The sequence below is a fragment of the Hemicordylus capensis genome, chromosome 3 (genome assembly GCF_027244095.1).
Source record: "Hemicordylus capensis ecotype Gifberg chromosome 3, rHemCap1.1.pri, whole genome shotgun sequence".
Classification (NCBI taxonomy): domain Eukaryota; kingdom Metazoa; phylum Chordata; class Lepidosauria; order Squamata; family Cordylidae; genus Hemicordylus; species Hemicordylus capensis.
Genome location: NC_069659.1, coordinates 126,663,003 through 126,734,396, shown reverse-complemented (window position 1 = coordinate 126,734,396; position 71,394 = coordinate 126,663,003). Strand labels below are relative to the sequence as shown.

Here is a 71,394-nt window from a genome sequence, read left to right as displayed (position 1 = left end):
CATGCTTCCTCCATTGCTGGGTCCAAGCAAGCTCTCCTGTGCTGGCCACACCTCTTCCCCCTGCATCAGCACACTGATATGAAGGGAGTGGCCAGCTCTGGGCAGGAATATGCAACCCCCTCAACCTCTGCAGCTGGGGAAGGTCAGGGGGCTGTGCCTTTGTGTCCAGCACTGGTCACACCCCTGCATTGGTGTGCTGGTGCAAGGGAGGGGGCATGGTCAGCATGGGGGAGCATGCCCAGTGGACTGCCTTGGGCCACACCCAACTTGCTGTGCCTCTGACACTGCCATTCCTTTGTCAGTTGTTCTGTGCCTTTAATATTCCATAAGGTCCTGAAAGCTCAGAGTTGGGGGTTTTGTTTTTGCTTTAAATTATTTTAAATTACAAAGTTATACCCCATTTACCTAAAAATTCCCTTAAGTATGTAGAAAGCACTATCTTGTTTTTGGCTAGTCCAGTTTTAATTCGACTGATAGGGACTCAAACTACCCGAGTGTACTATAGATCATGATTAAAAGGTAGCTTCCAGCAATCTCTATTCTCTCAATATTCCACTTTATTTTCATTCACAACTTGTGACCCACTGAGCCAAACACAGCCTATCAAGTAACCAGGCTTTCAAGAATCCCATTTTTGCTGCCTGCCTAGGACTGAAAAAATAAGGAGGTTGCTGCAGTATATGGCTAATGGGCTACATTTGACTTGATAGTTTACAAGTTATGGTGGCTTGTAATAAATACATTTGGTTTAAAAAAAAAACTTTAGATCTTTGTCAAATAGTATATAAATAAATGTTGCTGTAAGGAAGCTGTGTTTCTCCCAACCAGTACCAAAAAAGCAGAAGTTATGCAATTCCATAACTGTTGTATAAGGTGAAAATACAGTTCCCAAAACAAACAGGGCATGTGGTATGACAGCCTAGTTGGCTTAATATATCTGCATCTGGAGTGTTCTAAACTACTGGCTTGTGGTGTGCTACCCCCCGCCCCCAATTTCCTGATGTGAAGAGGAAAGTCACAGCCCATCCAACAGCCTCATGTACAAGGCAAAAAGAAAATATTCTTACAAGACTGGAGATGTGCATGCTGGCCGGCCAACTCTTTTATAGAGCAGATCATGGCCGAAAGTCCAAGAGGCCAGGAAGTGTCCTTGAGCAGGGGGTTAATGGTTGAGGGTTTTGCAGAGATCTTTCTGAATGTGGAGAAGCCATACAGGTGTATGATCTGCTGAGAGGGACTCAGTGTGTGTTTGTAGAAGAAGAAGGAGAAGGAGGAGAAGGAGAAGGAGAAGAGGAGGAGGAGAAGAGGAGGAGGAGGAGGAGAAGTAGTACCCAGAATGTTGGGGGCAATATGCTAAATCATTGTAAACCGCTTAGAGAGCTCCGGCTATAAAGCGGTATATAAATGTAAGTGCTATTGCTATTGCTATTGCTAAGAAGAGGCTGGCAGCTTCAGAGGCTTTATGGGACAGGCATAAATGTAACAGCAAAAATGTAACAGCACAGACAGAAGACATCACACTACAGCAAGCATCCACACACACAGACAGTGCTAGGCATCCATTCACACAGACAGACAGACACAACAGAAAGAAAGAAACAGCCTGCACCACAGTCCACACACACACACCCCCCTTTATTTACAGACAAGCAGCACACAGCACAAGTGCACAGACACACACAGACCCAATTCCCTCCCCTCCCCCCAAATAACCCAGACAGACAATCAAAGCAATAATCATCAATCAATATGTTGTGTTGACAGCCAGTTCATTGCTATTATGATGGTTTGTGGTTTTTTGCCATCAGAGTCAACATCAACACCGTGGTATAGTGGTTAGAGTGCTGGACTAGGACCAAGGAGACCCGAGTTCAAATCCCCATTCAGCCATGAAACTAGCTGGGTGACTCTGGGCCAGTCACTTCTCTCTCAGCCTAACCGACTTCACAGGGTTGTTGTGAAAGAGAAACTCAAGTATGTAGTACACCCCTCTGGGCTCCTTAGAGGAAGAGTGGGATATAAATGTAATAATAATAATAATAATAATAATAATAAACATAAGATGAGAGAATTCATTTGTGAAGCAAGGAATTGGGGGAGCATTAAAAAGACATTAAACTCATTGTATGTAAACCAACCCCCCACACATGATTTCTTTGGTAACATTTTTCAGAAAATCAATTCATTCAGCAGTCATTTATTATTCCTTTGTTACCAGTATGATTTTCAAAAAAATTTGAGGGTTGATTTTAACATGACATTTTATTAAAAAATTATTTACATATTTATTTACATATTTATGTACATATTTACAGAACGTATACCCGCTGCTGCCGCTGAAAGTCTAGTACTATTAGGACTGTGCTACTTTAGGTGTGTGTGCCGTGCCCACGCCAGGTCCCCAAATGCTGACAGGTGGAGATAAGGGCCTGTGGTGGTCAGCATTGGGTTTCTTTTTAGGTGGGCGTGGGTGTTGTAAACGTTTGGCCAGTCTCAGCACTACTACTACTTGAACTTGTGTTGTGTGGGCACTGCACACTGCGACTTGGCTGGCACGGCTCAGCATCCATCATGTCAGCTCAGCTAGAGGTGGAAGGGGGGAGGGTAGGGATGAGCGCAGAGGATGAGCCAGGCAAGTGACCAATCATGGGGCAACCATGGTAATCGCTCACCCAGCTCAACTTCCAGCTCGGGATAGCTAAGCAGGGGGAGGTTGATCTTGAGGAAGACCAGGTGCTCCACCAGACCAGCGTCCAAGCGGGAGCGAGAGGGTGTCACCACGTCCCCGGCACGTGAGAACACCCGCTCGCTCTGGACACTGGTTGGGGGGCAGGAGAGGAGGCGCACAGCAACCGCCTCCAGGTCCGGCCAGACTTGGCGGTGGGTCGCCCAGAACTGTGCGCAGTCCAAGCTGTCTTCCTCCACAGGCTCCTCCAAGTACTGCGCAACGCATTGCTCAGCACTGGAGGGGGGCCTGACAGGTCGATCCTCCCGCACACCAGGCAAGGCGCCAAGGCACACCCGCTGAAACCACTGGGCGGATTTCATGGCGGGAGCAAGTGGCTGCTTGACTGGGAAGAGGAAGGGGAAGCTGATGCCGGCTGGCTGCCCACGCTACTGCTGGGTGCGGGTTGGGCGGCGGGGGCTGCCCCCACACCACTACCAACCTCCTGGTCTCTGGAGGCCCTAGTGGCCTCCTCCTGCCTCACCTTCTGTACCAGGAGGTTCCTCCACCCGGGCAAGTCGCTGGCACTAACAACATTGCCCTTGATGGCTGGGTTGCAGAGACAAGCGAGGAGATACTCCTGCCTGCTTCCCAACTCACCAACGAGCCGCTTGGCCACCCCAGACTTCAGCCTCCCAGCCAGAGCACAACCCTCTGGCATGGTCAGAGAAGTCTGGAGTTTGCCCATCAGCTTCTCCAGACCCAGAGCTGTGGGCAGCGCCTGTCTCAAGGGAGTGGTGTCGGCACACAAGCACTTCATGGCAAGCTTGAAGGGCTTGAGTGCCGACACCGCCTCGGACATCTGCTTCCACTCTGCGTTCGAGAGGTCACAGACGGCCAAGGACTCATCCCTCGCCAGGGCAACAAGGGCTCTCTCCTGCTCCAACCGCGTCAGGTTCCACCGCGTCTCCACATCCGTAGGGATGAGATGGCGAGGAAGCCCAAGGTCATCCTGCTTCTTGCGAAGTAGTCTCCTGGACCTCTCGCTGCGGTGGAAGTGGGCGGCCAGCTTGCGAACCTTCTCGACAAGCATGGCCGTAGCAGCAACAGCACCTTGGGGGGGGGCGGCCCTGTCCCTGGAATGCCTTCAGCTCCTTAAGGCTGAGGGCATCCCTGACGGTCAGATGGAGCATGTGTGCCATACACCATATGTTCACACAGCCCATGACAGTCTCGACAACGGCGGTAACGTTGGATCCATTGTCAGTGACAATGAATCCCCTGGAGACGTGTGAACACCCACCAATCCACTCCTCTATCTGGCGGTTGAGAATGGCCACCACCTCCTCCATGGTGTGCCTCGTGTCCATCGTCTCCACGTGCAGAACGGCCCACCTGTGCCATAGTGCATCGGGAGCCGCACCGGACCCGGAAGCATCACACAAGGAGGTCCCCTCACTCTCCGGGCACCACCAGTGGGCAGTGAGGGCCAGGAAAGCAGCGTGCATCCCACTGACACTGATCCAGAGGTCAGTTGTGAAATGCACGCTGGTGCCAGCCAGAGCCGCACGCAGCCCGGCCGACACGAGCTCCCTGCACCGGCCGTACAGGGAGGGGACCACGTTCCGGCTGAACGTGGTCCTTGAGGGGATGATGTATTCGGGCACAAGGTACTGGAGTATCTGGTGGAAGCCAGAGTTCTCGACCACCTGAAACGGCTGGTCAGCGGTGGAAATCATCTCCCCTATGAGGCGGGTGAGGTGATGATGATCCACATGAACAGTACACTTGCTGCCCGACACCTGTGTCCACCGCTGGACTGGCAGTGTAGCCTGCTTTTTGGCTGGCGCAGGCACACTGCCCTTGTCCGCCTTAGTGGCAGGTGCACAAGGCACACTAGCGCTGCCAGCCTGGCCAAGGAGACCTGGGTGGTGACGCTCCATGTGCCTCCACATGGGTGTTGTACTCAGGTGCCGTGCATCCTTGCCACGGCTGACCTGCACCCTGCAGTGGACACAGCGGGCATTGTTTGGGCCATTTTCAGGGACCTCAAAATGCTCCCAGACACCGCTGCCGTTGGCCTCCTTCGCCCTGGGCGCTCTCTTAGGCCTCTTTTGGCTGAGTGGCTGAAGTCCTGGCCCCCCCCCGGTGGCCGGGTTGGGTGGCAGCAGTGGGCAGGCAGCGGCGGCCACCCCCCCGGTGGCCGCCGCTGCCTGCCCACTGCTGCCACCCAACCCGCCCCTTCCACCCTCCACGTGAGAGGAAGGGCCCGGCTCCACTGGCAGAGGAGAGGCAGGCCTTTCTTCCACCACCTCGGCAGACCGTTCCTCAGAGTGGTGGGCTTCATGAGGTGGGGACCCACTGAGCGGCGAAAGGATAGGGAGAAGGGCCCCAAGAGGGAGGAAGAACCTGGCTGCATTGCTGCCAGCCGTAAGATCCTCACCGCCCTCTACCTGCTCTCCCACACCAATAGTCTCCTCCACCACCACTGGCGGTGCCCCAGCAGCAATTGGTGCCGCCGAGGAGGAACCCGCCACAGCCCTAGTGTCTCTGCCTCTGCTGCAATTGCCGGCAGCAGGCTGGGGAAAATCGAGCCTGCGGACAAAACCCTCAGCTGGGGCAAAGAATTGTGCAATGGGGAGGACCGGGGTATCCTCAGGCTCCCTGCGTCCTCTCCCTCCTCTCTGCGCCACAGTCGCCGCAGGCACAGCCCGCACCTGGCCTCTCCCACCTCTGCCTGCCAACCTTCTGCGAGCCCTGCCCGCAACACGGCGCTCGCGTTGGTCAGACATGTTAGACTTTCTCTAAAGGTGGGAGACTTTACGAGGAAGGCCAGAAAGGGGCAAAACATAATTTGGAAGGGGGGAGGGGCAAAAAAGCCAATTAATAGGGAGGCGGCGGGAGGGAAATTTGATGGGGAAAAGCCAATTGGGGGGAAGGGAAGACTTTTTGATGGGGGGGAAGCCAATTAAGGTGAGGGGGAGGGTAACCTTTTGCAATTGGGGTGGGTCAGGTGTGAAACCAATTGGGGATGGGGATGGGTGTTTTTTTTAATTTGGGAAAAGGGTGGACCCCTGGGTGGGTGGTGGATGGCACGGGCAGTTAGGTGGAGTAGTTGTGGGGGGGGGGGAGTTTGTTGATTATTGGGGAAATGGATGGGGGGAGGGCACAGCACCTACGGGGGGGGAGGGATGCAGTCAAAGCTTGGAACCTGAAAATCAAAGGAAACCCTTCTTTAGTGAACTGAACAGTGTGTGGATGGATTGGGTTGGGGGGTGGTGGATTTCAAGTGATGCTGGGGAGGTACCAAGCAACCTTGCCTATTTAGAACATTGCACTTTCGCAAAACCCACCCACTCCACCCAAAGCAAGCAAGCAAGCAAGCAAGCAAGCAAAACACATGATAGAACATCATATATCTTCAAAACATAACAACAATGACCCGGGGTGGGGTGGGGAACCTGTTAAAACAAGAAACAACCAGCAAGAAAAGCATGCAACACAACCACAATTTATTCAGCAAGACACAACAACAGTACATTTCCAAGTGTCCCTCCCCACACCCAAATGCATTGCAAAATACAGGTGTCCCTATTTAAAACCGCCAACTAGGGAAAGGGGACTACAAAAGGTGCACACAATTGCGCACGGACACTAACCCCTCTGCTTCCGGTCCTTCTCCTGCTGCACACTGCTGGTCACAGACGCGCCAGCCAGCCACCCCTGGGCTGGGACACAGACAGGCCGGCCGCACGGGGCACAGGCAGCTGGGGTGGGTCAACGATGGAGGGGCAGAAATGAGGAGACAACACTATTTGTGTTACTCAACTCACCCCCAAGCAGAGACAAAGGAAATGAAATACTTTACGAAAAAACCAAAAACCAATGGCAGGGACCAAGTGAGGTCGGTGGTGGTACTGTGTGGCTGCAGCTGTGGGAAGAAGGGATGGATGAAAGAAGGAGAGAGACTAGAGAGAGAGAAGCAGAGAGAGAGAGAGAGAGAGAGCATGCGCGCATGCAGCACGGAGGGGGGTGGGTGGAAGTGTGATGTAGCAGGGAGGGGGATTCAGGGGGGACAGCAGCAGCAGGCCCAAGAAGAGACCAGAGGGGGGTGGGGTGGGGTATCAGTGTAGCAAGGGGGTGGGGTGTTTGGAGGCAGGGGGCAGCAGTCCCAAGAAGAGACCAGAGGGGGTGTGTGGGGGTATCAATGTAGCAAGGGGTGGGGTGTTTGGAGGCATGGGGCAGCAGTCCCAAGAAGGGACCAGAGGGGGGTGGGGTGGGGTATCAATGTAGCAAGGGGGTGGGATGTTTGGAGGCAAGGGGCAGCAGTCCCAAGAAGAGACCAGAGGGGGGACGGAGTGGGGGGTATTGATGCAGCAGGGGGGTGTTGGGAGGAAGGGGAGGGGGCAGCAACAAACAGCAAACAACAAACAGGCAAAAATCTCAGGAACAAAAGACCCAAATAAATAGCTGGTATTATTTTTAGATAATCAGCAACACAAAATCCTTAGAAAAGCCCAACTTGGGCAGGCAGCAGCAACAGAGAGGGTGGGGGGGTGGGGAATCTGGAAGGAGGGGAGGGCAGGAGCAAAGGGGGCAGCAGGAGTGGGGGGGGCAGGACCCAAGGGGCACAAGGAAGGGAGCAATCAACAACAGAAACCCAAGAAAATTAATGTGCAGCAGCAAACCAAACGGGCAAAAATCACAGGAACAAAAGCAGAAGACCAAAATAACTGGTATTTTATATAAGCAGCAACACAAAATCCTTAGAAAAGCCCAACCCGGGCAGGCAGCAACAGCAGGGAGGGTGGGTGGGTGAGTGGGGGTGGGGAATCTGGATGGGGGGAGGGCAGGAGCAAAGGGGGCAGCAGGAGCAGGCCCACTCAAGGGACACACAAATTAATTAATAATTCAATCAAAGCAGAAAATATATAAATTAACAGCAGCAGCAGAAGCAATAATCCAAATGAATGAATGAATCCAAGGTGGAACAAAAACAAGGCACAAATAATAAAACAGCACTAAATGAAACCAATGCAGATGGGTGGGGGTGGGGGAGGGGAAGCCAAATGATAAAGGAGGAATGAAAGAAAAAAATGAAGGGTGAGGAAAGGAGGACAACAGAAGAAAAACAACAGGAATATAGGAAAAGTTAAGAACAAAGTAAGTAAAGTAACAGAGAAGAGACAGACACAGGGCAGATGGACAAAAGAAAGAGCACAAGGTGGTACACAGACACTAAGGACACACAGTCAAGGGACTCACAATTACAGACACCAGCAAACAAAGCAAGGGTCCAGAGATGATGATCCCACAACTGCAGCCAAAGAGAATTTTCCAGGCAAGAGGCTTGGTTTAAATAGGTTTGAAACTCCCTCCTTTGGGAGCCCCCACCTTTGCACTCCCCCCCCCCCCCCAGCCAACAGGGTGCCAGCTCTCAACAGTGCAACAGCCAACAGCCTACCAGAGCGCAAGACTCATTCTGGCCAATCAAAGGATCAATAGCGCAGCCAATGCAATGCCTGAAAAATAGCCTCACAAAATGGATGCCAGGAGCAAAAGTTGAAAGGAGCCACAAAATGGAGGACACACTATTCAATTAATACAGACCCAATAGAGCCCTATGGCACATCCGAACCGGTTCGAACTGGTTTGAATTCGAACCGTCGAACCGGGCCGGTTCAAATTCGAACCGGTTCGCACATCCCTACTTACTTTGCAGAAAGACTGCATCACCAACAGTCAAGGACTGGAACTTTAATAAATGCCATATATCTTGATTTGAAACTATGAACTGGCTCCAAGTTACTTTACTCTCAGAATACATGCATGCCTACCTAAATTCCGCTGTGTTGTGCCTCTGTGCACTCTGCTATAATGAAAAAGGGTTTCTCTAGCAGAGAGAATTTCCAACACATACCACTCCAAACAGCTTGTCCACATCCTCAGGAGTCACAAACTGAAACTGATCCAATCTGAGCCAATCTATCTTGCAAGAGCGATTCCTGGACACCTCCCTAACTGGCTCTGCAAAAATATTGGAGTCTAGATCAGCCTGAATGAGAGATATTTTATCTGCAAGGAACTCATTGAATGTGTCACAGTGAGACATGGTTTACAGAAACAGATTTAAGACATAAGGGGCTTGAGTTAAACCCCTGTCAATCTGGAACAACTCCTCTGGACGAGAACTTGATGAGTCCTCCATTTGCACTCCACTCATCTATCTTGACACTTCAGCTCCCGTAGCTCTTCCATATCTTGAAAGAGCTGACCTTGAAGTGGGTCAGAGAGGACACTTAGGAGTGACTGTGTCTACTGCCTTGGTAAGTTCCCTGTTCCAGGTATCCACCAGGGCACTGACAGAATCACTGGCAGAACCAAATCCCTCCAAGGCCCTTTGGATCCAACAGCCTTCTCGGGCAGACCATTCTAATCGATCCACCACCCCTGCAAGGGTTAGATGTGACTGCGAGACCAACATTAACCAGGAAGTGGCCTGTCCTTGACAATGGGGACACCTCCCTAACTGATAACTTGGCAAAGAGGCACCTTTTAACATGGCAATTCTCTTTATTTAGCAGGGGGAGAGTAACTGGCCCTATCCACCCCCAGCACAGTACCTCCAGTGACTGTTGCTGGTGTCTGTCTGATGTTTCTTTTTAGATTGTGAGCCCTTTGGGGACAGGAATCCATCTTATTTATTTGCTATTTCTCTGTGTAAACTGCCCTGAGCCATTTTTGGAAGGACGGTATAGAAATCAAATAAATAAGTAAATGGGGAAACTATAGGAGATCCCACCCACTGAACATCCCCCTGATCCAAGCAAAAGAGCAAATCCAGCATGTGACCAGCAACATGTCCTAGGACTAATTGGAATAGCCCCATAGTTGTCAGGGCCGCTATGAGCTCCTGAGAAGCACCAGACAAGCCAGTCCCAAAGTGGATGTTGAAATCACCCAGTACCAAAAGCCTGGGCGACTCCAACACCAATTCAGCTATCAGCTCCATCAGCTCAGGTTAGGGAGTCTGTTAGACAGCAGGACAGATGGTACACCAACAGAATCTCCAATCTATCCCAAGTCCCCAACCTAAGGTAAACACACTCAATATAAGTCAATTCTATCACAGGGATCCTAGTAAGGGAGATGTCATTCTTATGGACCACAGCCCCTCCACCCCACACACTTCCCCATACCTGCTCAGCAACAGAGTACCCTGGGGGGAAAGGTTGGGCCCTCACAGGACCACTAATCTCCCCCAACCAGGTCTTAGTTATACAAGCCAAGTCAGCTCCTTCATCCACAATCAAATAATGGATTATTTTGAACCACCCTGGCATTACAAAGGAGCATGGATAGGTTCAGTGGGGAGTAGGGACTACTATCCAAGGCCTGAGAGCTGACAGGGCAGCCAGAAGGGAAAATAGTAATTAAATTGCTAGATTCTCTTCCCCTGGAATGGCCTGCAAACTCCAGATCTTCTGTTCCCCACCACTATTGAAATAGCTGCCCCAATCTCATCGAACAATCCCCTTGCTTCATCCATAACAAGAGAGCCCAGACACATCCCTGTGAACAGCCTGGCACAAAGCACTAAAACAAAACACCAAAACTAGAACTGGGGAACCTTGAGCATAACTTCCCCTCAGACCTCAGTCCCACACCAAAGGCCAGCATGCCTTTGAATCCAGTCTGGATTCAAACTGAACTGGCCAAACAGCCAGCTCACACACCTCTAGCATTAACCCTGATCCCGACTTTGGACATGGATACTGTTGACTCTCTGCCCTATTAGTATGCTTTGTAATAGCTTATTCTGCACTTACGTAAAAGGCAAGCAAGCGCTTCTTCTTTTGGTTAAAGATATACGAGCCAAGGCAACTGACTAGATCCCCCTTGCTTGTTTGCATATCAGTGCATAGTGGAAGTAGGATTAAGGTGAGAAAACCAAACTGAGGCATAGCCACACTCACACCCCTACCCTTCCTGTGCCTTTTTCATACTCCTGTTTCTGCAAAAAACCTAGTTTTGGTTTGAGTACAAAGCAGGTTTAAGAAACAAGCTTAGAAAACTAAGCAGCCCAGCTTTTAAAGAGCATTATTTATTACCAGCTGAATCGGCACACAGCAACTGCGCCGCTAGTCTCTCCTCACCGCTCCCCCCTCCCTTCTGCTCCAATCTATTCCCAGTCATTTCCACCCACTGGCCACCTCCTTTGCCAGGGCCCGCCGCCTCCTCCACCACTCTCCCCCCTCCCAGCCCCCATGCCCACCACAGCAGACCCAGTTGCTGCGCCAGCTTCTGCCCAGCCATTTTCAGGAGCCCGCTGCCACCGCCGTCCACCCAGCGGGGCTCCTCTCGGCGGCATGGCTCAGCTGCCCACCACCTCTTCTCCTCTTGCCACCCCTCGCTAGCCACCCCCAGCCGCCAGAGCAGCACCCCCTCGACCTCCTCCTCCGGGCTCCTCCAACCCCCAACCAACATTTCCCTCAGTCCCGAACTCTCACAGCGTGTCGCGAGTGCTATGCCACCAAATCCTGGGCACGCATGGTCCCAAGAGAATTAAATATATAGATCAGTGCAGAACAACAGTTACCAGTAAGTGCTATCTATCTATCTATCTATCTATCTATCTATCTATCTATCTATCCATGCATGCACATGTGTGTGTGTATATATATGTGTGTATATAAAAAACTCATCTCTCCCTAACAAGTTTTAATGGTTGACTGAGGCTTGGGAGGTTGTTAAAACTTTCAAGCACCTATCAAGGTCCCCTTGACAGCAGGAGATAAACTCTGATGTGTCCATTCCCTTCATCCTTCCCAGGCTTCCTTAAGCTTACTCACCTCATTGTGCTTTGAGAGCAAACCCAACAGAGTTTGAACCATATACAATGTATTCTTTCATCCACCACGGATATCACTCTTTTCAGTAGAAAGGTATGGTCAGCATTTTGCCCCCGGGCAAGATGTGGCCTATTTCTGCCCTTGAGACCATCAAACAGTATGTCTCTTCTATGGATTCACCTGTTGCGTGTTTGTGCATTAGCTAAAGCAGCTTGCTCTGCCTGGACTCTCGTGCCCATCCCGCTTTTTGTCTCCAGATCTGCTCTTTTTCCAAGCCCGATCTGTGCAGCACGCTTGGCTGCAGCGAGAGATGGTCTCCTAAGATCAGACCTCCTTTGGATTTTCCTTGGCTCCCTGACCAACAAGGGTTACTCAGATCCTCACTCCTGCCTCCTGCCTCCTTGCCTGTCCTGGAGGAAAGATGACCCTTGACATTGGTCAAGCAACAAGTGTCTAGAAACACCACTGGAAAGGACGTGAGGTATACTAATTCCTACTCTTAAGCCTCTTGTTCTCCTCTTTCCTGCTAACTTTAAAGTCTAAAGCTGTTTTCTAAGACCGTTTATCTGGTCAGCCTTGAGTGTATTTAATTTGGATTCCAAGCCAAAATGCCACTTTGTGAGTTTCAACTTAGTCCTATTGATTTATCAGGCTTGTCAGTTTTACTAGTAAATATTGTGTTTATTAATCAATATTTTCTCTTTTGTATCCCTAAACACGAAAATAAACCTGATTCTATTTTGAACTTCAACTCCCTGTCAGTCATTTCCAAGATTGAAGCTTTGAACAAATTTATTCTGAAATGAGCTGCTCACTTTAAAATTCACTGGTTCCCCACAAACACACCCATATCAGTCAGGGGTAGTCTGCCAAGACCCCAGAGCAGTATCATTAACAGAGCTGCTTGGGTCTGTTAATGATAGACCCAGAGCTGCTTGGGCCTCACTCATGTGAAATTCCCAGAAAAAAGGGGAAAAAAGATAGAAACATACCATTTAGCAGACAGGGTGAAGACGAATTCCAGTTCCAGTTTTGCACTAGATATCTTCATTTGTCTATCTCATTCAGTCTCCTAGAATTTGTCTTTTTAGGGGTTCTTGGCAGCAAAACTATGACATACTCAAAACAAAGCAGCGTTTCTGGTCATCAACCAGCAAGGTGTTGTATAGATTCATTTTTGTACTGTCTGGACAACCCACTGGACACCCCTACAACAGATGTCTGGCATGGAGTAACCTGAGTTCATGTGCAGTATGGTCCTGGAAGGAACAGTGTTTTACACTCAAGCCAAAGAGTAGTGGAGGGAGTCAGTCACAGAAGGAAGTGTAGTGTTGGCTCCTTATCTCTTTGGGGGTCTGCAGAAGAAACAAGCACCCCGCACAGCTGCTCTCGTCTATTCTTGAAACTGACAGGCACAGCTCTCCATTGCCTGTCAAATTTTCAACATGTTTCTTAATTCCATCACATTTATTTATTTATTTAAAATATTTCTATACTGCCCAAAACTTGAGTCTCTCGGTGGTTTACAATTAAAATCATTTAAAATATTAAATCAATTAACAATTGCAATCATTTAAAAGATTAAAAACATTTAAAACCCAGTATTAACATTATTTAAAACTATAAATCTAATTAAAAGCCTGGGTGAATAAATGTGTCTTCAGTGCCTTTTAAAAAGTTGCCAGAGATGGGGAGGCTCTTATTTCAACGGGGAGCACATACCAAAGTCCAGGGGCTACAACGGAGAAGGCCTATTCCCAAGAAGCCGCCAGACCAGTTAGCGGCAGCTGCAGGTGAACCTCTCCAGATGATCTTAGCAGGCGGTGGGGTTCATGGCAAAGAAGACAGTTCTCTTAAATACCCAGGGCCTAAGCTGTTTAGGGCTTTATAGGTAACTAGCTTAACCTGTGCAGAGCATCTGCATGCTAGTACTTGATTGCTCCCCTCACCCCCTGCCACAGCCCCCCTCACCTCAGAGATCTCTCCACCTTCACCTGAGCTGCACTCTTGCTCCTCCTCTTCCTCCATCCCATTGCTTCCATTCCCCTCACCCCTCTTGGTCACTCCTCCATCCCTTTACTCCACCCCCTCACCCCTCTTAGTTGCAGCTGCAGCGTTGCTGGTGTCTATTGGCCATATCCCCAGAGACCTCCCCACCTTCACCCAAGCCCCGCTCCTGCTCCTCCCCACAGGAGCAGGAGCAGCAGCAGCAGTTGACCAGGCCCTTCCTTGCTGCTGCCACCGCCATGACCGCTCGTTCCCCTCAGGCTGCTGACAGGCCCAGGCCCATCCCTTGCCTGCCTGCCTGCCTCCCTCCACCAATGGTCTCGGTAGCACAAATCAGCAGCAGTGATTGACTGGGTCTTTCCTTGCTCCTGCCACAGCCATGACCACTCATTCCCCTCAGGCCACTAACAGGCTCCCTTTCCCCCCTTTCTCTCTCCCTTCCTGAGTTCTTGTTCATCTTGTTTCCTCATCTAATTCACATAACGACAGCCTCCTTCTCCTGAAAGGGCTCTTTCCTCCCTCACAATCCCTCTCTTCACAGACCCCTGCCCTCCCTCTTTCTTTCTTTCTTTCTTTCTTTCTTTCTTTCTTTCTCTCTCTCTCTCTCTCTCTCTCTCTCTCTCTCTCTCTCTCTCCTCTACAATCAAGAACATCTTCCGACCAGTAACAGTTGCATTCCAACTGCCTTTAACCATCACAGGCTCCTCCTATCCGCATATGGAATCTCCACTGCCAAATCACCACAGTGCTTCTGCTTGCGAACTCTCTCGAGAGCTGCCACACACAGGATTAGGCATGGGTACACCTTAGAGAATTATATATATAGATGACCAGCACTTTGTATTTTGCCCGAAATGTATCGGCAGCCAGTGCAATTCCTTCAACACAGGAGTAATATAGTTTCTCCTGGATGACCCAGAGACCAACCTGGCAGCCGCATTCTGGACTAACTGCAGTTTTCAGACTACATACAAAGGCAGCCCCACATAGAGCACATTGCAGTGATCCAGCCTAGAGGTTACCAGTAGATGGACCACTGTTTTGAGGTCATTCATGTCAAGAAACGGACGCAGCTGGCGTATCAGCCAAAGCTGATAAAAAGCACCTCTGGCCACTGCCTCAACCTGGGACACCAGGGAGAGGTTCAGATCCAGAAGCACCCCCAGACTGCGTAACTGTTCCTTCTGGGGAGTGTGATCCCATCCAGAATCAGCAGATCAGAACATCTCTCCCCCTGCTAAATACAAGAGAATCACCACTTTTAAAGGTGTCTCTTTGCTTACTCTCTTTCATCAGGAGTAGCTTTTCATGCAGATGTGGAGCAGCAGGATTCAACTGCCAAAATTCTCTCTATTACATAACTCTTAAAGAAATAAGACCCCTTTCTTCCTTTTCATATGGTCATTTTAACAGACAAATTTAGAAATTCAGTCCACTGATCTTTCTTATGCAATGTTTATCTGGCCTTGGTACAACCCCCTGGTTTACACCTGCTCTCTTCCTATGAAGAAGGCACTATTTGCATCTATTTTAGTTTGATTGACACAAGAAGTGTTAGACGTTATGGAACTGTAACATCTGATTTCCTTTTGAGACCAACATCCTCCTGTTTTACCTGACAAAACCTTCTCAGGTCCTAGTTAAAGCTGCTTTGCTTTAAAGTCTTCAAACAATTTATTCGGCTATGCTTGCACTTGCAATTTATCTTTGCCAAAGACAAGACATGGTGAATGTTCAAAGTACAACCAAGTCTCTCTTAAAACCTTTGGAAATATGTTTTATTTGCTATTCATGTCAGATCTGTGTCACAACATTGCAGATTCTGAGGAGCTGATTGCAAAACCTCTGTGCCCCAAATAGGGTGGTATAATTTGCAACAGCCAGAACTCCTCCAAAGGCCCAAATAAAATTCCAAAAAAGAATGCAATGAAGCCTTTGTCTAGCACTTTTAAGCCCAATTTATTTAACTAACAGAGTTATGCACTTAATGAAGTATCTTCCCTTGTATTTCCCTGGAGATGCCAGGGAGGGCACCTGGACCTGGAACCTTCTGCATGCTAATCCTCTTCCCAGAGAACAGCCCCATCCCCTGAGGGGAATATTTTACAATGCTCACATCATGTCTCCCATTGAAATGCAAACCAGAGTGGACTCTGCTTAGCAAAGGGGGCAATTCATGCTTGCTACAAGATCAGCAAAAAATATGAATCTAAGAGAAAAAATTTTAATTTTATTTTATTTTTACATTTATATCCCGCTCTTCCTCCAAGGAGCCCAGAGCAGTGTACTACATACTTAGGTTTCTCCTCACAACAACCCTGTGAAGTAGATTAGGCTGAGAGAGAAGTGACTGGCCCAGAGTCACCCAGCTAGTCTCATGGCTGCATGGGGATTTGAACTCCAGTCTCCCCAGTCCTAGTCCAGCACTCTAACCACTATACCATGCTGGCTCCACAAAGCTAAAACCAACTTTTCTATGCCTGGATACAAACATGTTGCAGAGAGGTGGCAACTGACCTAGCTGAAGCACCTGTGTGTGGCCAGTGAGCTCATTCACTCTTTAGAAGTCCCTCCAGGGCTTGTGGCCCAAACATCAGAATTATGACTGTGAGGTGGCAACTTCATAGTAGATCTCAGGCCTACATTACTGTATCATAGCAGATCAACATTCAGGTCCACTCAAGCCATGAGGTTAGCTGCATCATTGCCCCTCAGTTTTTGACATTAAAATGGGCAAAAATCCAAATTATTCACACATAGTGTAAGAGATCCTGTCCTATGTGTTGAATGCAGTATGATTCCTGGTTTTAATGAGGTCTCTCTCATTACAAATGATCTCACATCAGTTAATAGTTTAATTAGCAGGCGCTCAGAAATTGAATTCATTTGTGAAGCTTTCCAAGTCAGTTCATTGAATTTAATATTCCCAATTCCTCCTCAATTACAAAATGCACAGTGTGAACTGTGAAGTGAAAAGGCATGCAATACAATGTCGAGTAACAGGGGACCATTAAATGAATTGAAAAGTGTAATCTGTGGTTGAGGGACTCTTAATAAATGTAATCACTGGATATCATTTTTTGGGATCAGTGGAAAATGCACTGATGAATCCCCTGCTAACTTGGTAAAGAGGCACCTTTTAACGTGGTGATTCTCTTTATTTAGCAGGGGGAGAGTAACTGGCCCCGTCCACCCCCAGCACAGTACCTCCAGTGACTGTTGCTGGTGTCTATCTTATGTTTCTTTTTAGATTGTGAGCCATTTGGGGACAGGGAGTCATCTTATTTGTTTGTTATTTCTCTGTGTAAACCGCCCTGAGCCATTTTTGGAAGGGCAGTATAGAAATCTAATAATAATAACAATATTTGATCATCCAGAGAAATGCTTAAATGAACTTCAAGTAAACTTCATGGGGAATTGTAAACAGCAGCAGCGCTCAGGGCAGGCTGTGTGTGGGAAGGAAGGACTTCTCCTCGGCGGTCGTTGGTTTGCATGATTTGTTGTCTTGTTTCCCCTCCTCCAAACAAGTGATGAGAGAGAGCCCCTGCATTAGGAGGCAGCCGTCCGCCTGCTGCTGCCTGCGCAGTTGGGAAGCGATGCCCGGGCCTGACGGCAGGCCTCGGCATCGCTCTGCTCTGCTCTAGTTATCCACCGCCCGCTGGGGATGGGGTGCAGTGGGGAAGGATAGGGCGGGCGGGCTACTGCCTTGCTGCTCTCATACACACACACACCCCACAGACATCCCTGAGTTGCCTCGGCCGCGCTGGAGCAGCAGCAGGCGGGCGGCTGCCTCCTGCTGCAGGGGCTCTCTCTCATCACTTGGTTGGAGGAGGGGAGATAACAAATCATGCAAACCGTGACCCGCGGGCCACCATTGCAGCAACCAGCCAGCCAGCCAGCCAGGGGCACAGGCACATGATGGTGGTGAGGATGGTTTGAAAGGGCGCGCAGCACCACCACGGCCCAGGGGAAAGGGCAGCCGGAGGAGGGGGAGGCCGGCTGCTCTCTGCCTGCTGCTGCGAAGGCAACAAGGAGGGTTGCGAGGACACGCCGCGGCCCGACGACCAAGTGGTGAGGGGCGGTGGGGAAGGAAAGGGCAGGACCGCTCTCTGTCTGCCGCTGGCCCCAGGCGAGGCGTGGGCCACGCTGCCGCCGCTTCCGTCTTGGGGTGGGAGGCTGCCCCCACCCCCACCGGCCAGTGTTGTTTGCTGGTTTGGGCCCAAAAGCAGATCCTCCATCTCCTTCTTCCTTGTCCTGCGCAGGAGCCCCAGCCAGCAGCAGCAAGCACAAACACAGACGCTCGCTCTCTAGTCATTACCTCAGACAAATGCATATGCGTTCGAGGCAACGAGAGCAGCTGGACTCGCGCATGCGCAAGTGGGGAGTGCCAGCCCAGGAGGAGGTCCGTGTGCCCAATGCCGAAGGCAGCGAGGGCGCCTAGCCAGCCAGCCGGAGCTGAGCGATCGCTGGGGGGGTGGGCGCCGGTGCCGCGCTGCCAAGCGCTTGCGGAGGAGGGGGGCGCCGCGCTGGCACAGCTGCTGCTGCCCTGAAAAAAAATATTTTTGTGGGGTAGGAAGGGGTAGGGTGGGGGGGTCATGGCACTTTTTGGCACCCCCCACCAAGTGCACCCTCCCCCGCCCTTAAAGGACTACCCCCACCGGTGCCGAAGAAACTTCGTGCACATCCCTAATTAAAAGTGAAAAATTAAGCAAGAAAGCCCAGACACATGTTTCATCTTGCATGTTCTGTGTCACGTTGGAAATCTCCACACGTTCATACTATAAAAGCCTCGCTCTGTAATCAATGCAATATATTTTAGATGGATTTTAAGATGTGGTTGTCAATTCTTTGTGGGAGGACTGACTGTTTTACTATCATGCCTTAGGGTTCCAAGAGAGAGGCACAACAGTATCTTCTCGCAACAAAGGGAGAGTGCATGGTCATTTTGTGGTACAGGAGTAATGCTTGCAAACTGCAAGCACATTTTACTAGTTTAGTAAGATAAGCAAAAGTGTGTTTTAACATGAACAGAACCAACTATGAAAGCAAACAAACAAACCCACCACTGACTGCACATCAGTGCACACATCAAAGAACACACCTCTTCCCAGAGGTGAATGAAGTTTTATTGCAGCACCAGAAGCAAGGTGCAAAATGCTGCCTTGCCTCATCGCCCTGGTGGGGGCCAGCACCCCTTTCAGAACCTACCCTTGCAAGCTTTGAAAGTGCATGGGGAGGAGGGGAGGATGCCAACAGCTTCCTTCTCTCCTCATGCTTCTTGCAAGCTTTGCAAGGGGTGTGAGCAGATTCACTACTTGCAAAGTTCACAAGGGCTAGATCAGTCCCTGATAGTTGCTCTGATGGCGACAGTGGGGGAGGCATCTTGCTGCCCTGCTGGAGCCACAATAGTCTGCCACCTGAGGTGAGTGCCTCATCTTGCCTCATGAAAAGGCTGGCCACTCCTGCCTTTTCAAAAAGAAAAGTAAGGCAATCTACACCTGCAGAAATTGTGCTGCGTTGACGTTTGTTCCCCACAATATCACAAAAAATGAGTTCCCTGGAGGAACTGAAAAGGCATGGGGGGTGGGAACACAGGAGAGCGAGCATTCATTGATGTTAGGTGGCTCCTCCATAAAAAATAGGTGAACAAAGATTAGCAATTCCAAAATAGTTAGCCCGGAAGCAACTTACTGCCATTGAATTTGGAGTAGCAATCATAGTTAATATTTCATTCATTCATTCATTCCACATATATATATATTCCACCACAAATCTGTGTCTCTGGTTTATTGGTATAATAACCACTGATAAACCTATCCTCCTTTTTGAATTTGTCTTTCATCTTGGACTGGATTCATGCTAATTTATTGGAAGGTCACAATAAGATACAATGTGGGCCCAGAATTATAAAACAGCTTCAAGACACTAAGATTCCTGCAAATATAGTTCAAACTCTACCTCAAGGCAGGAGCTTCCCCTAGTGGAGTTCTACAGTATTATTCATTTTAATGCATGAGTTATTTAATAGTTGATGATTGGACTCAGTTTAAGCACTGTTGCCACTAAAATATATTCTTGCTTGATAGAATCTTAACACATATTTTCCACTACTCAGGGACAGATGTAGGTTTCATTTTCAGAAAGTTGACAATATAGAACAGAGCAAGGATTTATTTTTCCAGGTTAATGTGCAAGAAACAGAATGATGCTTTGGTTATTTAAGTTAGTACCTAACCCATCTGAAGTAGGTACTGGTGTAGTTATCAGGAGTTGAAACATCTCTAGTTTAATGGCTTAATTAAAGCTATTAGGCAGATATTTCTGCCATGCTAAATTAGGAGGCCACCACAGCCACCAAACAGACTTTAACATAGTAGTTCTTGTGCTAGTTTATTCCACTGTTTTCTGTCTGCACCAAGGCAGATATTGCAGGTTGTGGCCCTACTCTGTCCCTCCCAATTTCATTGCCCTTTAAGGTGCTTAATTCTGTGCATGCACAGTTAAAAAAATAATAATCCCTTTTTAGCCTACTTTCTTTAAGGAAAGAAAGCTTATGAGATTACCCAGCTCTGTGTGTGCCCCTATCAACTTTGCAATGCCTAGACTGATTTGAACCAAATTTGGTACAGTTGTAGGGACACCACAACAGCATAGTTTGTGATGTCATCAACAACCCAAATTCAAAATGGCAGACGTGAACATTTGAGATGCAAGTGGGCTAACATGTGCACCACTTAATCAATCTGGGCACACGGTGTGTGCACACGCATGAGCATGACGTGCACACGAGCAATGTGCGCAGTCGCACTTCCTACTTCCGGCTACATCTGGGAAATGGCAGCACGGGGCAGCAGGGAGGTACGCTGCCGCCCCGACGGGCTCTCACGCCATAAGGGGAAATGTGGCGGGTGGATGGTAAGTGCACCCACCCCTGCCCTTAAAGCCATCCCCCTACCACCATCGAACCTTCAAGCAGGTCTGTGCACATCCCTAAATCCCTCTGCCCCAAAAGTGTTCAAATTGCAGTCCATGCATATCCCTATCAGTCAAAGCCAGGATCAGAAACCAGGAGATCAGGTCTGCACAAGACCCGGACAGACTACAGGTTTAGGCAATGATGTTGATGTAGCAAGGACTTGCTGCAGACAGAGCCCTTTTCAAGGGAAGTGAATCTTGGCCTGGTCTGAAATGTGGCAGTCTTAAAGTTCAACTGAAGTTATTGAGCCTTCCTTCTGAGTAAACATTAATCAATTGTGCTGCTGGCATCATTATTCCTCAGTTGCTGGGTGTGGCATAGCTGAGGTATGGTTGCAGCTTCTTCCTCTGAGCTGGAGGAAGAAGAGGGCAAGTGTGCATCCTCTGGGCAAAGGGCAGTTCCAGGGGAACAAGGTCCCCCAAGTTCTGGAGCAGGGGGCTCTCATGTCCTGATTCTTTAGCTAAGTCTTTGGGGTCTATGTCACGCTTGGGGTCTGTCTTGACTGAAGCAAGGTCAGGCTTGGGGTCTGTGTCAGATGAGGGGTAGTGGGTTCAGGGTCAATCTCAGATGTGGAGGAGTCGGGCTCGGGGATCATGACACATAGAGACACCTCAATGGCATAGTTTGTAATAACTGAGGCGCAAGTGGGCTAACTTGTGAACTGCCTAACTGATTTTGAACCAAGTTTGGTTCAGTTGTAAGGACACATAGGGACACCCCAATGGTACAGTTTGTGATGATGTAATCTTTCCAAACTGGGTGACTGGGCAACAAAATGGCAAATGCGGTTCAATGTTGGCAAGTGTAAAGTGATGCACATTGGAACGAAAACCCCAGACTTCAAGTATATGCTGATGGGATCTGAGCTGTCGGTGACTGACCAGGAGAGGGATCTTGGGGTCGTGATGGACAGCTTGTTAAAAGTGCCGACTCAATGTGTGGCTGCTGTGAAAAAGGCCAATTCCATGCTAGGGATCATTAGGAAGGGGATTTAAAATAAAACTGCTAATATTATAATCCCCTTATACAAAAATATGGTGCGGCCACACCTGGAGTACTGCATACAATTCTGGTCACCACATCTAAAGAAGGACATTGTAGAACAGGATAAGGTGCAGAAGAGGGCAACCAAGATGATCAGGGGCCTAGACCACCTTTCGTATGAGGCAAGGTTACAACACCTGGGGCATTTTAGTTAAGAAAAAAGACAACTGCGGTGAGACATGATAGAGGTCTATAAAATCATGCATGGTGTGGAGAAAGAGAAATTCTTCTCCCTCTCACATAACACTAGAACCAGGGGTCATCCCATTAAATTGATTGCCAGGAAATCTAGGACCAACCAAGAGAAATACTTTTTCACACAATGCATAATCAACTTGTGGAATTCTCTGCCACAAGATGTGCTGACAGCTAACAACCTGGATGGCTTTAAGAGGGGTTTGGATAACTTCATGGAGGAGAGGTCTATCATCGGCTACTAGTTGGAGGGCTAAAGGATGCCTCTGAGTACCAGTTGCAGGGGAGTAACAGCAGGAGAGAGGGCATGCCCTCAACTCCTGCCTGTTGCTTCCAGTGGCATCTGGTGGGCCACTGTGCTAAACAAGATGCTGGACTAGATGGGCCTTGGGCCTGATCCAGCAGGGCTGTTCTTATGTTCACCCTAATTCAAGATGACAGATTTGTCATATTTGATGTGTAAGTGGGCAAACTTGTGAAGATGGTATTTATCAAGAGTGTAGTGAAAGGAAAGAAAGCAGATTAGTTCTTACCATAACCTCTTGTTTGTTATTGGGCAGTAGGACACTTTCAGTTCACTTGGAACTCGAAATCCCCTTGGAGCATGGATTGAAAGAAATGGTGTCTCCTTTATATCTGGACTTTGTTGTTAATTTCTTAATTAATTCCTGAAAATCCCACTGAATTGTTTCCCTTTCCTGTTGCCCTTCTAGTGAATTGGCTGCAATCCTATACACAGTATTCTGGGAGTAAGTTCAACTGAAGTTAGTGAGACTTCCTTCTGAGTAAACATTAATCAATTGTGCTGCTGGCATCATTTCATTCCCTTTTTAAATCTTAAATGATGGTGAGGGGGTGGGGAGAATAAGCACTATTGTGTAAAAACTATTTGAATGTTTTGTTCTGTTTTTAACTCATTTTTTATTTGGGGGAACCCAATAGAGGAGGAAGATCACTACGTGTTGCAACATAAGGAAGACAGACAGAAGCTATTACACTTGGTTGCTCTTACTTCTTTCCCCAATGCACAGCCATAAACTAGCACAGGAAGTCACTAAAATGCTTCTATTTTGTCAGAGTGGACTGAAACAAAACAGGATTTATGCGAGACCCTTGTGAGGCCATTTTACCATAGGATTTTCAGCCAGATAGCTCAAATGGTTCTGATCTAAGTACACCTCTTTCAAAGAAGTTAGAAACAGCCTCCCTTTAATGAACCATTTATCCTGTTCAGCAAACACGCAGCCCTACAGCACTTCAAAATGCAAAACTAAACAGCAGCTGGTTCAGTTTCTAGTCCTTGAGTAATCAGCACCTAGGGAGACAATACTGAATGTTCATATGTGTGGATTAGTTCTTCCTTCACAGCAGTAGTGAAATCAATGGAGCTGGTAGCAACTCAGCAGTTCCGAAGGAGACTTGAGTGCACCTATAGAGCATCCATGAACAGGGTCCGCCTTCACGCATACTACCGTATATCTGGCAGTGGCACGATAAATGTGGGTTGATTTGCATTTTAAAGTCATCACACACACACCCCCGCTTCCACATAAATATTTGCTTCTTTGATAAACCACCAACTGCACTGTCGGTATTAAAGGTAAAGTGTGCCATCAAGTCGATTTCGACTCCGGGCGCCCAGAGAGCCCTGTGGTGGTCTTTTAGTAGAATACAGGAGGGGTTGACCATTGCCTCCTCCCGCGCAGTGTGAGATGATGCCTTTCAGCATCTTCCTATATCGCTGCTGCCTGATATAGTAGCCGCGGGGATTCGAACCGACGGTAGTACCAGTATCAATATCTTAGCACCCCAAACCCCTCAACCGCTTTCCCCATAACACGTCGCCCTCGCATTCAAACACTAGGTGGCGCCCACATTTACGACGGGACGCCAGGAGAATGACTCTATGGTTTTGAATCACAGAGTTATTTTTTTAAAATTCAAAACCATAGAGGTGCGCACGCCCAGCTCTAGGGCCATCCGGCGCGCTCCCTAATTACTTCCCCTAGAGACTCTGACTGCTCTGGGCCTGGGAAGGAAGCGGAAGTGTTTTTGTTTTGGTGGCGCGGGGCAGTGTGGGAAGGCCGGTGTCGCGCGCCAGTGAGCCGCGAGCTTAGCGCTGCGGGAAAAGAGCTGCGGAGCGAAGCGGTGGCTCCTCCTCCCCCTCGGGCTGCCTTGTTTCTTTGCGGTCGGCGCCGGGAGACTAAAGATCCAGAGGCGAGGCGCCAAGCGAAGGGGCAAGGCTCGGTCAAGGACGCCTGGCGGTACGTCGCCTCTTCCCGTTCCCCCCATCTCCTGTCCCCCCGCCCCACCGGCCAGGTGTCTTGTGCTCTGGAAAGGGCTGAGGGGGCGAGGAGGGGGGTCCGCCTGGAAGGGCGGCGGCGGCGGCACCCGCCGTCCTCCCCCCACCCCCGGCTCGGCTTGTTTGCTTGGCGAGAGTGGATTGAGCTTCTCTCCACGCGCCTTCCCTCGCCCCCCGCCCCAAGTTCGCCACTCTGTGGCCTGGTCCTTTTCTTGGCCGAGGGTGGTGTCTTCTCTGCCCCCGCCCGCCCGCTCGTTCCTCTGCCTTCTGCAAGGCTGGGTTCCCCGCTCGTCTCCTCAGCCCGACAACCTGGGGGCCGCCTGGCGCGTCGTTCCACCCGCCGCGCGGTCATCTTCGCCACCTTCAGACTCGGAAGTTGGGCTTGATAGCCCTCTAGGACCGTCGCCCGGGCTGATCTCCCGGTGATTGCGCAGACCAGTCCTGGAGAGCCTAATGAGCGGATACCAAATTGTGAACAATGCTGGAAGTGGGGGGTGGGGGAGGACTCTAGGAATCGTTGCAGTCCGAGTTGGTAACGCATCTCGGAACCCCTCTACAACCTGCAAATAAGAACCATTTTCAAGCTTTGGGGCCAAGTCTTCTCTGTGCCTCTTTCTTTGCCCCCTTATGTGGTGATCTCTGTATCCAGAAGCAGCGTATCTATTAATCCCAGATGCTGGAAATCAAACGGGATGTCTGTCTCCTTTATGCCTTGTGTACATGCTTCCAAAATGCTGGAAGTAAAACAGGGTGTAAAACTTCCCAGATCCTTCATGCCCTGTGGCTATCTTCTTTATACCCTGTGTGCATTCTTCCCAAAGGCACCTAGATGGCTACTGTTGAAAACGAAATCCGGACAGTTCTTGCATTTTTTCATTCTCTCCTGTCCTTCTACTCTTAAAAACTAGTCCTTAAAATGGACTCTGTAAATCCAGCCTAGCTTAGGTCAGGATCTGACTGTCCTCTAGTTGAACACCAACAACCTAGCAAAAATGCTTAAGTTTGCTGCCGTATAACCTAGTAAATTGTGAACAGCCCACACAGTCACCATGTCTGTGAAGAAAATACTCAGAACATCAAAAAGTATGTCACCATGGTGTAGCTGAATATATTTAGTAGCCATTGTTAAATAGGAAGTTGGAAAACTGGTTATATTGCCATACTGGTTATATATAAATAGACCCATATTACAATACACCAATTTCAGTTTTCATATTGGAACAGCAAACAAAATAACAGCATCACTGTGCATTATTCTTTTAGATGCTAGTTTTTCTTTTTTTAGTATACTTAGTATTTCTTTTAGCTGTCTCCAGAAACACTTCTCCATCAAGCAAGTTTTAATACACACAATTTTGCTTCTACAAAACAAAACTTTAAAAAGCATATTGTTCATAATAGGACTACTTCTGCACAGAGATTCCAAACTATAAACAATCTATACAATTTATGGACAAGTGACAAACTTATTTCTACCATATGGTATCTACAGTTTGCTTTGGAACAAGGACTTCTTGCTCCAGAGTAAAGGAAAATTGATATCACCTAACTTATGTAGCTGTGCTTTGTATCCCATAACGCATGAGTTGGATGCAGACATATATTCTGTTGGGGGTGGGGAGTACACATCTATCTTGCATATCATGAGGGTACACCCAGTGTTTTCATTCATTGTGCAACATATCAAAGTCTTATGAGATAATCTCCAAGCTATGCTTGGAGATACATGCAACTCTAGAAAAATGGTTGGTTTTGGTGTACTGACTATATTTTCTTAATTTTGCAAAGGTTAGAGTATTTGTTTTTACCACATCTTTGTAAAGTAGGATATTTATTCACATTTCGCAAATATCTTAGGTGGTATATTTTATTTTACTTATTTATTTTACATTTTTATATCCCACTCTTCCTCCAAGGAGCCCAGAGCGGTGTACTACATACTTAAGTTCCTTCTCACAACAACCCTGTGAAGTAGGTTAGGCTGAGAGAGAAGTGACTGGCTCAGAGTCACCCAGCAAGTATCATGGCTGAATGGGGATTTGAACTCAGGTCTCCCTGGTCCTAGTCCAGCACCACACTGGCTCTTTTGTCATTGTCATATTGGTGAAATTGGTTTATGGTTTAATTTCGTTGAGGCTGTAACTCTCAAGCAGTTATGCTCATAAATAAGTTAAGAAGATATGTACTTATTTTGCAACCAGAAATTGTAAACTTTGTCTTACATTGCAAATGAGTAGCAAATGCATTACCAAGATGTTGCGCCAATAAGCTTTGTTTAAATTCCAAGGTCATAATCTGTGAACACTTCAAAACAATCTCCATTGAGTTCAGGTGAGCATTTCTGAGTAAAATGCATAGGGTTGTGTTGGAAAGGTGCAAACCATTTTTACTACTTGCTAGTTTAAATACTTCAGGTCTTTGAAATCTTTGATTTGATCTTATGAGATTATGGAAGATTCTAATTCCCCTATTTCAATTCCAGACAGAAAAATGAAAAGAAGAACTGGCTATAACAGTTGGAATTCATCTTTCACGGTTGTGATGTATCATAATCTGCAAGCACTCTGAAGCAGAACACTCAGAAGCCTGTTGCTATTTCTGCATCATAAATATAGTTAACATTTTAATATTATTCTGTGTTTCCCTTACATAGCGTTTCTATTTCTCGAAGACTTGACTTGTACTGTTTGCAGTTGGAGTACAGTGTGAAAGAGAATAGCCTTATTCAAAGACTTGATATAAGTTGACAAATTTTAACAGACCTTCAGGCAGAGAGGGCTTATCCTCAGCTCTCCCATTGAATGCTACATTTTGAAGTGCTTAATTGTTAAAATGGTCTCTTATTCAAAGAAAGGGATTGCTTTCTTGCAGTGTCTACAGAGTAAATAAGCCTACTCTTCTTTGTTGCTAGCTTTATCACTTTTTTGCAGCGATGGCAGCTGCTACAATAATACATGATACATCTGAAGCAGTGGAGCTCTGCGCTCCTTATGGGCTATACCTTAAGCCCATCACAAAAATGACTATCAGTGTGGCACTTCCTCAGTTAAAACAGCCTGGGAAGTCTATATCCAACTGGGAAGTGATGGAAAGACTGAAAGGAATGGTGCAGACACATCAGTTCTCAACATTGCGGATCTCCAAAAGCACTATGGATTTCATCCGCTTTGAGGGAGAGGTAGAAAATAAGAGTTTGGTTAAATCCTTTCTTGCATGCCTGGATGGCAAAACCATAAAACTTAGTGGTTTTTCAGATATTTTAAAAGTTCGTGCTGCAGAATACAAAATAGATTTTCCTACTCGACATGACTGGGACTCCTTTTTTCGTGATGCAAAAGATATGAATGAAACTCTGCCAGGGGAACGACCAGACACTATTCATTTGGAGGGTTTGCCTTGTAAATGGTTTGCACTCAAAGATTCTGGCACAGAAAAACCAAATGAAGAAGTTCTTATCAAGGTGTTCAGTAAATTTGGTGAAATACGTAATGTGGATATACCCATGTTGGACCCATATAGGGAAGAAATGACGGGCAGAAACTTCCATACATTCAGTTTTGGAGGCCATTTGAATTTTGAAGCCTACGTTCAGTATGAGGAATATGCAGGTTTCATCAAGGCTATGAATGCTTTGCGAGGGATGAAGCTGATGTACAAAGGTGAAGATGGTAAAGCAGTGGCTTGTAACATAAAGGTAAAGTAAAGTTGTTCTTAATAGATCTTTCTAGAAAAAAGTCTCAAGATCTTTTCCTATATTTATTTCAGGAGGTGATCTTCAGTTATCAGTTTCAGACACATATTCTGTTCATCTTCACTTCAGATGCCTTATGAATTGAGAAAACAATAGAAGTTGTGATAACATCTCAGTGAAATTTTGAAGTGTTTTAAACATTTTTATACCACCTTTCCACAAATTGGTCCCAAGGAGGTACACATTAAAATTGGGAAGTAATTTTGCTTTTTCAGCATAGTTTTACAGAGATTTTACTCTGCATGGCAGATTGAGGGGGGAAGAGTGAAACCCCTGAGAGTGTGGCTGAATGAAAACTGTTGACCTTTGAACTCGAATGCAAATTTGTACCAACATACACCTCTCTGAAAACCAGGGATGAAATCCTACCTTAAGGGCTTCTTCTAGGGGCTTTTCCCATTTTGCTGGCCAATCTGAAGCTTTAGGGGTAGGCAGGGGGACACGTGTGTTCCTCATCTTCTACAATTAAGTATTTATTTATTTATTTGTTAAATTTTTATATCACCTTTCATTAAAGCAAGGTGGTTTACAAAACATTTAAAACAATATAAGACTATAAAACAGTTACACAATAAAAATATTAAATTGGAATATAAAAATGCAGAAGTTTAAAAAACATTCACAGATTGGCAGCCAATGTAATTCTTTCAAAACCATTTACCAGACATTATATACTCAATTTCACAAGAAAGAATTTCAGGTATCTGCAGATTAGGTAAGTATCACCCATTTTAAATGCTAACCTGCTTTCTTATGTAGAATCCATCTTATTCTTGGACAGAATGTATTAAGCAGCATTACACAGTTTTCCAGCTGGAAAACAATGGCAGACAGAAAGATAGTTACCATCCCTAACTAAGCAAAGAGGTGCCTTTTTAAAGTGGTGGCTCTCATATTTAGCAGGAAGATAGCTATTGTTACTATTCATCCCAGCAAAACTTCCCTTTTCTTTTTAAAATTTCTGTGGACCCCTTCGGGATTTTTCATTTCTCTTGTTATGTAAACTGCTTTGAGAACTTTGGTGGAAAACTGTATAGGTATTATTATTGATATTAAATATGAACTAGAATGTAAAATTCAAACAATTTAACAAATTTTTGGCCCTGCATGCTCATTTCTTTTGTGTGTTAAGTGGTAGATAACACCCATCATGCCCTACCACCCAACCCACTTTGTTGTCCCTGGGGGCTACCTGTGGAGAAAGGTGGGGTGTTTCAAGTTTCCCATTGTTCTCTATGGCCAAAACACTCTGGGGACTTGGGCTGAGTTGTCAGCAATATGCAGATGACACACAGCGCTCGCTCTTGCTCTCGCTCCTTACCACCCGATCATAAGGAGTCAGTGGATGTCCTGAATTGGGGGCTTGAGGTAGTGATGGTTTGGATGCTGGCTAATAAACTGAAAGCTTTAAATCTTATGCAAAAAAGGTGGGGCCAGGAAGCATGCAAGCCCATGACTCTCAGACTTGTTCTTTTAGTGAGAAATCAAGATTTCCAATTATGTCTTAACTCAGGTCAGAATATTTCTCCTCCTCCCAGTTACGTATATGTGCATGTTTGGAACAGCTCAGTTTTTGCTGTTCGTGGTGATAGTCCTCAAACACCAGTGTAACAACTGGAAATGTTGATTTTTCTGGAATTTTTAAAAATGGGATAATTTCCAGAAAAGTTTCCCATGCAAATTTCTTCCTCATGTGCATAAAATAGATATAATTTTTTTCTCACCCCCCTGCCAAAAAAAACCCCAACAAAAAAACAAAACTATACTCATTTTCCTGATGATCTGAGCTTGTGATAATTTGGCATATTTTTGACCTAATTATAAAGTTTAGAAACAAAACAAAACCCCATCATATTGTTTCCCCCTCACTGTATCTCATGTTTTTTTAAAGTAGCAAATAGAAATTTAGAAGTGGAAATTTTTTCCATGGAAAAACATTTTCACCCCACAAGTCTTCCTGAGTTTTGTTTTCCAAATATCCATTCTCCTTCACACTCTGGTCCCTTAAACATCTTAAGACATGTTCTAGGCCCTCTTGTCTCTGGTGCCCCTTTTCCTTTGTCCTCTTTGCAACTGATCTAAAGACAAGAGTAAGCACTTTGAAGCACATCTGTTATTGAATTTTGCTGCCTCAGCTCTACTTAGAGAAGTTTGGAAAGCTTTTTTGATGGCTTAGTGAGGCTCATTGCTTAGCTTGAGGACTGCTGAAATGCAGTAACTTTAGAGGTATAATGAAGACCATTAATGCTAAAGAATATAAACAATGTCCGAACATTCACATGGTTGATATGGCTGTAATTTTAAATTTTCTGTAACCAGTAAGAGAGTTTAGCTGCATTCTAAAGCATACAAGCATATTAAATGGAACTGGATAAGCTTATCAGATTAACCTTCATAGAAATATTTTTCTTTGTGTTTATAAAAGGTTTCATTTGATTCAACAAAGCATCTCAGTGATGCTTCAATTAAGAAACGTCAGCTTGAAAGACAGAAGCTCCAAGAACTTGAAAAGCAGAGAGAAGAACAAAAGCGTAAAGAAAAAGAAGCAGAGGAAAGACAAAAAGAGGAGGAAAGGTAGGCTCACTTCTTAGCAAATATCAAACCTTTTTGTACTTGTAAAATGCAGCATATGCCTGCACTTCTCTTACTACATTTTAGGGACTTTATTATTGGGAGGAATTCCAAATCTTTCTAATATGGCAAGCCATCATATGTATTCTCAAGCTTATGCAAAAGCAAAGTTCCATTCAAATTGACTTCCAAGTGAATACATTTAGACATTTAAATATAAGGATATAAGTAATATATTTTTTGTTTGAAGCATTGGTTAAAACCTGAAATTTATCATAACTAATGTAATGTGTTTCTTTAGGAAACAGAAAGAACTGGAAGAGTTGGAGAGAGAGAGAAAAAGGGAAGAGAAATTACGCAAAAGAGAACAGAAACAGAAGGATCGTGAAATTCGTAGAAACAAGAAAAGGCTTGAAAAAATACAAGCCGAAGAGCAGAAAAAACTGCAAGAGAAGATAAAATTAGAGGAGAGGAAGCTTCTCTTGGCTCAGAGAAACCTTCAGTCCATTCGACTAATTGCTGAACTGCTGAGCAGAGCCAAGGTAAATGATTTTAAAACTGGGGGGCATGTTTCCTTGGAAAGGCAGTGTTTGGGGTTTTTTTAAGTTTAACTAAGGTGCTAGATATGCTTTTGTTTTCCAACGGATGTGTAACTTGTAAGTTCAGTTACGGCACTGTAGAATGCTTAAATAATGCTCATGTTGTTTTGAAGAGTAAGTTGCTACTGTCTTTAAACATAATAAAGAGGAACCAGTTGGGCTGCTCACTGTAGTTTTTTCAAAAGGGAGCAAAAGCTTTAAGTGGAAGATGTGGCAGAAGATCTGGAGAAGGGCATCATGGGTGTCTTCCCACTCTACAGCAGTTCCCTTGCACCAGTTTCTCCAACAAGGGATACTTGCCTGGCATTGGTATAGTTGGGGAGTAGTCTAGAGTCTGAATGCATCTTAGATTCTATTGGACTAGCGTAAAAGCTCGATTGTTACTAGTCCCGTGCATGTGAAGAAAAGACGGAGCTTTCTTTTCATATTGAAGAGGTTTTCATGTATGGTTCTGCCCACTTGCCCTGCTTAGGGTTCTGCTTCATGGAACAAATGAGTTGGTGGTCTTGTGAAATTAGGTTGCCAATATGGTTAATTTAGTATCTGAATGATATTTGAAAAATAGCTAAAATCAAAGCAGTATCTTCTAGCAATGAGAAATGATTCTCCTGAAGCTGGAGGCTTCTTGAATTAGTTATCTAAGCTGTTTGTCTCACCAGTCTGTTGATAACATGCAAAAATCTTGGTTACAAACATTGATCAGTGCAGAGTAGAATTTAGTTTAAATGTTCATTTCAGTACTAACTTCTGAGGCATGGTTATATTACATTTCCTTTCTAGGAGCTTGTATGGATCAAACCTACTTTAGAAAAATTGTTGAGGGTTGGATTGTGTTAATTTTGGAATGAAAAGCAATCAGTCCTATAAGAAATCTAATTTTTCTTGCCTTTAGTGAAATAGTGGCTGACAGCTAGACTAGATTACTCCTGAGTAGTACCATTGAGTAACTTAGTCTTGAGGCCAGCCAGTATCTTTCATAGTGTCTGTCCTGAAATTGTTTCCCTTTTAACAATTCTCTGAATCTGTGCAAAGTTGGTTTTGTCTTGAGTGTTGTTTCACACAAATGTAGGTCCTAAAGTAAATTTCTCTCCCCTCAATGCTCTTAGGCACTAAAGCTTCTGGAGCAGGAGCACAATGAGGAAAAAGTCCGTCTTCAGCAGTTGGAAGAGAAGAGGAAGCTGCAAGAAGCTGAACTCCGACGTGTGGAGGAGGAAAAAGAGAGAGCTCTTGGGCTGCAGAAGAAAGAAAGGGAATTAAGAGAGAAGCTCTTAAGCAATCTCATGAACAAGAAAATAGAAGTAACTCATCTGTCAAAGATGGAACCTAACGCTCTGCAGTCTGCCCCTTTGAAAATTATTGTGGGTGTTTCCCATTGCATCACATCTACCTCAGCACAGTCCATCTTGGCCAAACCAGTTCAGCTCTGTCAGAACAGCAGAACAGCTAATGAAAGCCCAAGTCCTCCTCTGAAGTACTTGAATGGGAGCCTTCATGAGGAAGTTCACATCAACAAAGCTAAGATTAATATTGGCAATCGGACCATGGTTTCTGATGAAAGTAGCTCAGGTGTTCTTTCATGTATCCCTGCAAATCAACAACACAAGGGCACACCAGACCATGAGCAGAACTTCAAGAAGGACTTGCTGTCTGAACAAGGCAAGTGTAATAGAGAGCCAAGTAAGGGGAAGAGCCACTCATATAAAGACTTGCGTAACCATCCTAGCAAAGATAAAATTGAAAAGAATAGGCATGGACGAGGCTTAAGTAGTGAGGATGAAAAATGTAGAAAAGAGAGGCGCCTCCATAAAAAGTACTCTGCAAAAAGTAACAGTCCTCACCAGAGGAGTTTAAGTCGAGAACATCCACGGCATAGGAGATCTTACAGTAGTGACAGAGAGCAGGATAAGAGAGGGCGCAGTCACGGTCACAAGAGTGCAGGCAAGAGACACAAACATCGGAAGAGATCTTTGAGCAACCAAAGAAGCATTTGGAGTAGGTAATAAAGGACTAGGCCTTCTGTAAGGGCTAGCTCAAACAGAACTGGAATGGGTTTCTCATCTCTCTGACATCTGGGGAGGAAAAAAATACTGATTGGAAATTTTACTTGAATACAGTTTATGGAATCGAGATGCATATAACCACGCTTAGCAAAAATACTTTTTGTGACTTCTGTCAGTTTTCTGCTGGCTTGCTAAAGTACCATACATTCTGATCATTCTTGCTCATGTTTTCTCTGTGACACATGCCTGATTAGACTTTCATGATTCTTCTGTTGGGTCATTTTTTGTTTCTAATGACTGCAATCACAGCAACCTCTTATTTAGAAACTGGCATGTGTATGTTTCTAAAAGGAAATGCAAGCTTGACAATTTACTGCATACTTGATTAATAGAAACTTAATTCTGTGCAGGATGTTTTGCTGTCTGGATTGATGCAACCATAAAGACACATGTATTTTTATACAGTACTGTAATACCTTTGTTGCTCTTTGGGAAATGTATACTTAATAGATTGTGACAGGGCCCAAATAGTCACTGTTTGCTATTTTACATTTTCAGAGTTCTGTTACATTTCAAAAGAACATATCTCTGAAAAAATAGATCTGGAGGTTGCTAGTATTGTTTGACTGGGTTCCTTTTTGTTCAAACCATTGGTTGAAATACTTCTTTACATACAATTTCACAGACATCTTATCTTTTAAAAGAGGGACCTCTTGCTAAATTGTTTTACTTGCAATGTTAAAGTTCAAAATAAGTTTCTCTTAAGTAACCTTTTTATATATCTTTGCTTCTGGAATGAAGCTCAGGTATTTCCAAAATAATATTAACATTGCAGTGCAAAACCAGCTTTTTTACCATCTTATGGTAAAATGCAAAAGCCATTGCCAGTGAACTGTTTCCTATTTCGGTACATTAAAGATATACATATACAACATCAAATATGATTTTTTTTGTTTAAATGACTGCATTGTACAGAAAGCATGAAGTGGGTATATGTTAAGGTTGAGTATTCTGGGATCTATAGTTCACATTTGATCTAAGAATGTTTTGATCTTAAGACATCTGTGTGTGAGAGTTTAATGATGCCTTGAACTTATATTCTACTTAATGTGGAAAATGTTGGGCTTTTAAATTTGGTATAGCTGTGTCCCTTGATCTGACCTAAAATCTGGGATCAAAGGAATATCACATGTTGATGTCTTAAAATCTGTGAAATCTTTGGTGCTTTGCATTGAATTGCAAATACCCTGTGCATGAGGTGGTGGTATTCATATACAGCTTTTCAACAAAAAGTTCTCAGAGAGCTTCACACAGAACAAGAAATGATTGTTCTCTGTCCCCAAAGGGCTCAAAAGAAACATAAAATACACACCAGCAACAACCATTGGATGAATGCTGTGCTGAGGTTGGATAGGTACAGTTGCTCCTCCCCTACTAAATAAAAGATAATTGCCATTTTAATGGAGCAAAAAGGCACTTTTTATCAGAGGTAATTTAAAGCAGTACCAACCCTGCTTAGGACTTTGCCAGTTTTTGCTTCCAGGTACAGCTTCTCATGCTGTGTTGAATCTTAGAATCCTAGCCATAGTCTACATTTGCAAAGTGCCTTGAGGATGTGCTCCAGAATACAAAGTGCCCCTTCCTCCCAATAGCTAATGAGTATGCTTCAACTAAATGTTCTAGTAATGCTTGTGTTTGAGAATGTGTACATGCACAACTTAGAAATGAATGGATGAGAAGTCTGCATACTGTTCTGTTCTTGTGTAGTAGTCATCCCTCGCCAATCGTGGTTTTGAGTATCCACGACTGGGAAATTGTATCACATCTCGTCAACTCATGTATTTCCAGTTTGGTGATATTTTATTTATTTATTTGGAGGGTTTGTTTTGTTTTGTTTTTTTGCGGGGGGGGGAGAATCACTCCACTTGCTGACCAGTAGTGATTTAAAGGGATTCTGGGTGATTTGGGGCATCATTTTTTTTGTATTCTTCAGTCTTTATGCAACCACAATTCCCCTAACCCCTTGTATCCAATGTTTTTCTATTGCTCACCAACCATGAGTTTTCCCCAGAACGGAACCCTCACAGTTGGCGAGAGATGACTGCTACAAAATTAAAAAGCAAATTGTAACACTCATGGTTTTTTTAAATCATGGTTTTTAGGCAGCAGTCACCACTAAACTGCTGCAGTTTTGACCTAAAGAGCTTTGAGTGAATTCATCCTTGTACAATACAATGGTGAGAGACTTGGCCATCTTTCCTTTGCCATCTGTGATTGTATTAACATAGGTTAAGGAGTATGTTTTTAGCTTGTAAACTCCTCAAACTGATTATACCATGTTTCCAAGAGGCATTAACATGTAAGGTAATTCCAAAGATGCATCTACTGTGGGGAAAGCACAGTAAAAGCAGCATTGTAACCATGATGTTTCCTGCAGCAATCATAATATGTGATGCTGCCCTAATTTGCAAAAGAAACATGGTTACAGCCTGAGACCCAGACAGTCTGCTACAATGCAGGTACACAGTGTTGCACAATTGGAACAAACCATGTGTGACATACTAATTCTGTTTTATAGTGAGCTTCTTGAACCTCAAGAGACAAGAGTCTTCCATGCAAATCAGATTATGGATATTTGATCCAAACTACATGAAAGAGAACAGCACCTTACTATGAGTGTAGAAATTGAAAGATGTAGCAATCAAGTGAAGACACATCTCTCTCAGTGCATTAATCCCTGTATCTTTAGCATCAGACACATGTACTGTATGCCATAAAGGTCCAAATCTTTTATTATAACAGCATGTAATTGAAGATCTTTTTAGGTGTTATGAGCATATGGTGGAGGGAGCCTTATAGGGAAGATGCTCTGCTTCTTTTCTTTATCCAAGTCTGATAATCTTTTTGCACTGGGGCAGCCAGAGCTGTGTGATGAAGGGAAAGGGGAAGATGCAAGAACTAGATTAGCTGTGGCCCAATTAAAAAGTTAGAATTATTGAATCATTGGATAACAAAACTGTCCCCTCCACCATGACATTTCCTTCTCTCTTGTTGCAGAACTATACACAATAACTCAATTGCTTCTGCCCCATTTATTTCTCTATAAAGGCATGATAATGGCCGTCTTCTTTTCCATCCCTTTTAAAATAAGCCTTAGTGTGGATTCTGCTGTCTCACCATTGCTGCACATTGACATTTTCGCTGAGCTTATCTTCGGAATAGTGGCCAACAGTTCAGGCCCTATATAGAAATCTACAATATTTTTCCCCTGATGTGTATCACATTGCACTTATTTAAAGTATGAATCTTATTTGCCTCTTGTTGGAGAGATCCTTTTGAAGATCTTGGAAGTCAGCTTGGGTTTTCTCCATCTTGAATAATTGGGTATAATTTTCGTCTGAAAGCTTTCCTCTAGAAAAAACAACCACCCCTTAGTTAGTCTCTGGCTAGTTTCCCACTTAAATATTTATTGATAGCACTATGGCATCTCTTCCTGATTAATTCAACAATATCTTGCTCCAAATTCTGGGCACCCGTCAGGATGAAGTCGAGTTATCTCTGTCAGTTCGGTGACTCACTGATCTATGGCACAATCATATACCATACCTAGAAATGTCTTTGTTGTTGTCTGATTGTACATTTACACAGTCAATGTGATGATAGTTGAAAATGTGTATTGGTTTCTTCCTTGATTTCTTTCTCCATCTCGAAAATGCTCTAAGAATGTTACAGGGAGGACAATATGTCCTCGCTAATAAAATACTTCTTGGGTTGGCATCCTACGATACAGGTTCTGTGGAGGACTTGATTCCCCTATTTTCTAGTTTATTGTCTCTCTTTGACGTACGTGTGTGTGTGCGCGCGCGTGCGTGCGTGTGCGTATGCACTAGAACCAACCAGAGAGAAGGCAATCTTGGACTTAATCCTGAGTGGCACCCAGGACCTGGTGCATGATGTCAGTGTCATCGACCCTTTAGGGAACAGTGACCATAGTGCCATCAAATTCAGCATAAATGCAGGGAGAGAATCAGCAAGGAAGTCTAACACAGACACTTGGAATTTCAGAAGAGGAAACTTCTCCAAAATGAGTATGGTGAAAAGAAAGCTGAAAGGGAAAATCGGGAGAGTCACTTCACTCCAGAGTGCATGGAGTTTACTCAAAACCACAATACTAGAAGCCCAGTTATACTGTATACCCCAAAGGAGGAAAGGTACCACTAAGTCCAGGAGGATGCCAGCATGGCTAACAGGTAAAGTCAAGGAAGTCGTAAAAGGGAAGAAGACTTCCTTCCAAAATTGGAAGGCCTGTCCAAATGAAGAGAACAGAAAGGAACACAAACTCTGGCAAAAGAAATGCAAGGTGACAATAAGGGAGGTGAAAAGCGAGTTTGAGGAACATTTAGCTAAAAGCATCAAAGGGAATAACAAAAGGTTCTTTAAATACATCAGAAGCAGGAAACCTGCCAGGGAGGCAGTTGGACCATTAGACAATGAGGGAGTGAAAGGGATTATTAAGGAGGATATGGAGGTTGCAGAGAAGTTAAATGAGTTCTTTGCATCTGCCTTCACAGCAGAGGATACTGAGCATATACCTGTTCCTGAAGTAGGATTTGGGGGGATGGAGGCTAAAAAACTGAGTCAGATAGAAGTGCCAGGAGATGATGTTCTAAACTGTCTGGAAAAAAGGAAAACTAGAAAATTGCCAGGGCCGGATGGCATCCATCCAAGAGTCCTCAATGAACTCAAATGTGAAATTGCCATCCTCCTTGCAAAAATATGTAACACATCCCTGTAGTCAGGCTCTGTACCAGAGGCCTGGAAAGTAGCCAATGTAACACTGATATTCAAAAAGGGATCCAGGGGCAATCTGGGAAATTACAGGCTGGTTAGCTTAATGTTTGTTCCAGGCAAATTGATGAAAAACATCCTCAAGGATAAAATTGTGAAGCACATAGAAGAAAAGACCCTGCTAGGAGAGAACCAGCATGGCTTCTGCAAATGTAAATCTTTTCTCACAAACCATTTGGCGTTCTTTGAGAGTGTCAACAAGTGTGTGGATCAAGATGATCCAGTTACATAGTATACCTGGACTTCAAAAAAGCTATTGATGGGGAACTCTTTCGACTCCTGTCGAAGTCTCCTGAGAAAACTTAGCAGTCATGAGATAAGGGGACATGTTAACTGGCTGAAGGTCAGGGAACAGGTGGTTAGGTAAGGTATAAATGGAGAGTTTTCACAATGGAGGGAAGTAAGAAGTGGGGTCCCCCAGGGATCTGTACTGGGACCGGTGCTTTTTAATTTATTAAAAAATGATCTAGAAGCAGGGCTAAGCAGTGAGGTGGCCAAATTTGCAGATGATACCAAACTCTTTTGGGTAGTGAAATCCAAAACGGATTGTGAGTAGCTCCAAAAGGATCTCTCCAAACTGGGGGAGTGGGCGACAAAATGGCAAATGCAGTTCAATGGAACAAAGGAAGCTGACATATACTGAGTCAGACCATTGGTCTATCTAGGGCCTGTAGCCCTCCGACTAGTAGCCATTGATAGATCTCTCCTCCATCAAGTGATCCAAACCCCTCTTAAAGCCATCCAGGTTGTTGGCTGTCACCACATCCTGTGGCAGAGTGTTCCACAAGTGGATCACGCGTTGTGTGAAAAAGTACTTCCGTTTGTTGGTCCTAGACCTCCTGGCAATCAGTTTCATGGGATGACCCCTGGTTCTAGTGTTATGGGAGAGGGAGAAGAATTTCTGTCTATTCACCTTCTCCACACCATACATGATTTTATAGACCTCTATAATGTCTCCCCGCAGTCATCTTTTTTCTAAACTAAAAGCCCCAGGTGTTGTAGTCATAAGAAAGGTGCTCTAGGCCCCTGATCATCTTGGTTGCCCTCTTCTGCACCTTTTCCAGTTCTACAATGTCCTTTTTAAAATGTGGTGACCAGAATTGTATGCAGTAATCCAGGTGTGGCCGCACCATAGTTTTGTATAAGGGTATTATAATATTAGCAGTTTTATTTTCCATCCCCTTCCTAATGATCCCTAGCATGGAATTGGCCCTTTTACTTCCAACAAGCTGTCCACCATGATCCCAAGACCCCTCTCCTGGTCAGTTGTTGACAGCTCAGATCCCATCTGCGTATACTGAAGTTGGGGCTTTTTGTCCCAATGTGCATCACTTTACACTTGCCAACATTGAACCGCATTTGCCATTTTGGTGTCCACTCACCCAGTTTGGAGAGAACCTTTTGGAGCTCCTCACAATCCATTTTGGATTTCACTACCCAAAAGAGTTTGGTATCATCTGCAAATTTGGCCACGATGCTGCTTACCCCTACTTCTAGATCATTTGTGAATAAATTAAAAAGCACCAGTCCCAGTACAGATCCCTGGGGGACCCTACTTCTTACTTCCCTCCTTTGTGAAAACTCGCCATTTATACCCACCCTCTGTTTCCTGTCTTTCAACCAGTTAGCAATCCACACATGTACTTGTCCCCTTATCCCATGACTGCTAAGTTTCCTCAGGAGTTGTCGATGAGGAACTTTGTCAAAAGCTTTTTGGAAGTCTAATGATAGACTTCTGCATAGTGCAGAAAGGGAGTTTACTGCTGACCTGTGTTCAATGTAGCATAAGTAACTCTGTGTACAGATCTGTACCTCTGTAACCTGTACACAGATGGTATGAGTGTTGACCATAACGTGTGAGATGGGCTACTGATTCTCTCTGATCCAGATTTCCATTATGCCTGCTCATCTGTTCTAGTCATGCATTTAAGCTTCCCCATCTTGGCTTTGGGGGTTCTGATATTGGCGTATAAACACTCTTACACTGTTTCCTTCTCCAGTTGTTATGCATGTACAATTTCTTGTCAGATTTTTTAAAAAATAAAATAACTGATTAAAACACACTACTCCCTGCCCCCTCCCCACAAGTAACCTTATCTAGGAATAAATCTGTTCACAGAGCTAAATTTAGCTTCTCCCACCATATGGTTGTGTGACTGAATCTGGGGGAGCTAGGCGAAATCCTGCCAATTTCTTATTTGTGGCCTCTCTTTATTCTCATAAGATAGAACTTCAAATATTTTGCATGGTTGTTATGTCTTACAAATGCTATATACTTAATGAAAGAAACTGGCAGATATGCCTAACAGATTTTCATAACCAGCACTTTGAGGCATTAAACCTGTTGAGTACCTTGAAGTATTCTTGAGGAATGAAAGCAATCCACACTTTATCCTCTTTGTATTCTAACAGCTTAGACAGTAATCGGCAATAACAGTATATGGTGACTGAACACACTGCAAACTCTGCACAATCAGTTTAGTTACTGGTACTTACAATCCTCTTTTCTTTACTACTCAGATGCACTGCAGTAGTAAATCTTTTTAGCTGATTATCTCTGGTATCCCTGAAAGAGCTCTTCTTTGGGCTGTAGCAAAAGGTATTTATTGCATCTCGGTTTAATCAACGATATGGTATCTGTATATAGGCTGCTAGAACTTCAAAACATCAATGTGCTGCTTTCTGAAGAGTATGAGTTATTTTACCTACATGATCATAGCTACCTCAGTCCATGTGGGTCACAAAGGAGGCTATTCTGGGGGATCTGGCTGGGATCACTACTATTTTACATAAAAAAGGAGAAATGGACAGTTTCTGCCTTACCCTTCTACTCATTGCAATGTCTCACTTAGTTTATATTTTAATCATTGCCATGCCGATCAGCAGAACTATTGGCCAAATCACCAAGTTATCTGTGTACATTCTGTATATCCTACTCGTTGCTGAACTTGAAACTGAAGAATTCTCTAACCTGCACAGCACACTGCAGCCATGGAAAAGATGGGGAATTGTTACAATATTATACAGGCCTAAATATGGCCCATATTTATCTCTTGAGGGAGGGGGGGAAGGGGAGGGGGAGAGAGAGATTGATTGATTTCCATTTCCATTTCACATTGTCAATCTGCTTCAGTGTTCCACGTGTTAATTCTCAAAACATGTTTTTAGACTGCAATAATTTCATCTGATTTGCTGCTTTCTAATAATAAAAATAAACTCCAAATTGTCCACTTTTAACAGGAACCAATGCCCCATAATATAGGTGTGCTCCTGTGGAAAGAGAAACCTGCAGAGGTTAAATAAGCCACATTAAGGAGAGTGCTGAAAATATGTCTAGAGTGGCATTAATACAGTTAAACTGGACTACCCAGAATGATCTGTGCCTACAGGCACAAGAGGCTTATTTAAATGAAGAAGGAAAGAGGATTGCTCTCAGAGCAGTGAAGAAAAATGAGCTCCACCGAAGACCTTGAATATCCTCGTATCTTAATTCAGTACCAGAATGGATTTTTGATGTCAAAGGTAAGGTTTACAGAACAATTCATCAAATTATTAAAATTAAGATGAGACAGCTTTTTATGAAGGATCTGTCATAGATGTGTAGAGACGTTATCTAGTATCTACAGAGGCAAACCTTTTGATTTACCTACCATAAGTTTTAATTTAGATTGAGACAATGGCTGTTAATAGAGAGTGTTTGCAATGGATGCCATCTTTAGGAGCTCAATCAACATCAAAATAATCTAAGACACATAAATTCTGACATCTCTGTTGGACCAGAATACCTTTTTTCCTTTCTATTTTTTTTTAGATGGCAAATGATATTCTGTCAATTCTTTCCCCCCACAGCTTGCACTAATCTCTTTTGGTAAAAAGAATCCTTTATTTCTTAGGTTGGAAAGAAAATTGGTTTGAATCTCTTGGATAACAAACTTTTGGAAATCTAGCACCAATGACTTGTTGAAAAATAAACTACCCACAGTTTCCACCACCACCCCCTTCACTATTTCTGCTTCTATTTAGAAAAGAATACACTTGCTAGGTGTTCAACAGCATGTGCTTTCTGGGAAGAAGCTTCCTGGTATCAACATACAGGGTGGAAAGAGTTGGTGGCAGCACCATTCAAGTTTGTTCTTTGATCTACTCTAAATCTTCTTCATCAGTGTGAATTTTTTTAAAAAAATATATGTCTGTAATAATAATCAAAAGCCCCAAGTGATTCTCCCCTGTAACTGAATTGTAATTCTAGTTTATAGAAATATCTAGATTTTTGTAAAACTGCAAGAAAGTAGGCAATTACTTCTAAAGGTTTGATTTTAAAACATGCTAGACAGTTTAAAAATTAGGCTTGTGCATTTCGATTTGGGTACAAAACGTTTTGTGCCCAAAAATGGCAATTTTGGAGGTTTTGTAACCAAAACAAAATCAAGAATTAAAAAACAGAGATTTTTGTTTCCAAATCAAAATGACTGTGTTTCGGACAGAATGCTTTGTTCTTTGGAAAAGCATTGCAATTGAAATTGACTTCTCTGACTCTCTCCACTCCAGCTGAGGCACTGAGTGATTAGCAGAAGATGAGATAAGCAAAAAGCTTTTGAGCTTGAATGGTTTAGTTAATAATGTGTTGTATTCTGTGTGATTGAAATGCAAGCTGACCTTGCAAAGGGATTTGGAAGACAGCATTTTGAGACAGAAATACCCAAATATCTTTGGGAGCTCAATGCAATTCCAAAGCTCTTGCTAAAAGCTGTGGTATAAATTGTGTGGAGAAGCTTTTCGAGAAGCTGGTTAGGAAAGTTCTGAAATTACACGGGTTTTTCTTTCCAAAGGTTTAGAAAGAATCTCTTGACTTGTTTGGGGCTCTTTTGAAGAGCAATTTTGTTTTTCTTCAGATTTATATGAGTTATAGTGGTGTCTAAGTTTTGTTGCCCAAGTCGAGCAGTCTGATGTAATTTAGGCCACAATGTAATTTGGTGGGACATGATGTCTAAGCCAGGGGTTCACAACTTTTGCTATTGCAGGGACAGGTCATCCACATGGGATTACAGGAGACAAAAGGAGGGGGGTGGGGAATACACCTGTCAATCTATTGACATCCCCAGGAATCTTAGTTGCTTCTCTCTTTCTTGTAACCATGATCCATGGTTTTGCACTTTCTTAAATGCAGTGATGCTAAATCTCAACAATTCTGAACAGTAGGCTGATTTGTTTGGGCTATGGCTCACTCCACTTCAGTTAAAAACATCTGAAGCTGTTCCATAGTACCAAGGCAGTTCATTGATCTATCTTGCTATCTCAAATGACCTGTGGTCACTGTTCCATGGGGAGGGAGTGTTTTTATTGAAGGATTGCTTGAATCCACACATGGGTTGTGCTGCTGTGCTAGTGCCACAGGGACAGGCTCATACCTGCTGCAAAATTCTCAAGTAACTGTGCCAAAAAATTAAGTGTTGTTGTTCTTCATCATTCTCTTCACTCTTTCAACTTGTTTATGTGGGGCTTCAGGAGCAAAACAGTTGGTTGGGTGGCAGTGCCCCAAGGGTGGTGCATCCAGATTCCAAACAGGGCAAAGGGCTGGTTTCTTAGGAATTTTTGAGGTTTACATGTCTTTAATATTTTTCCCTGTAGGGAATAATTGAGGTTTCAGCAGCTCCATAACTCCACCTGGGGGGCACTGGGATGACTCAAAGCGAGTGGTGGCGTAGTGCACAGAGGGTGCCAACCATGCCCCTGGATTGCTAACCCATTGGGGTACTGGGTTTTGTTGTTTCTGATGTGTTGAATTTAGATTCTCTGGTAGCAAATGAGATTTTTAATGAAAAACCATGAATCCACTCTCATATGCTACTAGATAATCTACTCTTAGAACACCTCTAGAACAACAAAACCTTGTACTTCATGGGTTGGCAACCCATGTGGGTGGTTAGCACCCTATGTGTACTACACCACCACTTGCTCTGGGCCACCCCAGTGCCCCTCAAGTGGAGTTATGGGACTGCAGAAACCTCTATTGTACCCTATGGGGAAAATCTGAAAGATGCGTAACTTCATTAATTCTTTAAAAATCAGCCCTTTGCCAAATTCCTCTGAAAAAATTGTGGTAGCTTCCTTGTACCAACTGGGCACTTCCACCAACCACACTTCACTCTGGGCCACACACACTCAGCCCGCATGAAGCTATACTTTTCCTGAAATCTCCATCATACCCTATGTGGAAAATCTGAAAGACATGCAAACCTCAAGAATTCACCAAAAATCAGCAGTTTGCCCAATTCCTTTGAAATTTTTGTCGTAGCTTCCACTCATTGGGCACTATAACCCCCACCCACTCTTTTGACCATGTGACCCATTTTTAAATCTGAATTAATTCAGATTCGGATTAATTCGGATACAAAACAAAACTGGGGTGATTCAGAAGGCTTAATTTCAGACAAAATACAAAATGGGTTGATTTGGATTAGGTACAAATCAAAACAGAAAAAATACAAAACACGCAACCCTATTAAAAATCACTTCAATCTAGTGTTATCAGAACTGCCCCGAGATGCTGGCTAAACACCTCGATTATGCTTTTGGCATAGAATGGGGAAATTAGCTGGGCTAGAGGGAAAAGTTTGGTTCCAGTATCAAATTTGAGCAAAGGTCTTGGAAAAGATGAGGCAGAAATACAGTACAACAGTTTTATTAAGGGTATATGAGGGTATACAATGCAAATGTTCAGTTAGGCAAGACAATAAATCTTAACTAATATTCTAAGCAAGAATATGGCTGGCCTGGCGGCAATTTAGCTTGGAGTCCTCATTATAAATCGATCAGCTTGGCTAAGATACTTGACCAGAGCCTGGCTTAAAGCTTGCCATGGAAAGTACTTGACAGCAGGGAGGATGAAAAGAGAGAGGGGGCATGGAAGCTTAGAAGGGCAAGAGGTTAGTTTACCTATCCTTCCTTGGTTTGTTGGTGCATTCATTGCACATTGGCTGGCCTCTTCTCACAGGGAACAGGCAGAAAAGTGGGGAAGACAGAGGAGGAGTGAAGGGCTACCACTTGCCAATTTGAGAGTTTGTAGGATAGTGATCCAAGGAGATTCCAAAAACATGTGCCTTGGCTAGAGGTCTATATACCTCAAAACATTCCCTGAGGCAGTTTCCATGGCATGTTACCCACCCTAAAGGTGGCAGATTCCATGACATGACAAAGAAGTTCATTGCTACTTTGACCTAATCTTGCTGAGTGGATCTTACCCAGGCAAGGGTAAAGTTATGTAAATGTACTGGATGTGTTGAATAGAGCTGTGCTGGATTGACTATCTAGAGAACAGGATGCCCCTAGGTGTACAAGTTTACACAGCCCCAGTTTTGATGAGCTCATTGCCTTGAGTCCTTGTCAGCTAAATTGTTAATTTAGAATGGGTTGGGAAATGTACCACTTATCTGTGTGCCTCTCAAGGTGTGCTCCACTGTTATCTCTTAAGGAAGGGAGGGTTTCTTCTCTTGATCCATTTCCATTTTGAAATTGGAGGCTGCTCTCTGGCTACCACCTTCTCTTGTGAAAGAGAGAGGGGTAGGGGCAACCCATTCAGTCTTATCTTTTCTGACCTTGGGGCATGTTGCCCTACACTTTGCTCAAGCTAAGCAACCAGCTGTGGGTCTTGCTAAACCCAGGCAGGTGAAAAGTTCATAAGCCCATGAACTGCAGCATCTAAAATGGAGACCACGATCCCACAGTCCCATATAGTTAGCACAATCGCATAGAGTGGTGCTCTCTGGAATAACCTGAAATTGTGCAGTCTGGCAAAACTAACATTGTCTAAAGGGCAAATCATACCCAAGAACTTCTTGTTAAAGCAAGAAACTGAAGCAGGCATACAAAGAGTGATGAGATCACTATTCCAAGGAGGATCATTATGAAAGAGATGAGTCTGTTGCCAGACTGAGACTACTTGCTCTTGTAGCTCTAATATCCTCATTTTTATTTGGTGCTAGTAGATGAGGCCCATTGTGAACTAGGTGCATAGATTACACTACTAGGAAAGTTAAAGAAATTAAATTCTGGAGGCTCTTTAATATTAAAGTTTGCAGAAACTGCAATATCAGAATGCTTGACTTAACCCAAAAAGTTGGGTTAGGTTCCTTAGCTAAACAATCCACTCTTGCATGGAGAGTGGATGGATCAGCCTGTTCAGGGAGAGTGGCTGTTTCAACTTTAAAACTCCTTGTGCATCAGCTGAGAAGCATGGAGAGGTTTAAAGTTTAAATAGCCACTCTCTCCACTCCTCAGGTTTAAAGAAGCGGTGCAATAGGCGAAGGTTGATGCAGCAGCCTGCACCTCTTGTCTTTACTCTTCCCATGTGCCAGCTGAGAAGCAGGGAGAGTGGCTGTTTAACCTGTATACCAATTTAGTTACGGGAGTAGAAAAATGCAAATAACCAAAACTATACGCCCCCCCCCCCCGCAATAAGTGAATACAGGGAGGTGTCCTGCCAATGGGCAAAACCATGGGGAAATTTTTGAGGGCCACCTGTATATATATTTTAGTCATTCATTTTTCATACTTATATACCACCTGATTATATGTGTGTGTGTATTCTCTCTCTCTCTCTCTCTCTCTCTCTCTCTCTCTCTCTCTCTCTCTGGTATCATACTGTATATGTCATAATTATAATGTTTTCTGAAGGGAAGCAAAATAACAGTTTAACATTTGTAGGATTTCAACTTTACATATTATTAATGTTATTGAAAAATTACCATTTATGGTAATTTTGAATCTGAGAAAGATCTTCTCTTGGGCATGATGTCATTTTGGAATTATTGGTCTGATCATTGAATGTTAAAAAATCTGTTGAGGACAATAACTTGGCAAAGAGGCACCTTTTAATGTGGCGATTCTATTTATTTAGCAGGGGGAGAGTAATTGGCCCTATCCACCCCCAGCACAGTACCTCCAGTGACTGTTGCTGGTGTCTATCTTATGTTTCTTTTTAGATTGTGAGCCCTTTAGGGACAGGGATCCATCTTATTTATCTTATTTATTTGTTATTTCTCTGTGTGAACCACCCTGAGTCATTTTTGGAGGAGTGGTATAGAAATTGAATAAATAAATAAATAACAAAATTCAGAATTTCTTCTTAAACCCACCCCCCAAAATGTGTTTAAACCTTTCTTCCAGCATATTCCAGTGTAAAAAGTAGTATGTTCAGCTAATTTAGGTGTCAGGATGTTTATGCAAAATCTAGTATCTGTAGTTAACTGGGTGGTATGATATTCATAATTCCTTCCTAAATATCTATTAAATTTTCACAGAGCATATTCTTGTGTACAAACTAGCACATTCAGCTAATTTCAGTGGCAGGATTCTGTAAGCAAAATTTGTTAACTGTAGGTCATTGAGAAGAATGACCCTCTCTCACACACTCTCTGAGGTTGTTCTCATATGCAGCCTAACCCAGTCTAGGGATGCCCAGCCTGGGTTAGGTTGTGTGTGAGAACCGCCAGGATCACACCTGATCCTGGCAGGGCAACGCCACCTATCCCCACTTTGAGACCCGGCTCTTAGCCAGGGTTAAAGGCTTCAGTGACCACTTAACCTGGGTTAAGGGTTACTGGGTTCTGGGATCATGTGTTTCCTGGGGCTGTGTTCAGCCCCAGTGAACATAGAGATGGGTGCCTAGAGCGCCCATCTCCTGAGGGAGTCCCTCAATGCATTGCACACATCACACAGTGCATTGTGGGATCTCCAGAGAGCAGGATGCATTATTCTGGTCTCTGGAGCTCTGCACTGCAGGCACGCAGCACAAATAGTCAGGGAGCACAGTCTGTGTTCCCAGAAACAGGCAGCAGTCATCTTGGAGAAAGGTGAGTACAAACAGCCTCCCCCCACCCACCCTCCCAGTTGTGTGAACGTTCCCCCGCCCTCTCTCTCCAAAATATAGAATAGATTGAAACATAAAGAGAGACCTATGGAAGCCCTCGGGTACCATCACTATGTGGGTTTTAAGTCAAGATTTAGCTGAAGCTCTATAAATGTCTCACAGGGGTGGATTTTAGCCTTCAGTCTTTAAAGTGTACTGCTGGCAAAATTGTACTATCGTGCACATGTTTTACACCTTTTGTTATTTCTCTTTCCTTTTGGTTTCAGGTTCTGTTTTCTGCCTGTGAGTTGGGAGTATTTGATCTTTTGAGAGAGTCCGGAGAGATTTTGTCCTCAAAGGCTATTGCTGAGAGGCTGGAGACCAGCTACCATGGAATGGAGAGGCTGCTTGATGCATGTGTGGGTTTGAAGCTCCTGAGAGTGGAAGTGAAAGAGGAAGGAGGTAACCATGCCAGGATGACACCAACCACCTTGGTCTGTGGTTGTGAACATATAGGGAAAGCTTATAGGAGAAAACTACAATAGTTTCTTCAAGTCAAAGGCAGTTTGAAAGGAGGATTGCTGCTTGTATATAGGCTTGTCTTGCTTTCACCGATGTAATCAGACCTTGTACATGTGTGTATTTGTTTTCAAAGAGCTGCAAACCCAAATTGCCACCTGCAATAGTGGGCCACGAGTAGGCTAGAAGAAATATGTGCATACACCTTGGGAAGGAATCTCTCCCTCTCCCTCTCTCTCCCCCATCCCACCCGCTCTCTCAAACCACTTCGGATCTATCATGAACAGGGAGTTGTTTCAGGTACATGGAAATTTCACTCTTGTCACAGAGACTTAGGGGTGATTTGATTTTCAAATGCAGAACACTGCTCATGAGTGAATAACCTAAGCCAATATAAATGTGCAAAATGTTTTGCACATGTGACTTTGTAACAATCGCGGGACTGGATTTGGTGAGATGGTTAATATTTCTTTAAAGCAGCTTTTTAAACTTCTCTTGTCCTTGATCTCACTGCCACCAACTATGTCTCAGGGTACATAATAGCTCTTACACTTTCTTCTGGACTAGTAGCATAGATGTGTAGACATGCAAGGTTTAACAGAGTCACTCAGAAAGACTTCTTGAACAAAAGTAATGTTATAAAGATTTACTGTATATAGATTCTGAGATTGTTTTCTTTCACTACCAGTATAGTAGGGTAGTATGTTTGCTTGGTTACACATGTTTCCTTTACAGAACAGTTCTTTGTTTACAGATCTTACACAGTTCTCATATGTTTCACACCTTTGTCCTGTTTCTCTACAGAACCTAGTTTTTTTTAGAAAAACTATATATATGACTTATTTTTTACTTGGAACCTTTCTCAGCTCTCCTTTACATCCAGCCGCTGCCTAGGCTGACTCTCCCTCTCCCTTCCCCCCCTCCTCTGGTTCACACTCTTCCCAATTTTTTTTAAACTTACTCCTCTCCCAGCAGAGTTCTGCCAACCACACTTGTAGATCCACTTAGAAAGAACCCAAACCCTAACAATTTCCTGACCAAAAAACACTTTGTAGTCCATTACATTTCCTCACAGTGCTAAACAAGGAACCAGTTGCAATTTTTGATTCTGGAGCATTGCAGTTCCAAAACCTGTAGACAGGACTCTTGAGGCTCAAGTTCCTAAGAAGTTTCTGCATTAGCTACCTTTTCTGAAGTTACATACACACACACACTAGCCACCACATGGAATTGTCTGTAAGCATGATTAGAGTAGAGAGAATGAAGAAAGTGTTCATAGGGAAATTATTAATAGCCTTCAAGAGCATGGCTGTATGAAGAGCAGATGAATCAGACTGGGGGAATCTATGGGCATAAAAATATCCAGAACCAAAAAGGCCTCTGGAGAAACTAGTGGATTTAATTCTGAATCAAAGTTCCCATATGCTGCTTGTAGGCACTGAAGGATGTGAATCATTGTGGGAGTCAGGGCATAGCAACATTGCTGGTGGTGGCCTGTGTTCTGAATTCAGTCACCACCCTATCCACACCACTAGGTCTCCTTTACCCTCGCCGCCCTTGTCCCATAGCCGCCACCTCCATGGTGCCTCACCTCCCTCTCTCTTGCTTGGTGGTTATTGTCATTTCCACTGCCTCCCGCCCGCCTTCTCACTGCTGTTGCTGCTACCACCATGACAATAGTGGTGGCTCCTAAGCTTTCCCAGCTATGCACTAGAAAAACATCAGGGCCTGGTGCACTGGTCCCTGACATATTTATAGCGGCGTTGGCTGGAGAATGCTTAGGAACTGCTGCTTCAACTCCTAGAGTTTTAGAAGCCATTCCAATAGCAGGGGCAGCACCTAAAGCTCCAGGAGCCACAGTGCTGGCTTCTAAGGTTTCCCTGGCCACTGCATGCTATAAAAACATCACCGCTGAGCCATGGTGTCTTTAAAGGGCCAGCAGCCAGGGAAAGCTTAGGAGCCTTTGCTGCTTTATGAGCCGCCACTGAGGTGGTGAGTAAGCGGTTGGAGGGGATGGAGGCCTGAGGATGGGGGAGACGCAGCCCAGAGGGGCAGGGGAAAGGCAGCCTGGGAATTGCCCCTGGTGGTGACCGGCCCATGTCCCTTGAATACATCCACTCAATTATAGCTCTGCCCCTGAGAGGAGTCCACCAATGCTTGAAAAAGAAAGTGGTAAGACCACACTTAAATGACAATCTACATAAACACGCTCACACAATTATGGGTAATATTTTTCCCTCTTGTGTTTGTCAGAAGTAACAGTGGAATATTTTATCTTTGAGAGGGCTTCTTTAGTATCTCATTATCCTTTACTATATGATGCAAGGCTGGTTGTTTTTTTTTAAAAATGAATTTGAGAAATTGAAGTACATACACTAAAGGCCAGTTCAGATGATAATTTCAAACATGCGATTAATATATCTGTGGTTTTCCGTACCCATCTAGGAAAAAAAAATGCAGACAGACCAATGTGAGTAGAGTGAATGATGCTATCCTGGGCTGTATAGTGTTTACAATTGAAACTCAATGGTTAGCAGGGGAAAACAGCACTTCGCAATCCAGATGATAATCTAATCGCATGATAGTGACTAATACACATGTTAAATCCTACATTATGAGCCGGGTCTCACGATCAGTGAGACCTGGTTTTGGAGGGTGTGCGGGGAGAGCCCGCTCTCCCCGCACACGAGCAGGGAGGGAGCCCTGGGTGGCTGGATCAGCCACCCACACGATTGCCAGCTCCGTGACGGAGCCGGCAGGGGCTAGGGAGCTCGGGGGTTGCATGGCCCCCGGAAGCTCCAGTATGCCCTGTGCAGGGCATACTGGGGACACCCTTGGAGCCGGGAGGTGGCTTTTCGCCTCCCCTCAGGGGGTCTACTTGTGAGTAACCATGGCACAGAGCCGCACCATGGCTACTCACGATCTGTAAAACCTGGTTTGCGGAGTGCTTGCTCAACAAACCTGGTTTTAGGGGAGGGCTACAAAAGCGGGCTAGCCGCTTGTAAGCCACTAGGCTTGCCTGCGAGCCCAGTGGTTTACACGAGCAGCAAAAATCGTGCTAGGCTCTCCTAGCCCAATTTTTGCTGCTTGTGAGAATAGCCCCTATATCTAGCATTTAAATCCTGGGTAAAGAATGTATGTTTTTCCATTTGAATGATCATTTGTACACATGTGGAGGATTCTCATCACATGTTGAAACTATCATCCGAACTGGTCCAATATAGGTTACATTTCTTATTTTCCTTCTATGGTAATTTTGAACACTCATCACTCCTTGCTGCTTTGGTCTTGTTACATGAAGCATATTACAGTCATTTCTCCATGTTTTTAAGGTCAATATGTAACTAGATCTTTGAATTGATTTAACATACTGTACATTCATTTGCCCCCACAACCAATGTGACCAAAAGGGGTCAAAAGCAAGTCTTGCTAGGCACATGGCAAAGACACAAGTTGAATGGGTGTCTTTGAATCCATGTACAAAACCAGGTTTAATGGTCACAGGGATGGGCCTTTTCTATTGCTGCCCCAAGACTCTAGAATGTGCTCCCTACTGAAAAAAGAGTCTCCACATCTCTGTCAACTTTTAAGAAGTCTTTAAAGACACATTTTTCCACCCAAGTTTTTTAACTAGACTTGTGGCCTTTAAGCCATTTTAAGGTTTTAATTTGTTGGGTTTTTTTGTTGCAAACTGCCCAGAGACAGAAGTTTGAGGCAGTGTACATATTTGATAAGTAAGTAAATAAAATTAAATAAAATGTAAACTTCCATCAGAATTTTGCTTTGAGGTAGACATAGGGATCCTGCAAATTTCTTCTTCTTGTTGTTAAGATTATGATGACAGTTTTATCTTGTTAGTACGGTATAAAGTTATTTGATTTCTCTTTCCTCTTTAGCTTTTTATGGCAACACAGAGATATCCAATCTCTACCTTGCAAAAACAAGTCCAAAGACCCAGCATCATAATTTGATGTACTACTCCAAAACCATCTATCTGTGCTGGCACTACTTGACTGATGCTGTGAGGTGAGCAGGAGGAGGAAAAAGCATATGTTGCTGACAGAAGAATTGTAACGCTTCTGCAGTGAACGACTGAGTTACAGTGAATTATTGAATTCCATTTGGAAGGAGTTGTGTTTTCAGGGAAATTAGACAAAATAAATATGTTAACTGTTGATTACCAGGGGAGCATGATACTGAAGTGCTCATTGTTCATATAGGACTACCATGGGGTTACTATTATACTACTGTTTCTGACTATTTAATGTGAGCACACATCACGTGCTGACATTGTAAAATTGATAATGTTTCATAGGACAGATTTAATGCAGGTGCTAAGAAGCAACCTTATTATTGTACTGTGCCTAGGGAAGGCTTAGGAATAACAGCACTGTTTGTGGAGAAGATTCTCAGGGGATACTTGCTGACTAGCAACAGGCATGTAGGAACTGAAATACAATTGACTTTGTTGCCTGTGGTGGGGAAGCAAAAAACCAGAAACGAGGCCACATTTTTAAGCTAATGGGAAAGGCCATATAGATATCTTTCTGCTGCTTTTGATTACAGGATATGTTACACTTCATAATCAATACTGAGTACAAACATTCTTAACATATGCCTATGTCAGATTATTCTGGAGGAGTGTTAAATAATATGCTATATATGATGATTGAAAGTTAGGTTAACAGATTCTTTATCAAGAAGATTTTTGTTCTTAATTTAAGGGAAGGAAAAAACCAATATGAGAGAGCATTTGGCATTTCATCGAAAGATGTCTTTGAAGCTCTTTACAGGTAAGGTCACCATGTAGTAATTTAGTATTTTAAAAATTAAAAGAAAAATGCAACAGATTGCCTTTGAAAAAGTGTTTAAAAACCCCAGTTGATTATTTGATATTTTCTCAAATGCTGTTCTTTTTTATAGCAGCTAAGGTCCATTAAAATGTAAGCATATGCAATAAAGTAAAGTGTGCCATGCTGGGTTAGTTTATACTGTTTAGTTTTTAAAGACTAAAATAACGGCTCGGGTCCAGAGAACCACCGATGGAAGGGGAAAATTACTTGATGTTCCAAGAACACTTGCACAAATGCTAGTGGGGGGAAAACTCTTGCAGTGCAGTACCACAATGTATCTAAAGTTGCATTACAAGTAACCTGGTGAATGAGGAAAATACGAGGCATAGCACATAAAATCAATGAGCAGGGCTTAAAAAGAGCTTGTGCAAAAGTTTGCACAGACAGAACTCATTTGGATTTGGGGTTACCTTTCTCAGAAAGGTATCTAATTTGGATCCAAGTCGATGTTCAGAAGTGTGTGTATATATTTAAGAACAATCCAAGATATATGCTGCAACATAGGGTTTGAAGCTCGGATGCGTGCAAGAAATTATTTCATCTGCAACAGTTACCTCATTCATTTCAATGGAAACAATAAATCAATGTGTCCATTCTTTGGCAGACCTTCTTCCTTTGTTGAAATAAATGGGACAGTCTGTGTGCACTGCAAAACAATACTAAGTGTGTGTTGGAACATACCCCAAAGACTAACGTGTGGCAGATAATTATTGACATTTTCAACAGCATCATCCTAATCCAAAATTGAGTGTATCTGCCATAAACTTATTGTTCATGCATGTACTTCAAATTTCTAGATCAGAGGAAGAAATGATAAAATTCATGTATGGCTTGAATGAAATTTGGAGCATTTGTGGCAGAGATGTGATAGCAGCATTTGATCTTTCTTCATTCACTGTGATTTATGACCTTGGAGGTAAGCTCCTTAAACATTTTCAGTATTCTTCCTGTTTCAGCTATTGAGATTTTTGAGGATATGAAAATCACCTCAAAATCCTTAGCCCAAACTGATGTTGCTTGTTACAATCTGTGTTTTTAGGCACATGACTGGTGATATATAAATCGAATAAATAACTAAATAATTGGGTCATCCAAACCTGAAGAGACTTTGAGACACAAGTTAGTGCCATGCTATGTGAGCTTTGTATGCCTAAACTCCTTTTTACTTTTCTCTACAAAGGTGGTGCTGGTGCTTTGGCTCAGGAATGTGTTTCAATGTATCCAAGTTGTACAGTCACCATCTTTGACCTTCCTAAAGTAATACAAACAGCAAAAAAGTATTTTGTATCTTCAGAGGAACATCGGATCACATTTTATGAAGGTAAATTTGATTTCTACTGGGTTCATGTTGACGGTACATATTGTTGCTTACTCTACTACTACTACTACAATGAATATTTATATACCGCTCTTCAGCAAAATTCTCAAAGAGGGCTACACAGAAAAATAAATAATACATAAATAAGATGGTTGCCTGTCCCCAAAGGGTTCAATCTAAAAAGACACTTAAGGTAGACATCAGCAACAGTCACTGGAGGGATGCTTTGCTTTGTGTTGGAGAGGGCCAGTTGGATTTTCCCTAGATGGTTGCAAATATATTTGATTTGTTGAACTTGTTGAATGCTTAAATATTTGTTACACATTTACTTCAAAGACAGTTAAGATTGTAGAAACAGTGTGTTCACTTTGGAGTTAAATATGGATGCCTCAAACCTCATGCCATTGCCCTAAGGGTTCCCTGTATATGCAGGAGGCTCCATAAGGGTTATGTGTATTGTGTGATCAAGAGTAAAATGGGTCAAAAACCCACATTTGACTTTTTCTACTCAGAATTAATTCCACGATGGCCAGTCTTCATGTAGAGATGAATACAGAAAGTTCTTGTGGGTTCCTTGTTTACAGAAAGAAACCTTGTTCTTGTGGTTTCCTTGTTCCTTCTTTCATATATGTTAGTGCCCAATACATGGAAATCCTCTGGATTACATAATGCTTTTCTTAACAAGGTGCAGCTTCTCAACAGACAAGGGTGATTGGCTTTAGTAGGGCTTTAGTGCCTGCACAAACACAAACATCACCACCAATGAATCCTGTTTGGTTCCATTTTGTACTTCATGGCATGCTTGATTAATCAGAAATCCATATTTTCCTTTTGGGTGCAGGGGATTTTTTTAAAGATCCAGTTCCAGCAGCTGACCTGTATATTTTAGCGAGGATCCTCCATGACTGGGCAGATGAGAAATGTGTGCAGCTTCTCACAAAAGTGCAGAAGGCTTGCAGACCTGGTATGTATGTGTCAACTGTGTGTAAGAGCCTGACTACATCATAGTCCCTTACAGATATTTGTATGAACATAGGCATTAAAGGAAGGCATCAGAAGAGTGGCTGCAGCTGTTCTACTACTTAGTGTGATGCTGGTTTCCCCACAATTCCCTTCGGCTACCACTGGTGGTTTTGCACTTGGTCCTATCCTCAAATGAGATTGCATAATAGAACTGAAGGTCACACTCTTTGGGTGAAAAACACTTAAGATTTTTTGTTTGTTTTGTTTTAAATACAAATTGAACTGCCTGTATTTGATATTTGGTTAAGATGTAAGTTCTTGTTCCCTCCATGATTACTCAGACTTCTTTTTGTTTGTTCTATCTTCATTTTTTCTATGGCAATGTGCTGTGTGTAAAGTAGTTTCCAGTAATACATCCATCCAGATTTCTTGGACTCACAGGAAATCCAAAATATTGCCACAATGCTCTGCACACTGAGTGTGGTGCTTTGGGGGATTTCCCCAGGGGATGGACACTCTAGGCCAGGCATCCCCAAACTGCGGCCCTCCAGATGTTGCTGAACTACAACTCCCAGCATCCCTAGACACAATTTTTTGTGGCTGGGTATGCTGGGAGTTGTAGTTCAGCAACATCTGGAGGGCCGCAGTTTGGGGATGCCTGCTCTAGGCGCTCATCTCTGTGTCTCCTTGAGCTGGACACAGCTCGAGGAGACACACGAGCAGGAAGCCCGGGTTAAAGGAGCACTTACTCCCTTCAGCCTCACTAGGAGCTGAGCTAAAAAGCTGGGCTAAGCAGCACTACCCCATCAGGGTCAGGCCCGATTCCAGCAGTTCTCACATGCAACCTAACCCAGGCCGGGATTCCCTAACCTGAATTAGGCTGTGCATGAGAACAGCCTCAAAGAACCATGCAGGTGGTTCAGTGTTCCCAGAGGAGTTTTTGACTTCTGTGTGTCAAACAGACATTCTCCATGCCTCATGACAAACTTGAGAGTTTTTAAGAAACCATAGGGGCCTGTTTTCCAAAAGGGGAAAATATTTTCCTGCTGGGTATGTACAAAACTTTGAGCTTTATCTAAGTAGCTCTTTGGAGCTTGGTTACTAGAAATAAAATAGTTGGAAAGTTCATGGCCATTGCCAAGGCTGGCCCAAGGACTTTTGGCACCCCAGGAAAAGCCTGGCCACTGCCGTGCCCCAGCTTCCATTGTGTTTTTGACCTGCTATGCTGCTTCCACCTCCTCCACTGCCAGAGCAGTCAGCCTGCAGGCAGGACAGAAAAGCATAAGAGATGACAGTGATGGGACTTTTCTGACTGCCTGTTTGGCTTCTCTGGCTGCTGGCCCTTCCTACTTTTCGCTGAAAGCTAAGAGTGGATGGGCAGGAAGAGTGGATGGGCAGGCCAGTGTAGAAGAGGCACAGAGGCAGCAGGTGTAGGACAGGGCTTCCAGCTGGCTTCTCTGGATGGCCACATGGCCACACTTCCTCTTCTCCTCTGACCCACCCACTCTTCCGGTTTTTGGCTCGAAGTTGGAAGCAGGAAAAGTGGGCAGGTGGCCAGAGGAGAAGAGGAGACAGCAGTGGAAGAGGATACAGTCGGGCGCCATGCCCTCCACCCCATCCCCGTGCTCCCCTTCTCAGTGCCCACACTTGCCATTGCAGCAGGGGCATGGCAAGGAGTGTGGCAGGGAGCACTTAGTGGGTGAAATGCCCCCCCTCCCATAGGCTGCTGCCCTAGGTAGCCACCTAGTTAGTGAGCCATCCCTGACTGTACTTGTGGCCATTGTGACCACTGTAATGTGAAAGGTTTCGTGTATGAGAATCCCACACCCCACTGATCCAAATCCTCTTTGTTGTTCTATTTTCATGCAGTCCTTGTTAGATAGTGCTTTCTTTGCGCTAAGTTGTCCAGTCAATGTTACCAACCACTATGGAGACATGAGGCTGGGCTGTGTTTTAAAGTGCTGACTTCATGAATCTTCTGCCTCAACTAGGTGGTGGAGTGCTGCTCATTGAAACACTTCTGAATGAAGACAAAAGCGGCCCATTGGAAAGCCAACTCTATTCCATTAATATGCTTGTTCAGACAGAAGGAAAAGAACGTACCCCAGCAGAGTACAGCAAACTCCTCACAGCTGCTGGTTTCAAAGAAATTGGCTTCAAGAAAACAGGAAAGCTTTATGATGCCATTTTAGGAAGAAAATAATATTGTCTGTGATCCTTCATTATAAGAGGTGCAATTGAAGTAAGAATAATTTGTTCAACTGAAATTTATCCAACTCACAGTTCAGGATGGCAATATAACAAAATGTTTCTGTATTAATTTATTTAATCACAGTAAAACAGTGCCTACTTAGATTTATTTAGTTTAGATTTTGTTTTTTCAAGCATGCTTTGTTCACATAGCATGTGTTTGTAGATAAGCACCCTAACCGTTGGCTTGGATCACTGTAATATCATTGAAAGCCAGCAAAACAGTGTTAATGCTGAAGGTGAAATATCAGTCATAGAATGCTAACAAACAGTTCAGTTGATGTGAGGAAATGAAAGGTTAGTTTCTGTACTGGAAGGAAAAACAAAACCACTAACTAAAGAATGCTCAAGAGAGACAAGCTTTGGGGAGAGAGGGCCAGGGAAGTGAAAGGACAAGAGAGGGCTAGAACTCAACCCCAATGTCATGCCTTGCCTTGTTTGTAAACAATGGTTAAAACAAGCCTGAGCTTGCTGGGTTGGGACATCCCAGCAAATCCCAGCTAGTTCTAATTCAATTGGAAACCTTCCTCCTCTCATGTGTGAAGGGAAGAGAGGAGTGTATGAAAAGAGGCAGGACAAAAGCAAAACATTTGATAGATGGCAATATCCCTTCCATATTTTAAAATAAAATTATGTGAAATGAATGTGTTCTCGTTTCTTTCTTTTTTTAAAAAAATAACTCATTTATTTTTTAAAAAATGCTGCTGTTGAACATTCTGATGCCTGCATGACTTAATAGGCATAGGGTTCATCTAAATGGAAAACAGACCCAGAACACAGAATTTATGTGCCCTGGATTCCTTGGAGGAAAAGTGGGATATAAATGCAAATTAATCAAATACATTCATTTTGAGAGTTTAAAAAAAAGTCAACTGAATTCTTATCACATTTGCCATTAGATGGCGCTGGCATACTATCCTTTAGCTCAGCAGACCTGTTCTTCTACAGTTAGAAATTCAGCAAGCTGAGGTCAAACTGTTAAGATCCAAGTCAAATCCAATACCCTTAATTTTGCAGAGCAAACATGCCATTACTGTGGAATATTTTGTCATGAAGTGTGCGTGGAATTTCATCCTATAAGATAAGCCATGGGATGGAAGAGGTTTTTGAAACCGTAAATGGCATGCAATTCTCCCAGATGACACAGATGGTTCTATAGAGAGATTATACTGGAATTTTATTTATAAAATGGTTTTGACAGAAATAATTAATGTTGTTGTTGGAGGCATCCAGACTTTTAGCAGAGTAGCACTCCATCAACAGAAGCAACTTCTGTCCATGGAAGGGGAATTTATTTATGTGTGTTTATATAAATAAATAAATAAATTATGCTCAAACAAGGGCTCTTGCATGAGTGGAAGGAGTCCTTGAGTGAACATAACTCTCCTGTTCACAGAAGGTGCCAGTGAAGCACTGCTGTGCTAAAAATCCAGATTCTTCCCAGCATTAACATTCAAAATTATATTGAAGATATGTCTAGAGCAATGTAATGCAGTATAGATTCAACCAGTTAGTGTAAGTGCAGGAGAGAGCGAGTGGATAACTTATCTCTTCTGATAGTTGCCTTTCTATATATGGAAATGGTCACCTAACTTGGTCAGAAATGGGTAGTATATTGCTTGTAGGATGTATCTTGCCCACCAAGGCCTTCTTCTTGCCTGTGCAGCCCTGTTCCTTGGGCTTGTAGTTCTGTCTGAAAGTGCATGTGTTGGGGATGAGATTTCCTGGTGAGGAGGTCTTGGTCATGCCTTGCAGGAGCTTTTCCAGATGGCAACTTTACCACAACTTTACTTGGGGCACATGCATGCGTGTGTGTGTGTGTGTGTGTGTGTACGTACATATTGGCCAGATTTACCCCAAAGTCTGTGCGATATTTCAGAGAGCATATCACACACAATTCGGGTTTCCCCCTCCATACTGGAACTTAGCCCGATTTATGTCTGGGGTAAAAAAACCCCTCTTTTTCTGTCGGAGTATCCGTTATGCCCTCTCAGTGAAGCCTTGCAGTAAACCCATGGTAAAGCCTGCTGTCTGAAAAGCCTCCAGGAGGCTTTACACACAGGGCTTCTGCCCCGAATCTCCTTCAGAAGAGTGTGTGTGCGTTCACACACCAGCCAAACTTACCTCAAAGTCCCTTCAAGATTTTTGGACCCACTCCACACATAAACCGGGCTTTGTGATGCAAATTCTAGCTTATCTTGAAGTATGTCCAGGTTTTTTAAATGTTGGTTTTAAGCTACTTTTTCTGAAAATGCTGGAGTAAATGGGGAGAGGCGCTGACATACAATCACTAGGATGATAAGAGGGATACTCTTCAGAAATGCAGATCTATCTTTGCAGGAACTCCCTCTCTCTCCCCCCCCCCACCCATTGGCTAGAAGGAAAACACAGAGCATGCCATGTGGACTTGTTTCAAAACAAAACCAAGAGCAGAGGCGAAGGGCTGCTTCCCTCAATGCCATGAGTGTTCTTCGAAGCGGCTTCACTCAACATTTACCCCAAAGCCTGAAGCCAAGCACGAATAAATCCCAGGTGACTACATTGCCTGACTCCTGATGTAGTCCATAATGACAGCTATCTTATGACATTTAGGAAAATAATGTGCCATTTCTTTCAGCAGGATTTGAATGGCTTCTAAACTGAAAGGTGGTCTTTTGTTTCAAGTTGTTGCTATACAGTTTCTGTCAAGGCAGTCACTTTTATTGCAGCAATCATGAATTTTACTTGTTAAAATATATAGATAGATATAGATATAGATATAGATATAAAGTTGCTTTGGTTATGGAACCATTTTAGTGGAATATAAACTCCCCACACTGAATGAACAGGACTCTGCAAATATTACTGTTAATACATTTGCTTCATTGGGCCATGTTAATGGTAAGGCAAAGCAGTTCCATGGGATCCAGGAGGTGAATGAAACTGGTTTGCACACTGGAGTCAGTCAGAACATTTGCCACAGGTATTGAGCCAATCAAGAAAGAGGTGCGACACATTCCGGTCTTATTGTGGGTCTGGAAAAAGCATGCCCTTTCTAAATTCGGTAATGTTGTGCTGCAGGTGGGTTGACTGAGGGGTTTGGCTGGATCAGTAAATGATTTAAAGCAGATCAAATGTAGATGATAATAGTGGAAAATAGGAAGCTGCCATATACCAAGTCAGAGCATTGGTCCATCTAGCTCAATATTGTCTACACAGACTGGCAGTTCTCCAAGGTTGCAGGCAGGCAGGAATCTCTCTCAGCCCTATCTTGGAGATGCCAGGGAGGGAACTTGGAACCTTTGCATGCAATCATGCAGGTGCTCTTCCCAGAGCAACTAAGGGGAATATCTTACAGTGCTCACATATGTAGAGGCTATTCTCACGATCTCCAGAAACAGGGCTAAGGGAGCCCAGCCCAGTTTTTGGAGGTCATATGCAGCACCGGGCGCCGCACATCTCTCGGCTGCTAGCCCTCTACATTGCCCCCCTCCTTAAATGAGGTTAGTGGAGCGAGTGCTCTGCTAACCCTGTTTGATTGATCGTGAGTCACCATGGCACCCCTCCATGCCGTGGCGACTCACTAGAAGACCCCAACCAGGAGGCTACAACAAGCCTCCTGGCCTTGGAGATCCCCCCTAGAATGACCTGCGTGCTCGCATGGGTTATCCTGGGACTTGCAGGGGCCAGGTGGTCCCTAATTCCTGCCGCCCCTACTGGCTCTGTGACGGAACCAGTAATTGTGTGGGCGGCGAATCCAGCTGCCCAGGGCTTGCTGAATGATCGTCTGCATGGAGAGTGGGCCAAGACTCCTCGCTCTCCACACTGCTCGTGTGGAAAGCCTCCTTGTCTCCCATTCATATGCAACCAGGGCAGACCCTGCTTAGCTAAGGGGACAAGTCATACTTGCTACTTGGGTTGCCATTAATTAATCTGACAGTTGAACAAAGTTTGGATAGCAGATGTTCCCTGCCCCACATAACAGCCTCTGTCTTCTGAGGTTTGATGGACCCTCAGGAAGAGGGTGGGATGAGGTGTGGGGGATTATTTCAGGGGAGTGAGGAAGATCCATAGAAAAGAGGCTGAGCAGCTTCTGTGAGTTTCCCATGCTCATCCTGAGAGTCCCCAACCTCAAGAGAGGCTTTTCTAGGGACCAGGAGGATGGGAAAGATTCCATGTGTGAGCTTGCATGCAAGATAGCCTTTTAAAAACTAAAGAAGATATTCCAGAATTGAGAGTTGACAAAACTATGGCATCACTTGGGCATCCAGCATAGTACCAACAGAAAACATCTTGGAGGAGGGACAAAATAGGCATGTTTTCTTTTTAAACTTAAGACTGGAGGAGGCAGCTTGGGTTTTCCTATGTGCAGTTCCAAAGCAGACAAGACAGGGGAGATGCATGATTAGATCTCTCAATTGTTTTTATGTTTAAAGCAGGGCATGTGGTGGAGGCCCCGCCTCTGATTCTGATAAAACAAGTCCTGAGGCAAGTGAGAATTAACATTTCCCCCTGCACCATTTTCCTGGTTTAAATTGCTCCCTGAAGCTGCTATTAGCACACAGTGGGGGGAGGGGGGACTGTTTCAAGCCTGTCTCTTTTCCATTGCCAGCCCAAGAGTTTCAGGGAGCCATTCAGTGTATTTTGAGATGGAGGGCTTCATCATGCAAGCTTCCATGGGCTTGCACATGGAACTCATGAAGAATCATAGCTGGGTATCTAAACATAGCACTTTTTGTGCTAGCTCATCTACTCTTTTCTTCTGTACCAGGGATATTAAGAAGCATTTTAGGTTAGGGTTCTTCCCCATCCCTCTCACTGATTTTTTTTCTTTAAATTTCCATTGAGGTCATTCACACAAGGGGAAAGAAAGGTTGTAATATCATTCAGCTGCCCTCAGTTTTTAAAAAAGACTGCAAAGAGGAAGTATTAGAACAAAAGTGTGCTCGTGTGTCTAAGTGCAGGGTGTACTCTTGGGAGCCAACCCACCCATAAGTCACCACCTATGCAGATAACCACTTCTCTACAGCTTGTGCTATGGTCTATCTACACCTTTTCTTCCTTGTACAAAATTTTCCCCAGCTGTCATCATGTTAGGGAAAATAAAGTACTAATGAAAATTCTTGCCATCTCATGTTCTGGCAGGAAAATTGCTCAAGGAAGTAAAATGTGCAAAATGTCATCTGGACTGCCTGCAACACTGTCCATGAGACTCTGCATGCACTCATGTTGGAATAAACCACTGTCTGGAAAGATCTGTAGAGTGGGAAGCTGCACTCCCCTTTCTCAGAGCTGTTGCTCCTGTCCAGACAGGAATCTCCCATGGCTGCTTTAAAACGTAAGGAAAATACGTCATGTCCGTTCCACCTTCAACCTTCAATTTCCAGCACACTGCAAATTTTCACCTCAAAAAAGTCTATAGTAGCCCCTTCATAATATTGTCTTATGGCCTTAAAATCTGTGCTGTGCAGTAATAGTTGGAAGTATAGCATTTCATCTCTTCCCCCCGCCCCATGGCTTTCATCTCTGAAAGTCAGTAACTGTACCTGAGAGTTATGATGCATAAAAGTGACCTTGCCAATAGCTGCTGCTTCTTTTGAGTAATTCATTCTGAGTGCACACAGTTCCATTGCAATAAACAATAGAGCAACCTCTTGTAGCAGACATGGGAAAACACTGAAAAAGGACTAAAAATGGAACAGTCTGGGAAGTGTGACAGACTAAACAGTGGCTGACTCATAGCTTTTCCTCAATGACAGTTGACAGAAGCCATTTTGCATAGGCCAAGGGACCTGTGTGTGGGAGCAGGAGGGGGAGAATGTTTCAGGCAGTGATTCCCAAACTTCTGCTAGTTGAAGCTTTTTCCAAATTGAAACTGGAGCCCATAGCATCTGTTAAACAGCCCTTACTGCAGGATCAAGTCCCCACCTGGTGGTAGTTTTTACTTTAAACTAGAAATGTAATGTCACATTTAGTTTGGCCAGTTACTTGCCCTCAGACAAATTAGTAATGAATAAAAATTGCTACTTGCTCAGGGCTACCAACTTCACTTCATTGCACAGTAGGGGGCTGAACATGGGGCCCACCAAAAGGTGTGGTGGGTGAGCTGAACAGGCCTCCCCTGTGGTGGTGGCAGTGGTGGGCGCAGTGGCTGGTAGACCTGTCCATCCAGGCCCTGAGCACTGCTGAGAGCAACAGGCGTGCCTGTGCAGTGTGAGTATCAAATTCTGCAGGCACACTGGAGGCTCTCACCAGTGCTCAAGTCCCATGTGGACAGGCCCACTAGCAGCTGCACCTGCTGCTGCCGCCACCACAGCCTGCTCAGCTCACCCCCAACCCCTGCGCACATGGAGGTGAAAATGGCAAAGACTGGTGTGGCGGGGCAGTGGCAAGGTGGGTGTGTGGTGGTGGCAGGCTGCTTGGGGAGGCTCCCAGGACATTTGGAGGCTCCACTCCACTGTGAGGCCATAGACCAGAGCCCCAAGTAGTGAGTGAAACTCACTACAGACCGAGGGTTCATTCTGAGGTTTTGCGGCGAAATCAGATTTGAGGATAAGAGCACCTCTGCCAGGAGGGGGGAGCAAGGGACAGAGTTGGAAAAGAGAATGCCCCTGTGTGACATTGTCACTTGACAGGCTGACAAGCTTGGGATTGGATGTGGTGGTGTCCCTGTTGCCGAGCAACTGCATTGCTGCACATCGTACACAGGAAGGGCAGGGCTGGGGCTCGGAAAGGCAGCCAGCGAGAAGTGCCAGGGAAATGGAGTGGCGACAGTCCCAGGTGGGTCTGTGCCACTGTTTCTATGACTGCAGTTCCAAAAACTACATGGTACCGCAGTTATGATGCTGACTGTGTTCAGATGTAATGCTTTGGCGGCCAAACCTCAGGTCTCAGCGGCAAACCTTACTGCAAACTGAAGGTACAAATTGGAGTTTGGTGAGGCAAACTGCAGGTTGCTTTCATAGTCAAACCATGGTTGCATGCATTCCAAAGTAACGGAGTTCCAACCTCTGCCCCGTGTAACTCTGGTTTCATGTTACATCCGAATTCTTCCAGGTTATTCCCTAATTATCATTTTTGGATTGCAGCCACTGTGTACAAAAAAGGTAACCTAGACCTACAGAGCTGACTGGGAGCTGTTCCCAAACCGCTTAGTTGAATTAGGCTGCATACAAATATGCCTACAAATAGGCTTGAAACTGGGCCCCTTTGCACGCAACGGCAAACCATGGGTCTATTGGACCAGCAGTTTGCCTCCCCTGCCCTGCTCTCAGATGATCATAATCTCTGTCTGGAAGCCAACAGTGGGGGTGGGACTGTCTGCACAGGCTTCCTCCGACCCTGGAAGAAGAGCCCGCACCAGCTAATGGGAGGGAAGCCCACACCAGCTAATGGGAGGAGCTTTCTCCACTAACTCCAGTTTGGTGTAAAATCCCAATCCAGATAACACAGAGGAGAAAATGGACCCTCCGATGGGTGAGTGAAACGTACTACAGACCGAGGGTTCATTCTGAGGTTTTGTGGCAAAATCAGAACTGTGTTTGGGTCCAGGAACTATGGTTCCAATCATTCAGACAACACAGTGGGTAAACCTGAGGTGAGTTCGTCTCAGGTCCCCATTATGCCCGGAGGCGGCCAGAGGGGTTTTTTTGGGGGGGGGGTTGGCTGCAGGATAGCTCCTTATCATTGTTCCTCAACACGTACAGATTCTGGATAAAAAGCTGTGTTTCTTCCTGTATGTCAGGCATGCTATTTGCTTTGCTTGGGGAGCCTTTAGGACTGAAGGATGATTCCTTTTCCCAAGTCAGACAATTGGTCCATCTAGCTCAGTATCTATAAATTTAATTCACTTAGCCGGCATACATGTCCAGGATTTGGCAGTGGAACTATTGCAACAGGTTGCGAGAGTTCTGCCACCAAAGGGCGAGAGTTGCGGGCAAGAAAAATGGAAGCAGGCTGTAGCGGCGGGGCGCAAAATGGCCTGAAGAGGCGGGCTCGGCTGGCCGCTGGGAGGCGGCGGGATGGCTTGGCCAGGTCAGGCCGTCCTGGGTAAGGACAAGGAGGCAGCGGTGGCCCGGCCTGGCCTGGCCATGGGGAGTGGGAGCGGGAGGTGGCGATGGTGGCAGGACAGCCAGAGGAGGCAACAGCAAGAGGGATGAATGGGAAACACTTGACGGCATGAAGCCCCAGCTCCCGTTGGAGGCTGGGGTGGGAGGGAAACAGGCGGTGAGACTTAGCCACCTGGGAGAAGGTTCCCTGTTTGCCACCCACTGAGAAAAGATGAACAGTGTGTGTGGGAGGGGAAGGAGGAGAGGAACGGAAAAGGAGGGAGGACGAGAGAGGGGAGCAGGAGGAAGGGCAAGAGAGTGTGGGGCAGGAGTGGGAGGGGCAAGAGAGAGGGAGCAGGAGGGAGGGGGAGAGGGGTGGGAGGGGAGGGCAGGGAGCAAGAGAGAGGGGAGCAGGAGGGAGGGGGCAGGGTGAGGGAGGGCAAGAGAGGGGGCAGGAGGGAAGGCAAGAGAGAGTGGGGCAGGAGGAAGGGGGAGGGAGGGCAAGAGAGTGTGGGGCAGGAGGGAGGTGAAGGGGCAGGAGGGAGGGAGGGCATGAGAGAGTGGGGCAGGAGGGAGCAGCCGGCCCCAAAGAGCGCACAGTTGCTCTGTGCGGTTAGGCTAGCTATCTGTATTTACTGGCAGCAGCGTTTCCATGGTTTCAGGCAGGAGTTCTCCCCAGCCCTGCCTAGAGATGCCAGGGATTGAACTTCAGATCTTCTGCATGCAAAACAGATGCTTTGCCACTAAGCAATGGTCCCATCCACTTTCTTCAAAGCACCTGTATGCTTATCCATTCAAATGATGGGACTGTTTCTCTGTGTTAAGAAAAATATGTTTTCCCCACACTTGATTTTAACAAGAACACTGCATATATTAGAAGTGTGGTGAATGCATTTCCACTGGACTCATCACTGAAACAATATACCTTTGTATGCCCCTACAAAGACACTAGGTTCATATGCACACTTTGACTAGATCAAGGGCAGTCTCTGAGTTTGAGGGGGTCCACCAGTGGACTCATTTCTATTGAGGGGGGATGCACTGCCTTTTCTGAAAGGGATTTTTTTTGGGGGGGGAGTAGATAATATTTCAAAGGCTGCACAAGTGCCATTATTTTCTGCCTACAATGCTCCTGGCACACCACCATTCTGGTTTATTTGTGGGATCATGGGGAAAGCAATGCATTTGCAAAGAGAAGCTCCAGACCCAAAAATCGTGTGTGTGTGTGTGTGTGTGTGTGTGTGTGTGTGTGTGAAGTCCAGCACTAGCAATGCTGGAAGATGCTGCATGATGTTGCTGGTTTTATTTCCCATAATGTCAGAAGAAAGAAGTATTCTTGATGACACGGGGGGCGGAGGGGCGGGGATAGATCAAGAAAATAGATCAAAATAATCTAAAGGCCCACACATGCACCAAGGTTTTTCATCCTATGACCCCTTTCATCCTACAGTCCCTTGTATCCCCAAATACTGTAGCAGTTGGTGTGGTCTGAGTGGCCAGTTTCCCAAGTGCACATGGAGTGCTTTGTGTGCATCTGTGAGCCTAGGTAGATCTTGGCTAAATGTTTGAAACTATGAGGTCATTCACACAATCAAAAACTGTGTTCTACCTGGGTTTGGAAGCTGTGTGTGCTCCCAATATTTGGTTGTGTGGCAGCAAGGTAGGAGGAAAAGCTACCTAGGTTTTCCTCCTACCTTGCTTCCACAAAATAACTTCTGCCCAGGTTTCCCTCCTACCTTCCTTCCACACAACCAAATAGTGGGAGCACACACAGCTCCCAAACCTGGGTAGAACACAGTGGACCTGGTCTCATGATCCGTGAGACCCGGTTTGGGACGGTGAGCGGGGAGGAGACCGGATCAGCCGCCCACACGATTGCCGGCTCCAAGATGGAGCTGGTGGGGGCTGGGGAGCTCGGGGGCTGCACGCCCCCTGGAAGCCCAGTATGCCCTTTGTGATCACGCAGGGCATCATGGGGAGACCCCCAGAGCTGGGAGGCGGCTTTCCGCCTACCCTCCGGGGGACTACTCATGAGTAGGCACAGTGCAAAGCTGCGCCACAGCTACTCACGATTTTTAAAAAACAGGTTTGCGGAGCCCTCGCTCCGCAAACCTAGTTTTGGGGCAGGGGTTCTTGAGCAGGTTACCCGCTCCAGAACCACTGGGCTCCCAGCCGAGCCCAGTGGTTCTGACGGTCAGGAAAAATTGGGCTAGGCTTTCCTAGCCCGATTTTTCCTGATCATGGGAATAGCTCCAGTTTTGCTTGTGTGAATGACCTCTATAGGAAGTGAAAATGTAAGTATAAGAATAGTTTAAAAAGTGGAACAAGCCAATGAGGAAGGTTTTAGGTTCTTACTCTTTTGTTGTTTTCCAGGGGCAGGATCTCTCAGCGATATTGTAGGCATTACATTATCAGATTAAAATGTGACACTGAGGCGATTCCCACGACCATCCAAAACTGGGCTAAGGGAGCCCAGCCTGGTTTTGGCTGGTCTGCTGCAATGGGAGCTGTGAGGCCCCCGGCGGCAAGCCCGCCTAAATGAGGTTAGTGGAGCATGCACTCTGCTAACTGTTTTTCTGATTAGGGAGGGGGAGGGGGAGGAGGTACTGCAGGAATGCACAGTGCACTTGAATGGTGCATTACTAGTGCTCCAGGGATGGGCACCACACAGCAGTGCTTCCCTTCACCTGACCCCTGGAGCTGCCAGGCGAGGTGCGGGTGGACGGCGATTGTCTGCACCGCCGATCTTGTCTGCATCGCCGATCTGCCCATGCAGGGAACTCCCTTGGATCGTCTGCAGGGAAGGGAAGGCAGAGGCGTAACTAGGGAAAACAGCGCCCGGGGCAAGCACTGAAATGGCGCCCCCCCCCGCCGCCCTCCCAACATACTACATTATACTTAGGGTTTTCCTCACAAGCTCCCACCGCCGCCAAGCCAGACCACTGACTGGCCGCCAGGCGCCAGCAAAGCAATGGGGGGGGGGGCACAGGCAGCGCGGAAGGGACCGCTCATGGGGAAGGGGGCACCGACGCACTCCCTTGACTGCTGCAGCGCTGCTGCACTGAGCAGGAAACATTTGTATTAACAAAAAATTAAAAAAAAAATTCGTCATGGTGGCGCCCCCCACGTGACCAGAAAAGATGGCGCCCGGGGCACGTGCCCCCCTGCCCCCCCTATAGTTACGCCTCTGAGGGAAGGTAAACCATTACAGCTCTCCTCACTGAGGTTCAATGTTTCAGTAACCTGGAGAAGGAGAGCCCCTGGGTACCCTTGATTCTTCAAATTCAGCACCATTGCCTTCTCTTGCTTTCAGACTTTCAATATACTTTAAAAATGCTGCTTTATAAAAGTGGAAAATCAATCATATCAAGACTTATTTATAAAGCATTTGAAACAAATAGGAAAACATGCGGTTTGATACAGATTATTGTGCCACTAACAGGGAAAAAAATTGGGGTTTTTGTTTGTTTTTTGTTTAATGCAGCTATCACATTTGCCACTGCATGTAGCTACTGTATTTATATACTCTATGAGAGAATGACATATTTACTTGTAAAAGGTCTTAAACAGAAGAACTGCACAGTACCTTCCAGGGAAATCAGAAATCCAGCTAATTATTTGAAATGTTCAACAGCGGAAAACAAAATATGTTCAACAGCATGTGGATAGTTCTCTCTAATGCAGTTTATAATCACTAGTTTTGTTTGCTTAAATGCCCGAGGGATTTACAATTTGAAAATTGGCATCTGAGGGGATATAGGATGATTGTCACTTGTCTGAATACTCAGGCTTTCAACACCAGCATGTGGGTATTAGTTCTTTACACAAACATATGAGAAATTCCACTTGTACAAAGCCTGATGCACAGAGATTTATTGGATACAGGAATTCATGTGGCTTCTACAACATTCAGAAGGCATGACAGGAAGAAACTACACAATACCCAGTAAAAGGTTACTACAGCATCAAGGTCTAGTACCTGCTGATCAGCATCTGAATGTGAATGCATATTTCAAGCAGGAATTTAGGCAGAAGATGGGATGCATTTTTAACTCTGCCTGAGCACTCCCTGTCTTCTATACTTGGGCTGCAATCCTAACTAAACTTAGTTGGAAGTAAATCCCATTGAATTTTTTTTAAAAAAAATCCATTTAAACATGGTTAGGATTGACTTGAGAACTGAACTAGACATTGCTTTAAGTACATGATTGGTTGGGGCTAGCATGCTTGTTTCTTCAGCAAATAGTAGGAGGTTTTTCACATGGGGCTTTTAAAGCCATTTAACTTGCATATTCTCTGGAATGGAGGGGGTGTGTTCATATATCGGCCAGATTTACCCCGAAGTCCTTGCAAGTCACCTGGGAGAAGTTCACACACAATTTGAGTTTTTCACAGCGTGTTAGAGTATAGCCTGATTTATATCCGGGGTAAAAAAAAATAATAATCCACTATTTGTGTCGGTTTCGGGGGACAACATCGAGTTCACAGTAAAGCCTCCCAGTAAACTAGGAGGGGAAACAGAAGTTCTTTTTATGGGAATCTCTAGGGTGCATTATGAAGCCATATATTATGTGAGCTACCAGAGTATTGCTGTCCTTTCTTTCTACCCTAAGACATCGTGACAGAGACAAATTACAGCCTCATAAAAGATCTTCCTGTTACTTAAACCATCATCAAGCCTGCTGTGTGTAAAAGTTCGAGGTGAATTAGCCCACCTCTCTATGGATCAGGACTGTAGTTTGCAGAGAGAGGGTTAGTCCTCTGCCCCTGCATTGACCCAGGGAGGCTCGTGACTGCTATTTGCCCTCTTGAAAAGTTTCCATGGGTGCCAATATCGAGTTTGACCCTAAGGGTACCTGTAGGCTAATACCAGTCCTGATTTGTTTGTTATGAAATTTTTGTCATGACACATGATAATCAAACAATCATTGTCCTTTACCTATGGTGGAACTATATCTTGCATAAAGGCTGAGTACATCAGAGGATCATTAGGTATATCTCACCATACATGGTGAGATGCTTGCACAAGATGGAGTGCAAGCCATTATTTTCACTTTCTCTTGAGATTTTGCTGGACATATAGGGAAATCTGCCATCTTTTTCTGCCCAGGATTAATCGAGACAACTGGAGACATCCAGAGCAAAACACAGGGAATATAAGTAAAGGTAAAACTGTGGTGGTATCATGCCAAATAAGTGCATACTACTAGTAGTCAGGAATTGTATAATATGGAACTGGAACCTAGGTGTGTGTGGCACCAACATATCACAGCAGTAAAGAGAAAAATGTAAGCCAAGTTCCTGGTTTGGATCTCACCTTCATGTATGCACTGAGCAACTGTAAGAGGGCCACTTTTGCTTCATCGCCACCCCATCCTAGCTTCAAATATTGTTAGAATTGTCATCTCATATGCAACTGTTAAAAGAGTTAGTAAAATGGTATTGATGTTGTGCTTTTCTGAAGTTTTAAAACCACTTCACCTACACCGAGAGGCACCTTTTAACGTGGCGATTCTCTTTATTTAGCAGTGGGAGAGTAACTGGCCCTATTCACCCCCAGCACAGTACCTCCAGTGTCTTATGTTTCTTTTAGATTATGAGCCCTTTGGGGACAGAGATCCACCTTATTTATCTGTGTAAACCACTGTGAGCCATTTTTGGAAGGGCGGTATAGAAATCGAACAAATAAAATAAATAATAAATAAATAATATTCCCATGACCAGGGAATAGATTTGCAGATTAGCCACTCAAGAGCTGCAAAATGCTTCCATTCAGGCACATCGCTTTAAAAATAAATAATGTAGAA

The 71,394-nt window shown here is 44.7% G+C and overlaps 2 protein-coding genes across 4 annotated transcripts; both read left to right on the top strand.

The window, feature by feature from the left end:
- The first annotated feature begins 23,864 nt into the window (after positions 1–23,864).
- Positions 23,865–33,901, top strand: AKAP17A (A-kinase anchoring protein 17A). 2 transcript variants are annotated; one of them, XM_053311047.1, is made up of 5 exons: positions 23,865–24,003; positions 26,695–27,735; positions 30,218–30,366; positions 30,665–30,905; positions 32,069–33,901. In XM_053311047.1, exons 2-5 carry the CDS (start codon positions 26,974–26,976, stop codon positions 32,960–32,962), a joined length of 2,046 nt encoding a protein of 681 aa, XP_053167022.1. In that variant the 5' UTR covers positions 23,865–24,003; positions 26,695–26,973; the 3' UTR covers positions 32,963–33,901. The 2 variants fall into 2 exon arrangements, with proteins under 2 accessions (XP_053167022.1, XP_053167021.1); XM_053311046.1 differs by having other exon boundaries at positions 26,524–27,735.
- Positions 23,890–58,204, top strand: ASMT (acetylserotonin O-methyltransferase). 2 transcript variants are annotated; one of them, XM_053311049.1, is made up of 8 exons: positions 23,890–24,003; positions 47,945–48,119; positions 52,073–52,202; positions 52,901–52,969; positions 53,827–53,945; positions 54,210–54,350; positions 55,189–55,311; positions 57,302–58,204. In XM_053311049.1, the coding sequence occupies exons 2-8, from the start codon at positions 48,053–48,055 to the stop codon at positions 57,511–57,513; spliced, it is 861 nt and encodes a 286-aa protein (XP_053167024.1). In that variant the 5' UTR covers positions 23,890–24,003; positions 47,945–48,052; the 3' UTR covers positions 57,514–58,204. The 2 variants fall into 2 exon arrangements, with proteins under 2 accessions (XP_053167024.1, XP_053167023.1); XM_053311048.1 differs by lacking the exon at positions 23,890–24,003 and adding an exon at positions 41,126–41,332.
- The last annotated feature ends 13,190 nt before the right edge of the window (positions 58,205–71,394 follow it).

Bases quoted from the DNA above. Each gene is read 5' to 3' on its own strand.
- AKAP17A (XM_053311047.1), top strand. From the start codon at position 26,974: ATGGCAGCTGCTACAATAATACATGATACATCTGAAGCAGTGGAGCTC. The intron at 30,367-30,664 runs GTAGGCTCACTT...GTGTTTCTTTAG, and splicing joins AGACAAAAAGAGGAGGAAAG to GAAACAGAAAGAACTGGAAG. The intron at 30,906-32,068 runs GTAAATGATTTT...CAATGCTCTTAG, and splicing joins AACTGCTGAGCAGAGCCAAG to GCACTAAAGCTTCTGGAGCA.
- ASMT (XM_053311048.1), top strand. From the start codon at position 41,261: ATGAGCTCCACCGAAGACCTTGAATATCCTCGTATCTTAATTCAGTAC. The intron at 52,203-52,900 runs GTGAGCAGGAGG...TCTTAATTTAAG, and splicing joins TACTTGACTGATGCTGTGAG to GGAAGGAAAAAACCAATATG. The intron at 52,970-53,826 runs GTAAGGTCACCA...TCAAATTTCTAG, and splicing joins GTCTTTGAAGCTCTTTACAG to ATCAGAGGAAGAAATGATAA.